At 31.4% G+C, this 70,251-nt stretch overlaps 8 protein-coding genes, 1 long non-coding RNA gene, 1 other non-coding gene and 1 pseudogene across 12 annotated transcripts in view; 4 read left to right on the forward strand and 7 right to left on the reverse strand.

The window, feature by feature from the left end:
- Positions 1-10,041: 10,041 nt before the first annotated feature.
- BARD1 (breast cancer associated RING 1) lies at positions 10,042-15,527 on the forward strand. The gene is made up of 13 exons (XM_028075445.2): positions 10,042-10,317; positions 10,548-10,601; positions 10,700-10,776; positions 11,222-11,317; positions 11,420-11,733; positions 11,844-12,107; positions 12,244-12,344; positions 12,565-12,751; positions 12,856-12,962; positions 13,312-13,402; positions 13,670-13,835; positions 14,526-14,644; positions 14,951-15,527. Exons 1-13 carry the CDS (start codon positions 10,217-10,219, stop codon positions 15,293-15,295), a joined length of 2,022 nt encoding a protein of 673 aa, XP_027931246.2. The 5' UTR covers positions 10,042-10,216; the 3' UTR covers positions 15,296-15,527.
- A 1,368-nt stretch (positions 15,528-16,895) lies between these two features.
- Positions 16,896-17,755, reverse strand: LOC114189770 (uncharacterized). Its single transcript, XR_003605733.2, has 3 exons — positions 17,618-17,755; positions 17,401-17,456; positions 16,896-17,148 (listed from the first exon to the last, which is right to left on the reverse strand). It is a non-coding gene; the product is annotated as an uncharacterized LOC114189770 (long non-coding RNA).
- Positions 17,756-18,770: 1,015 nt separating this feature from the next.
- LOC114165136 (protein NRT1/ PTR FAMILY 5.2-like) lies at positions 18,771-21,076 on the reverse strand. Its single transcript, XM_028049804.2, has 4 exons — positions 20,914-21,076; positions 20,604-20,821; positions 19,894-20,453; positions 18,771-19,808 (listed from the first exon to the last, which is right to left on the reverse strand). The coding sequence occupies exons 1-4, from the start codon at positions 21,044-21,046 to the stop codon at positions 18,905-18,907; spliced, it is 1,815 nt and encodes a 604-aa protein (XP_027905605.1). The 5' UTR covers positions 21,047-21,076; the 3' UTR covers positions 18,771-18,904.
- A 1,130-nt stretch (positions 21,077-22,206) lies between these two features.
- LOC146888976 (protein NRT1/ PTR FAMILY 5.2 pseudogene) lies at positions 22,207-23,194 on the reverse strand (annotated as a pseudogene).
- A 71-nt stretch (positions 23,195-23,265) lies between these two features.
- On the reverse strand, positions 23,266-25,515 carry LOC114164847 (protein NRT1/ PTR FAMILY 5.2-like). The gene is made up of 3 exons (XM_085667116.1): positions 25,374-25,515; positions 24,201-24,418; positions 23,266-23,902 (listed from the first exon to the last, which is right to left on the reverse strand). The coding sequence occupies exons 1-3, from the start codon at positions 25,513-25,515 to the stop codon at positions 23,279-23,281; spliced, it is 984 nt and encodes a 327-aa protein (XP_085523242.1). The 3' UTR covers positions 23,266-23,278.
- A 2,405-nt stretch (positions 25,516-27,920) lies between these two features.
- Positions 27,921-28,004, forward strand: TRNAM-CAU (transfer RNA methionine (anticodon CAU)). The gene is given in 2 exon segments: positions 27,921-27,958; positions 27,969-28,004. It is a non-coding gene; the product is annotated as a tRNA-Met (tRNA).
- Positions 28,005-28,775: 771 nt separating this feature from the next.
- On the forward strand, positions 28,776-30,669 carry LOC114173845 (eisosome protein). The gene is made up of 3 exons (XM_028058496.2): positions 28,776-28,985; positions 29,388-29,482; positions 29,593-30,669. Exons 1-3 carry the CDS (start codon positions 28,914-28,916, stop codon positions 30,461-30,463), a joined length of 1,038 nt encoding a protein of 345 aa, XP_027914297.1. The 5' UTR covers positions 28,776-28,913; the 3' UTR covers positions 30,464-30,669.
- A 968-nt stretch (positions 30,670-31,637) lies between these two features.
- LOC114189529 (uncharacterized) lies at positions 31,638-35,897 on the reverse strand. 2 transcript variants are annotated; one of them, XM_028078156.2, is made up of 2 exons: positions 32,494-35,894; positions 31,638-32,217 (listed from the first exon to the last, which is right to left on the reverse strand). In XM_028078156.2, exons 1-2 carry the CDS (start codon positions 35,807-35,809, stop codon positions 31,841-31,843), a joined length of 3,693 nt encoding a protein of 1,230 aa, XP_027933957.2. In that variant the 5' UTR covers positions 35,810-35,894; the 3' UTR covers positions 31,638-31,840. The 2 variants fall into 2 exon arrangements, with proteins under 2 accessions (XP_027933957.2, XP_085528964.1); XM_085672838.1 differs by having other exon boundaries at positions 31,968-32,294; positions 32,494-35,897.
- Positions 35,898-54,127: 18,230 nt separating this feature from the next.
- LOC114186310 (uncharacterized) lies at positions 54,128-58,627 on the forward strand. Its single transcript, XM_028074371.2, has 2 exons — positions 54,128-57,551; positions 58,106-58,627. The coding sequence occupies exons 1-2, from the start codon at positions 54,242-54,244 to the stop codon at positions 58,480-58,482; spliced, it is 3,687 nt and encodes a 1,228-aa protein (XP_027930172.2). The 5' UTR covers positions 54,128-54,241; the 3' UTR covers positions 58,483-58,627.
- Positions 58,628-59,259: 632 nt separating this feature from the next.
- LOC114186320 (protein PHOSPHATE STARVATION RESPONSE 1-like) lies at positions 59,260-66,156 on the reverse strand. 2 transcript variants are annotated; one of them, XM_028074390.2, is made up of 9 exons: positions 65,915-66,156; positions 64,290-64,353; positions 63,541-64,192; positions 63,228-63,429; positions 63,064-63,140; positions 62,946-62,985; positions 62,260-62,317; positions 61,491-61,560; positions 59,260-59,821 (listed from the first exon to the last, which is right to left on the reverse strand). In XM_028074390.2, the coding sequence occupies exons 3-9, from the start codon at positions 64,183-64,185 to the stop codon at positions 59,459-59,461; spliced, it is 1,455 nt and encodes a 484-aa protein (XP_027930191.1). In that variant the 5' UTR covers positions 64,186-64,192; positions 64,290-64,353; positions 65,915-66,156; the 3' UTR covers positions 59,260-59,458. The 2 variants fall into 2 exon arrangements, with proteins under 2 accessions (XP_027930191.1, XP_027930184.1); XM_028074383.2 differs by having other exon boundaries at positions 63,228-63,441.
- A 3,147-nt stretch (positions 66,157-69,303) lies between these two features.
- LOC114186334 (HAD superfamily, subfamily IIIB acid phosphatase) overlaps positions 69,304-70,251 on the reverse strand; it is a 2,608-nt gene continuing 1,660 nt past the window's right edge. Inside the window, exon 3 of the mRNA XM_028074401.2 lies at positions 69,304-69,695. Coding sequence (XP_027930202.1) covers positions 69,518-69,695 — 178 coding nt within the window. The 3' untranslated portion in view covers positions 69,304-69,517. The remainder of the gene's footprint in view (positions 69,696-70,251) is intronic.

The following is a 70,251-nucleotide window of genomic DNA, read 5'->3' on the forward strand; positions in this document are numbered from 1 at the left end:
TAAAAATATAAAAGAAAAATAAATATTCAAATTAAAATATATTTTAAATGTCTGTTTACTTCAATTTCTTAAATTCTAATCAATATTTTTTTTATACACTAATAAAAGTTAGGTTAAATTATTCCTTTGGCCTCATTTTGGTAGCAAAATATCAATTTGGTTCCTCAATTTTTTTTATCTTAATTTGGTCCTTATTTTGGAAAATTTGACGTAATCAAGTCCTTTCGGTTAGTGGTGTAGTAACTGTGTTAAATGGGATGTCATGTGTCAGTTTCTAGATTTTTTGAATATTTTTTTATTTTTTTAATTTTTTTTTAAATTAAAAATTTGTCACGTGTCAAGCTGACATCGTGCCACGAGGCCGTGACAGTGCCATGTGTCACAATTATGCCAGATGTCATTTTCTCATTTTCAATTTGGTCCCTATATTTTAATTTTTGTCTCAATTTAGTCTCAATTTTTGTAAAAGTTGTGCAATTTCGCCTCTCTCCAAATTGAAACAAAAATTAACTTTTATATAAATGTTATACAAATATTTTTATTAAATTTGATTTTTTTATTCAAATTGATATTTTTATTACATATTTTCAACAAAACTAAGTTTATTTAAATTTGTTTCACATTCAATTTTACTTAAAATTATTTTTAAATTTTAAATTTATTTGTTTTTTATTGTTACATAAACTAGTTAATTTTTCTTAAATTTATATAATTATTCTTTTTACACCAACTAAAACATTTGTATAGAAATTATTGAATTTTACACATTTTAAAATATGCAATTATTTAAAATATAAATTCAAATAAAAAACAATATTAAAGTATGATGTAATAAAATATCAATATAATTTATGAATTTTTTTTGTAATTAGCATTATTTTCTATTAACAACTTTAAAATAATTTTAAATAATGTTTAATGTAAAATATAAATTAATATAAACTTAATATTGTTAAAAATATTAACTTGAAATATCAATTTTGATAGAAATATTTGTGCATATTTATATATAAATTTAATTTGGTTTAAATTTGGAGAGGGACAAAATTACACCATTTTTACAAAAATTGAGAATAAATTGAGACAAAAATTAAAATACCGGGACCAAATTGAGAATAAGAAAATGACACCTGGCATAATTGTGACGTGTGACACTATCACTGCCACATGGCACGATATCAACTTGACACGTGACAAATTTTTATTTTTTTAAAAAAAATTCAAAAAAATAAAAAAAAAATTCAAAAAATTCAGAAACTGACACATGACACCCCATTTAACACCGTAACTATACCACTAACGGAAAGAACTTGATTGCATCAAATTTCCCAAAATAGGGACCAAATTGAGATAAAAAAAATTGAGGGACTAAAATGATATTTTACTACGAAAATAGGGACCAAAGGAATAATTTAACCTAAAAGTTATAATACATCACTTGATCAAAATGCCGCAAAAGATCTTTTGAACTCCAATATATGTTGGATGGTGATAAAAAAATATTTATGCGAATTACATTAAATTTTTATATTGTAGTAAATATTTATACAATTATAGTGAAAATATTACAGTATGATTGATAATGAGTTAAAACATAAAAAATAATTAGATAAATATATCAAAAGAGTATTCTACATGATTAAAATAAACAAGAATAAAAGTATTAAAAAATAACAAATGTGTGTCTTAGAAACAATTTGAGAGTCTATTGAAAGAAATCGCACAAAGGAAAATAAATGTATAATTAAGGATATGATAAGATGAAAAATACCTTAGAGATCTACTTTTTTTTTTTCAAATATCAACATATATACTCAATGGTCAATAAATAACAAAAATTGTTTTAGAGAAGAAAAAAAATTGTTTAAATGAAACAAAAATTATTAATAATAAGTAAAGATTTCTTTTTTATATTACCTTGTAAATGAAAGGTTTATGCTATTAAACACTTAAATTGAGAGTATTAAACATTCTCATGTGAAAGGAAAATATACAATAAATAAAAATATTCAAAAATAATATAAATATTCAAATGTGAGACATAAAATTTTTTAATTACATACATCATTTTAACATAATTACATAAAGATTTATGATAAGATGAAAAATATATTGGATACGAATGAGTTTCATACAAACCAAATAATTAGAAGAAATAAAAAATATAAAGTGTGTGTGTGTGTGTGTGTGTATATATATATATATATATATAGTTAATTAATTATGAAGATTTTAATAATTTAAACGGGAATGGAGATATGGCGGGGACGGGTATTATGGCAGGGATATGTACATCCCCATACCCAATTGAAAAAGTAAGGAATTTCCCATACCCATACCCATACCCAGTCAATGTGGGGATTCCCCGTCAAACTAGGGACGGGTTCGGGCAATACCCACGGAGACGGGTTTATTTGCCATCTCTAGGGGCGAGGCCAGTTATCACCCGAAGCAATATATCCAGTTTTATGCCTCGGTTGTTTGAAAACCGGTGCCATATACCCCATTTTCTGCCTCAGGTCAGATAGGACCGAAGCCATAGGTTAAAATTATTTTTTTTTAATTAAAATTTTTGCAGACTTTTTGGCCTCAGTTATGGTAAGAATCGAGGCCATATGTGAGCTTTTTGCCTCGGTCTTGGTAGCAACAGAGGCATATTCAACTGTTTTTTTTTTTAAATAAATTTTCTGTTTTATATTGATTCCCACATTTAAACCTGCATATTTTTTTCACACAGCAGCACAACCATAATAAAATATTTTCTCAAACATCCACAATCCAAAAACATTTAAAAGATAATTGAAATGTACACAATCCAAATACATATATTCTAATCAATACTATTGTACATTTGAATTATGAATTTTGCACATGCTATCCTACCAAACTTTATGGACTTCGCGGGAATTGGCAAAGGACTCTTGAATGTCTGCAAAATAAGACATTAAGTTAGTATATAGAAAGACAAATTTAGTATACCAAACTTTAGAATATTGCAAAGTAATTGTTTTAATTCAAAAATATATTACCGTTTCCCAATTAGTTGTAATACGAGCACGCACAATTGTTGTCATCCATTGCATTATATAGTAACCGCACTCATATGAGTCGATTTGTCTATTACACTACATTATATCAACAACATTAAAATCAATTAATGAAGAAAATCAAATCAAACAATTATAAATATATGGATAGAAATATCAAACCTGGAGGGAACACCATGCAAGACATTTTGCCTTAGCTGTTGATCTCCCTGACAACATGTTATGTCCAATAATTGAACTATGATAAAGGGAATAAGTTAGGATACTTTTATATAACATGTCATTTTTATAAGATTGATATTAGGTTTCTTACCAATCTATCACTTGTCTAAGATGGTTGGGGGGAGGGCGATGCAAAAAGCAAAACCACACACAGCAAGGTTCTCCCTTAGGGAAACCATAAGTAATTGCCAATGATGTCTGAAAAGAAAATAAATTTATTGTTATGCATTAAAATGATAGATTATATTCATAAGTTAACAAGAATGACTTACCCTATAAGGGACAAAATAAACTTATTTTCCACGTTGAAAGCATCCAGTCACATACGATTGAATGTCATCAAACTTGTTGCCTTCATGAGTGAGTTAGGGGTCTACAAACCCATATACATCATTCAGTTCCATAGTTTCAGTGACACTAGACAAATACCTAAACATAAAATTGATCTGATATAAGTAAATAGATAAATATATCATATAACTATGTACAATGATTGAAAGACTTACATCATCCATATCACTATGTCCGTGTCCTATATTTTTTTAATTTTGTCGTATCTCCGTCTACGTATATGTATTTGGGCACCATAAATCAAAGCACTCAACTATCTTTTATCTTCTCATCCCACATAAATTAAAAATTAAGAGTGTAAGTATATCTCTAATTGATTTATCAGTCAAACATATTTAAAAAATCCAAATACAACATCCAAAACATTTTTATCTTTCAAATATAAGTAATAAAATCACCAAAAACAAACTCATTCATTCAATCTCATATTAGTAACATTTTTCAGTCACAACTATTCTCTCCATTTCAATAAATTTCATATTATCAAAATTTATTCTTCCACGTATCAAATCAATCACATTTCCTCAATTTTCCATACTTTATCTGTTCATAAAAGGAAAATGGTACAGTGACTACCCAATTTGACTACCCAAGTTACTACCTTACGTGGAATATAATATTTCATTTTTTTTAATTGAAACAAATGGAGTGGCACGTGAGTGATGGAAATCTGGAATTAAGTTACCCTTTCACGGGTTGCCGTAAATTAATAGCCATCCCGTGAAATTGAAAAAAGAGGGAAAAAGTGAAACTGCAGAAACTTCGCAGACAGTGTTTCGGCTTCCATACCAACAGTTTTCTTCTCCACCGCTCCACTGCACCTCTGCACTACCGCACCTCTTCGAAGTCCACCGCACAGGTACGAAGTCCACCGTTCGTTTAGAAAATCCACCAGCACGACGAAGTCCACCGTCTTTACGAAGACCACCGTGCCTGCGAAGTCCCCCGTCCTTGCGAGGTTCCCCGTCCGTGCGCAGTCCACCGTTTTGGTGGTCTGCTTCGAAAATCCACCGCCCCGAAACACGGAAAGGTAACTTCTTTGTGTTGTTGTGTGTATGGTAAGTGTTTAGGGTTTTCCAGTGAAAGGGGGTTTTTAACATCACAGTGTTCTCCATTTGCAGGGTATTCTTCCATTTGGTTCAAGGTATGATTTTTTTTGTTTTCCCCAAACCATTGACGTCGTGGTTGTTTCCACCTTGTTGAGAGTTTTTTTGAATTTCTTGCAGGTTGTTTCAGATGTTGCTGTCTCTGCAAATGAGCTCAGCAATACCTTTGTGAAAGAAGGTTTTGAGAAATTTGGACGTGGAAGTAAGGGTGGCAGAAAAGATGAGCTAATGGAAGTTATTTAACGTCAAGAACAAATGTTGGGTGAAATTCAAAAAGAACTTTATGAGTTGAAAGCAAATATGATTGACAGGAAGAAGCAAGGCCATGATGAGGTTGAAGATAATTATTATCAATGGGATGAATCTAGTGTTGCTGACATAGGTGAAGAAAAATTCAGTGAGATTGCTCAACATAAATCTGGGGATATTGATGAAGGTAATTTTGTTGAGACATCAACGGATCAACTTGAGAAAGAAGAAAATGGTCTATATCAGGATGACAAGGAAATACAACAAAGCAATATGTATGTAAGACGCAGGGATGATCCAAGGAAGCGTTTCAAGAGTATTTCATTAAGAACTCCTTTTGCAACATATAGCAGGAGGAAACGCAGTCAATAGTTGATTTAGATGAATGTTGTTTTGTGTTATTAAGAGTTCAGCTAGGATTATGTTAAATTCACATTTACATATGGTAGTTGTGAAACAATTGTATTTCATACAACTTTGTTGAAATTGTTAGTGAAGACTTGTTACTGATATTCAACCGTTTTGTTTAGGATACATATTTTGGTTTGTAAAATAATATTGAAGTGAATACAACATATTGTATTTTATAATTTTTTGCAATGGAACCCAAACAGCAGACCCCAATTCATTTTTTTGTGCAAAATGTTATGGACAGGTCACCAGCTAATACATCAGGGGTCAACATATTATTCAGTCAATGTTAGATTGTGTGTGCTCAAGCACTTGTGGGCTAATTATTCCTGACCTTTTTGTATTAGGAGTGTATATACCTACTGTAATTGTGATTGAGGTATTCCCTGACAGCCTTAAGGTTTTAGTTGTGGACATCCTTGCAACATAGCAGGGGTGAATAAGTTGTGTAAAAAGTTCAGGAAAGGTCACCGGTTATCAATTGTGTGGTCACCAGATATTTCGTGTAGACTTAATTTATATGTGGTGAATTATGTGGACCAATTTTGTGGCACCAATATTTATTAGGTTCAACATAGCCTGCACACAAGCTTTGAGGGTCATTCTCTTCACTGTAAATGGGGAACAATTTTGCTGCTTATACAACAGACCCCAATTCATTTTTTTGTGCAAAATGTTATGGGCAGGTCACCAGATAATACATCAGGGGTCAACAGATTATTCACTCAATGTTAGGTTGTGTGTGCTCAAGCACTTGTGGGCTAATTATTCCTAAGCTTTTTGTATTAGGAGTGTATATACCTACTCTAATTGTGATTGAGGTATTCCCTGACATCCTTAAGGTTTTAGTTGTGGACATCTTTTCAACATAGCAGGGGAGAATAAGTTGTGCAAAACGTTCAGGGAAGGTCACCAGTTATCAATTGTGTGGTCACCAGATATTTCGTGCAGACCTAATTTATGTGTGGTGAATTATGTTGACCAATTTTGTCGCACCAATATTTATTAGGTTCAACATAGTTTGCACACATGCTTTGAGGCTCATTCTTGTCACTGTAAGTGAGGAACAATTTTACTGCCCATACAACAAACCCCAATTCATTTTTTTGTGCAAAATGTTATGGGCAGGTCACCAGATAATACATCAGGGGTCAATAGATTATTCAGTCAATGTTAGGTTTTGTGTGCTCAAGCACTTGTGGGCTAATTATTCCTCAGGTTTTTGTATTAGGAGTGTATATACGTACTCTAATTGTGATTGAGGTATTCCCTGACATCCTTAAGGTTTTAGTTGTGGACATCCTTGTAACATAGCAGGGGTGAATAAGTTGTGCAAAAAGTTCAGGGAAGGTCACCAGTTATCAATTGTGTGGTCACCAGATATTTCGTGCAGACTTAATTTATGTGTGGTGAATTATGTGGACCAATTTTGTCGCACCAATATTTATTAGGTTCAACATAGTCTGCACACATGCTTTGAGGCTCATTCTTGTCACTGTAAGTGAGGAACAATTTTGCTGCCCATACAACAGACCCCAATTCATTTTTTTGTGCAAAATATTATGGGCAGGTCACCAGATAATACATCAGGGGTCAACAGATTATTCAGTCAGAGTGTGCAGAAATATCATATGGAGTTCGATTTTATCAGTGAATGTTGCTTAGGTGAATAAAGAGGTCTGCATAATAACAAAAATAACAAACAATTACTACATTTCTTTAACCAAATATTTTTTGATAGTTCAAAGTACAAACAACAACATTCAATGCGTAATCAAAATTTAAATAGCATGAAAATAAAAGGCATCAAATAGTTTTGAGCTAACTAAGTGAAATATTATCCAAGGCAGATGATTCATCCTTAGAGGTCTCCCCAAGTTCATAAGAAGGACTTTGAGTTGAGGGAGGAACCATCATTTGTAGTATTTCGTCCACATTGACCGACACAAGTGGTGGGTTGTTGGTGTCGACATTTGCCCCCACATCATGATCCATATTTATGTTTTGATTTACGTTTAAATCAGATTGCACATTTGTCTCCATATTTTGATCGACAATTTTTTTCGGAACATAGTTAAGTCGCACTACAAGCAAAGAAGCCTTTACTTCTTCTTCAGTTGGAGGGCTAATGTCATATTTGAAAACCTATTAAACAGAAAAAATGAGAAAAGTGTATCAAATTCAACCACTTGTACAAGTGAAGAAAATATTTTTTTATGTGTTGTTATTTTATTTGCCTTGACAATGTTCCTTAGACTGCGCACGGACGGGGGACCTCGCAGGGACGGGGGACTTCGCAGGCACGGTGGTCTTCGCAAGGACGGTGGACTTCGTCGTGCTGGTGGATTTTCGAAACAGATGGTGGACTTCGTGCCTGCGGTGGACTTCGAAGGGGTGTGGCAGTTCAGAGGTGCAGTGGAGCGATGGAGAAGAAAACAGTTGGTATGGAAGCCGAAACACTGCCTGCGAAGTTTCTGCAGTTTCACTTTTTCCCTCTTTTTTCAATTTCACGGGAGGGCTGTTAATTGAAGGCAACATGTGAAAGGGTAACTTAATTTCAGATTTCCACCACTCATGTGCCACTCCATTTGTTTCAATTAAAAAAAATGAAATATTATATTCCACGTAAGGTAGTAACTTGGGTAATCAAATTGGGTAGTCACTGTACCATTTTCCTTCATAAAATTATCACCACTACTAACACTATTGGACAAAGTCCAACATTTCATGCAAGATTCTCAATTTAACACATATATTATTGTGGTCACCCTTTATATCATAGTTTATAATTTCACTCAGTAAACATGAAAGTTTGTCCATGAAATTAGCTTTCCTCTTACCTTATGAATTTTTTTTCTAGTGTGGTTCTCCTCTCTTACGCAACTTCACACTTAAATCACAATGTATTTGACTCAAAGTCATCTTAGCTTTAAGCTAAAATAATTTTTACGTTAATGACTAAGTTTATTAGAATTAAATGTAATTAGTGATTTTTTTTTTCACATTTTAATTATATATATGTACTGGCGTTATATATATATATATATATATATATATATATATATTTTTTTTTTTTTATGATTTTATTTTTTTCAACTATTATCACAACTTGATGAAGATAGTTTAAGTTGTAAGATATCAGATAATATTAATAAGTTTTTCTTAATTGTTATTTTAGTTTATATATTTAAGTCTTGATTTGTGTTTGTTTTTATGTTTATTTTTTACTCGATGGTCTTATTTTTTAGAAAAGACTCATTTAAATTATTTTGAAAAGAAAAATTATTTTTATTACGCTGACATCACGGTTATTCGAATGATATATTAAAATTTGTGTTAAAGAAAACATAAAGATCAAATTATTTATTAATTTCAATTTTCTCATAAGGTACAAAAATCAATAAAAAGAATCATACTTATTGTAAAACTGCATGCGAGGATTGTGAATTCAACAAACACACAACATTGATAAAACATAAGTACAAAGTCATGGGCATGGTGGTCACAATTCGGTGATAGAACTTACACTTACAACAAGATCTAAACTTATGTACTTGTTCATTGTGATTCTTATGTATGTTTGTCTGTTGGGTGTGTTAGTTCTTTTAACTAAAACCCTGCATCTATGTTTACATACCGTTAGAACCAGTGACACACCTGCCACAAATCTGTACTTTTTAAAGTCATTATTTTTTTTTTGTATGTTTCGGGAAAAGAATACTAGGTGTACAACAATGCCACATCACATATTAAATAATGGAATTGATATTAAATTGACCTAATGATAGAATCCATAATATTTGTTTTTTTTATACAAATTCTCTAAATAAATTAATTGAGAAAGTGTCACAAGATAAAGTTGAATCAATGCAAGTTGCAATTAAGCCATTACAAAGATTCATTAGGAAAACTGTCTTGATCAAATTTATTTGACAAACACTCAAATCAATTTATCAAAGAGATGTTAAAGAAAAATACCAACGTTGCCCATAAAAAAAAAACATTAATTATGACTAACTAAGATTTTTATATAATATCTATTCTAACTTTAAAAGTTTGATGTAGACAGCACACATTCTTATCATACTTTCTCAATCTATGTAAAACACGAATTGAATTCCACAAGGAAAAAAAAATGTCACTCTACTTGGTTAACTTCTGTCTAGACAGACGTGTAATTCTAATAAAATTTCAATTTATAATTTTCTGTTCATTTATGAACATATGATATATGATATGATACTACTTGTTTTCATATTCAATCTATTTAAAAAAGAAAAATTAGATACTCAACTCATCTCAACAAATTTGAATCGAATTAAGTTGTGAAATTTGAGTAAAGTACACCCTTAATTTATTGTGTATATTAAGTTTTTCCAAAGAACACAAATGTCAGCGATAATGTATAATTGACATAAACTTTTTTTCACATAAATAAAGTGTAATTAATTACATTTATTTATATTTAATTTAAACGCATGTCATGTATATAAACAAGTTGTATACATCAAAATCATCATCTCAAAAGATGAGGGGCAGCGGGAATTGCATGTAGTGGAAAGGCAAAAATGAAAACTTGAAAGAAAGTAAAGAGCGAAAAAGAAAAGAGGCGCGGGCTTCAAATGAAAACGTCATCTTGAGAGGCGCCAATGAAATCTATCGCCGCCCAGTCAACAAATCTCAGACGTCCACGTTTCATCTCATACATCATTTCTGAAAAGACCGCCTCCCATGAAAACTAAATAAAATCTCTAATCTCACTTCAATACTCTTCCACGCGACCTTCTTTCTTCTCATCTCTCCCCTTTTTTATTTTCAAATAAAAACAAAATGGACGATTCCACAAAACCTAGCGCCGGAAAAACCAAACTTCTCAATCCATGGATGCTTCACTTCCAGAAACTCGCTCTTGAACTCAAGTGCGCTCTCTGGTTAGTGAATTTTTCTCTCTCCAAACCTCTTTTAATCTTTGAATCTTTGCAGCTGCAGATTTTTATTTTACTTTGTTTCATTTTATTGTATAATTTAAATTTAAATTAATTTCCTGTTTGTGCTGCTACTTTAGCTAATTTAAACTACTGTTGGTATCTTTAGTAGTTAATTTGATTAATGGATTTGCTGCTGTTTTTGTTTTTGCATGTGGCGGCGCTGGATCTTACAGTTTGAGTTTATTCAAGAGACCGGTGTTACTTCCATGCAACCACCTTTTCTGCGAGTTCGTTACTTCTTTCTCTTTGTTGTGTTGTATATGCCGGTCATTTTGTTTGTTGCATGGCTTTATTCACTAATGACGATGATTTAAATATTTGGTAGTTCATGCTTAGCTGATTGCGCAGCAGCTGGCGCTGGTTCTGAATGTGCTGTTTGTAATGCAAAGTATGCTCAAACAGGTAATTTGTTGCTAAGTTTCGCATGCATGTGTGCTGCATGATCAAGTACCGGGGTGTGTTTTGTTGTTTTCTTTTTTTCTTTCAATTTGGTTATCAATTTCACTCCTAGACAAGTACTACAGTTCTGAAACTGATCAAGTTGTGTATGTAAACCCTGTAGTATTAGAAATGATACTGAATAGTTTTTCAAGCGTGGGAAAATCCTTCAAATCAGTCCTTGGTGATCAGTAAAGTATGTTAATACATGGACTAAATTGATAGATATATAAATTAGTTCAAGGATACTTATATACTTTATTTATCTTTTAAGATAATTTTAGAGAGTGTGAAATTTGAAGGATAAAATTTTGATGATTTCCTCTTACTTGTCTTTGCAACATATGTTTCCAATGTTTTTTATTGATATCTATACTTATATTTTTGATGTGATGGTTGTGGGAGGCAGATGTAAGGCATGTGCCTTTTGTGGAAAATGTGGTAGCAATATACAAAAGCTTGGAGGCCACCTTTTGTCCAAGTTTGTTTCATAAACATTCTTCTGGTGAGTTCATTTTACTTTTGGAGAGCTTTTCCAATTGATTGAGAAAAGAAATTATGCCTTGTTTGATGCTGAATTTATATATATTTAAAATTGTTGATGTAGGTGACGAGAGGGTTTTGGAGCCATGCCAGGCAGTTCTTAATTCAACTTCTAGCAGCATACAAGCTCGCAAGCTTCCTATGAATTTGCCTAATTTGAACAAGGTTGGGGTTGTCAAGAATCACAAATCCAAGATTGCAGGGCATGACAAAGCTGAAGAACTTGAGTTCTCTCATGGGAGAGGGAAGCCTAATGTGATGCAATCTTCCCATGTGGAAATGGATGTGAATCAAGTGACACAATCAGCCCCAGATAGCCCTCTTTTTTGTGATACCAAAGGTTCAGATAATGACTGCAGTGATCAAGACAGTGAGCATGTAAGAAAAACACACTCTTGTTTATGGTTACCTGTCAATACACAGTTAAATCTTCTGGATGTCCAATCCTTTATCAACTTGGTTTCTCATTTTCAAACTCTTAATTTCAGCAACTACCTCCTGATAGACTGGGAAACTCGTCCTTAAAGAGAGCTAGTACAGGAAATGGAAATTTGAATGAGAAAATGGGACAATTAAGGTCAGAAAGTTCAGCCTCTGAAACTGAGGGTCTTGAAAGGGATCCCAAGAGACATAAAATTCTTGGCCTTAAATCTGGAAAGGTCCCTGGTGCACAATTGCCAGCAGATACTTCAAATGACTTTTCTCCAACTGGAAGTACTTGTTCGTTTTGCCAATCTTCCAAAACCTCTGAGGTAATATTTGCATGCACCAATCCTACACATTGCTTTTTTAATTCTCTTTTCCTTGAAAACTGTTATGCTCATGCTGCATATGCTTATGGACAAATGGCTGAAACTATTTCTTGGTCTTTATGGTGAATTTTTGTAGGCTACTGGACCAATGCTGCATTATGCTAATGGAAACTTAGTTACTGGAGATGCAGCAACGAAGCCAAATGTTATACCTGTGCATAGAGTTTGCATTGACTGGTATTCTAACTTGATACTTCTATGCATTGTTCATTATTAAAGCATTCTAGTCTATATTTCGATTGTTTGATTTGTGGAGCCACCTAGAAACAGCACTGAATCTTGCTTGACCGTGTTTTGTTCAAAACCATTTACATTTCAACCAGGTTGCATTTTTAGTATCTTTTGCCTTTCTTTTTGCATTTTTCTGATAGATGTGATGTAAACTTTTGAAATCCAGGGCACCACAAGTGTACTTTGTTGGTGAAGTGGTTAAGAATCTCAAGGCAGAATTGGCAAGGGGAGCAAAACTTAAATGCAGTAAATGTAATCTGAAGGGAGCTGCTCTTGGCTGCTATGTCAAATCATGCAGAAGAACTTATCATGTTCCTTGTGCACTTGACATCTCAACTTGTCGTTGGGATCATGTAAGCTCCTTTCCATTTTAAAGCTATTATTATAGAATTTACATAAAATGTACCTGTGATTCTTTGCATTTCTCTAAACTTCTTGGGGACATTCACTGGTCCAGGAGGATTTTCTTTTGCTCTGCCCTCTCCATTCAAACGTCAAATTTCCATGTGAGAAATCCAGGTCTAAGAAGCAGGCAGTTCGGAAGCATCCCAATTTGCCTCAATTGTATGCTTTCTTCCTTGTCATGAGTTATTTTGAGCATCTTACATTGTTTTTTCTTCCTATGCTGTGATGAATTTTTCAGGGTTTCAAATTGTTTTGTTTGTTTAACTTTCAACCTTTGATGTTAACAGTTTGAACCAAAGATTAATGTACAATGCATGCTACGGTTGTAATCTAAACTAGACAATTTTTCATAATTAATATAGTGCTCAAATGTCATACTCAACCATTTACTACATAGTGGATTTTGGGTTATATATAACTGCTGCTTTTGTTTGTCATAATACCCTTATGAATATTTGTAATTTCTCATCAAGACTAGATACTATTACTGAGTAACTCCTGTACACAGGCCACCGCACCACTCAAATACTCTTGAAGTTTCACAGGATGATGGTAAAAATATGGTTTTCTGTGGATCTGCTTTATCAAACGAGGAAAAGGTTAGTATGCAAGTTGTCTACTTGCTGTGATTGAGTTTATTTGTTATCTACGTATTTTTAATGTTTTTCTTTATTGGGGCCTCTACAAGATTGCAAAATGTGAATAATGGATACCGTATCTTTTGACATGTTGAACAATCTGATATCAATAGAAAGACTTGTATTGTGTTTTTTCTTGTTGAGGAGCATATTGCATCATTCTGTGCTTTGTGTATCATGATTTAATAGATTGGTATATGAACTTTCTTTCCTTTATTGATGGTGCAGGTACTTTTGCTCAATTATGCAAGCAAGGTTGGTGCAACTGTGACGAAGTTCTGGACCTCAAATGTTACACATGTAATAGCATCAACTGATGCTAATGGAGCATGCTCCAGGACATTGAAAGTTCTCATGGCCATTCTAAATGGACGATGGGTACTAAAATTGGATTGTAAGTTTAAGCTTTTATTTCAATCTTGCTTATTTGAGTTGATATTCTCTTTGATTATAATTCTGGACAAATGTTGGTATTTGGTGGCTTCAATTTGAGTGTTGTAGTTTGGAAGATGACCTGTTCTTTTACAGACATGAGAACAAAATCAATATGTTTTATACTCACATTGATGTCCCCTTGTATATTATTAATTGACTCCTAAAGTAAAAGTTGCTCTTGATCTGAATTATACATTTGATAGCGGTAACAAGCCATTCATTTTTTTACCTCATGAAAATCTTCAAATACCACAAAGTGGTGTTAAATCTGGTTAGTAACTAATATAACATCTTCTTTGTAAGTTTGGTAATCTTAGGGCTCTTGTGAGGATCCTGGCTCTAGGGACCTAGGGTTGTGTTGTAGTTGAATGAAAATTGGACTGGAGAGTGTTTAGAATGATTTAATCTTACTAATCTTATTTATTTCATGTCTTCGGCACCTAGCCACCACCTACAGGAGTTGGTCTGCTAACATGGGATATTTGTGTTTGTGCTTGAAATTTAAACTTCTACCTATGCATCAGCATGTTATAAATTTAAACCGTGTATATTTGTCATACATACTTTTCGTATGTGCCTGATGAACATTTTTTTAATGCTTATTTGTAATTTTTCTAGTCATGTGGATACCATGTATTTTGCTCTGTAGGGATAAAAGCATGCATGGAAGAGAAGAATCCTGTAGAAGAAGAACCATATGAAATTAGTGTCGACAACCAAGGGTGTCAAGGTGGCCCAAGAGCTGGCAGACTTAAGGCCTTGGCCAATGTAAGTATTCTAATTGCATCATATGTACATGTAAAATGTAAGGGCATGGATTGTTTTTCTTGCACTGTCAAAGATTGTAATATCAAATAACTTGTAGAATGCCTCTTATTTTCCTTTTCAACAACGGAAGCATCTAGATGGATGTTAAGGTTACATGTTATGTTTAGCTTAGTTGTGACTTGTTGACTTTCGACATTTATATTTCTTGCTGTTTTGAGGTTTCTAAAAACCGTTGGAATTTGTTGTTAAATTACTTGCTAAATCTCTCAAGTTCTAATACTAATACTCTAATTGTTGTGATGACAGGAGCCAAAGCTATTCAGCGACTTAAAGTTTTATTTTTCTGGGGATTATGTGTCAACTTATAAGGAAGATCTTGAAGAATTAATTGAAGTGGGTGGAGGTGCTGTTTTGAGAAGCAAGGAAGAATTGGTAGCACAAAGACAAGAATGCAAAGTGAATTCTCCAAAGTTGCTTGTTGTTTACAACCTTGATCCCCCACAAGGATGCAAGCTGGGGGAAGAAGTATCAATTCTCTGGCAAAGACTGAACGACGCAGAGGATTTAGCTGCCAATACTTTACAAGTGATTGGTCACACTTGGATTCTTGAATCAATTGCTGCATGTAACTTGCAGCCTTTTGTTAACTAAATTGTATTGGGTAGCTAATAGTTTGTTTCTCACTTGATAGGGAGTTCACTGCCAAAAGAATGATCATGTATAGTTTGAATTGATTGTATTGGGCATCAGGTAGTTAGATTGTTTCGGGTATTTAGGGTTAACTAGTTATTCCTCAACTTGGTTCTCTATGCTTTTGCATGTTCATTTTTACAATTAACGGGTTCTCTCAAAGTCGAGATGAATACAAGCAGTCTTTTAAGTAGTCTTGTGCAAAATCAGTTTAAATTATGCTTTTAATATGATGACCTGAACTAATTTAGAAGGGAATCAGTTCAAAAAGAAAAAATCGAGTTGATAGTTACATTTAACATGTTATAAGTATGTAACAACCATTCAATTTTACTACCTGTAGATTGTTATACTTAACTTGATACAAGTCTCGTGGTATATACTTAACATGTTATAAGTCTCATAGTATATACTTAACATTGGTGTGTATATATAATTTAAATGTGTAAGTTAGGATTATTACAAACCAATTGTCATATGAATTTAAAGTTTTTTAAAAGATGAAGTTTTTATCTAGATACATTTATCTCAAAAGTTTGGAAACACTTCTAATTAAACTAAGACTACTTAGTTTTGAAGGCCCTGATCCAGCTCCAAAATTTACCACAATGTTAATGCATTTAAAAGGAGTATAGGAAAGGAATAAATCACACTGTAAAAAGGTATGATATAATAATAGTATCTTCTGCTCTATAATTCTTAATAAATATATTATTATTCTATTAAATAAGTCTTTTCTATGTATTGTAATTAGAAGAAATTATTGTATTTTTATTTGATTGAAATAATAAATTTATAGCAATAAATATATGAGTTTTTTTATTTGCATAATTCATAAAATTATAGGATAAAATTTTTATTGCTTTTTATAAAAAATTAATGGGCTTTATCCATATGAATCTCATTTGGTTAAATTTTTATTTTTGGCTACACCACATTTAGTGATTTATTTCTCCAATGTTGTGATACTAAACACGTAATAAAGCAAAACAAAGAAAATTACACATTTATTCTCATTTACAAATTTTTCATCATCTTTAACTATAATAAAAAAATATGTACTATATTTATTTATATGTACATAACTATTGACACAACCTTCCTAAAGGCTAGTGTATTGAATTGATTGGTAAAATTTTGCAGTTGTTAAGCTTAATCTCAATTTTCTAATGATGTTCTATTGCCTAAGACCAATGTCCCTCACTAAATTATAATGAGGTTAACCTCACTAATTTTCTAAATATAATCTTCTTTCATATCATATCGTCTGTTATGTGAAACTTCTTTCGATTCACACTACCTAGTTATCATAATCTATGTGAATAAGATACTAGTTGAGTTAGGATAGTTTCACCTCCCAAAGTCTCGTTCAATACACTTTGACACCTTGAGCAGTAGTACTTTCCTATGAAAATAACTACTTGGACTCAACCCACATCACTACTTCAAGAAAAATCTAACTTTTAATCACTCAATAAAAGTTCAAACGCAAACAAATTCTGGCTAACAAGAGTAAGATAGAGATGATTCTTCCTAAAATTTATTCAACAACGTCCAACGATAGGGTTAGGGCGCCCAATGATATCCACTAAACTAGTTATAAAACAATTCCAAATCTTAAGACTATCACTTGCTGTTACAAGATACCATTCACTCAAATATATGTATGTACATTACATACACACAAATCACTCCTATGAAATACAACTCTTTAGTATAAAGTTTCACAGAATCAACTTCAAGCATTAGAAACACCATAGCCCACATTTGAACCATACAAATCCTTTCTCATCATCAAAAACTCCTTCTCAATTCTGCATAACAACTTTTTCTCACTAAAAGTCATCACAGATTCACATATAACATTAACAATTTTTTTTTCTCACAATCACCCACAATTTACCATATTTTAAATCCCATATGTCAATCTTTCGATACCCATATTAAAACACAATCAAAACTCATAAACCCCAAATTTATTTTCAAAACAGAGATCGAACATTTCAAGAATAAATTAACTATTATTCATTTAAATCAATGTTAAATAAATGATTAGCTTCTCTTACCTCAAGGAAGGAGCCTACTAACTTCCTCAAACACCCACACACTACCCAAGCTTGCCCTATATACAACAAAACCCTACTGAAAATTAGATTGAGATTTCATGACTATTAAAGAATGAGGATTCATCTAGAACATTAAAAAATCACATGCAAACCCAAAAATTTTGCATGTATTAAAAATCAGAACCGACTCCTAACAAAAGGGGCAAATTGCACTTACTTATATGTATAAATTGCTAAGAACATATTGTATGGTTTGTTGCAAAAATCTTACTTGTGCTTCTATCTTCAAAAAGATGAGGAAGGATTAAATTCTAGGAGGAGCAGACACAAGAAAAGAGAAGAGAAGATAAAAGAGGAGAACTCACAAAGAAAAATGGGTAAAAATGTTTTTTGTTTCTTAAAGGAGTCCATTTATATAAATTTTAACTTTTTAATAAAAAAAATCACTTATATATTTATTAAGTTCTCAAACTCTTAATATCTTGCAAAATGTGATTTTGTTTCGTCCTCTTCGAATATGGTATGTTATTACTTGCTCTTTATGTATCTTCTTATTTCAACTTTAAGGTTCTTGTAATCTTCTCAATATAAATTTGTTATGCATTTGTATGTGCTTGATCATTAGTGCTTCAATAGTTTTATGGAAAAAAATGATATTTTGATAAAGTTTAGTTTGATAAACTTTGACAAACAACTATTTTTTGGTAAAAAAAAAAATCCTAAACCTTTATTACTTTATTTTTGTAACTTTCATAAAAAAATAAAAAAATATTCTATTAAGTAGTTACTCTATTTAGTAATTACTCTTCAATATAAACATTTTAATAAATGCATTCCCACATGCTTTTTGTTCAATCTTATGAAAAAAACGGAGAAAATCGAATATGGATTTTGTTTATTTTTTATATCATTGTAGTTGCTCCAGTAACAAAAATCTCTGCATTTAGCTTGCTTGTTTATGATATGCTTCAATAATTCATCCAAGTGATCTCATACATACAAACAACTTTTAAGCACTTCAAAACTAGATGGTAATATATAATTTTGTCATCTTACTACTTGGTAAAAAATTGAGAAAAAAAATATCAAATATACTTTGTAAAGTAATAAAAAAGGAAATATACTTTTTGATAAAGTTTTGTTTAACAAACTTTGACATATAACCATTTTTGATAAAAAAAATCTTAAAACTTTATTACTTTATTTTTTTAACTTCCATGAAACAATAAAAAAAAAATTCTATTCAGTAATTTTGTCAAAAAAAATACTTAGTAAAAAATATTTTAGATGGTTGCTTAATGTTGGCGGTTGCATTGAGACTCAAGAAAAAAGACATTTGAAGAGCTTGAAAGGCAAGACAACACTCAAATAACTCTGTTTTCACTTTAACTAAGCGGGTTTAAGTAGCAAGGCAAGGCTAAGTGAAAGAAAGAGTCACGAGAAGATAGATTTGAATGATTAAATCTAAAGCAACCTTTGTATACCTAAAAGGTTGGTGTTTTTCCTACGATTTGCCATCTGCTTGAGGAGTGCTTTGGTTTACTCCAGTATTGTTCTGTGGCTGTGACGATGCAGAGTTCATCTCAAAGCCCGGTTTAGTTTGTGTTACATCGACATTATAGACAAAGAACTTGGCAACAACCAAAAAGCAGAGCAAGTTGAGGAAGCTGAGTACGGCCATGAATGCATAATAGTAATCTAAACGAGAGATGTTTAGATTGTCCAAAATCCAACCCCCATGACCATTTCTCTTTGTGATATCAGCAACAGTTGACAGAAGAAAACTGCTGAGAAAGCTTCCAATACCCAAAGTGGTAGTGAAATATGATGTTGCGAGACTTTTCATGCCATCTGGTGCTTGATCATAGAATAACTCCATCTTCGCTACTTCCACGAAGTTATCAGCAACTCCTCCCAAAGCATACTGAGGGAGGAGAATGAAAATAGTGAGAGGAATCGTATCTTTCGCGCTAAAGAGGTGGTTTTCTCTCGCCACCCTGAGTCTCTTTCTTTCAATAAAGCATGCAATCACCATTATGATGCAATGTAGCACCAGTCCTATGCCTAGTCTCTGCAGCATTGTGATCCCTCTTGGGTTCTTTGTGTAGCGGCGAATCGCAGGAACAAAAACACGGTCGTAGAGAACAACGGTTATCAGCATTGCGATAGTTACAAACGCATTGAGGCATGCCGGGGGAATATGAAAATGGGGTCCCATTCTTCTGTCTAGAGTGGTGCCTTGTTTGACGAAGAGTGTGCTCGCTTGAACTATCAAGGTGCTTGGGATAATCGTTGTCAGCAAAACAGGAATCAGTTTTGTCATTTGCTTGGTTTCTTCTACTTGTGTCACAGTACAGAGCCTCCATGGTGATGTTTGACCATTCTTTATAGAGGCTTTGTCAAGAAAACTGCAACCACAGAACGGGAAGAATTGTTCAAATGATTCACGTAACATGGTTTTATTTGAAAGGGTAAAAAGATAAGTTTTTTAACCTCAATGAAGAGCTCCGATCAATTCTGTTTCTCCCACCACTTGCATACTGCTCAATGCTCAGTTCATGTAGCTCCTTTGGATCATCTGGGACACGTAGCTTCCACTTTTTCACAGCAGCAACATAGACCTGAAGCATCCTTGTTATTGGGCTACCTGATGGCAATTTGTGTCTGTAAAATGGAGTTCCTACCAGAAACACCAACACTGAAACAGCAAGGCCAAGGGTGGGAAGGCCATATCCAATGGTCCAACCCACACGTTCTTGTATGAAAACCAAGAAAGTGTTGGCGAAAAGGGTGCCAAAGAAAATGCTAAAGAACCACCAATTGAAGAAGGAGAGTTTATAGCTTCTCTCTTTGGGTTCAAACTCATCAAATTGGTCTGCTCCCATGGTCGAAATGTTAGGCTTCGTCCCTCCTGTGCCTATTGCAATGATATAAAGGGCCAAGAAGAAAATACCATATTGCAATGACGATGCCTCTGGGCAATTCTCGCCTTCATCACACTGTGGTGGCCTCAGTGCTGGTAGTGAAACTGCCAGTGTCAACAGACACATTCCCTATAGCCAAACAAAACATGGAAAAACAGGTCAACATAATCATAATAATGTATGCAAAACCACGTTGTTTATCCAATGTTGTTTATCAACTCTTACTCTTCTTGTTTACTATGTTACAGTCACAGGTAAGGTAAATGTCACGTATCATACCGCAACGTAAATGCACGAGGCAATTATAAAAGTTTTATATCTGCCAAGAAAAGCATCTGCTATGTAAGCTCCTGCAAGTGGCATCATCCACACTGAACCAACCCAGTTGCTAACGTCGTTCGAAGATTTCACAGTGCCCTCATGGAGCTTCCTTGTTAGATATATCACTAGGTTTGATTGTATCCCGTAGAAAGCCATTCTCTCAAACACTTCATACCCTGTAAATAAAAACCACGAATATCCCATGTTCAAAAGTGATAACAATTCATCATAAAAAGGAGAGGAATTCAGATGTTAAGTCATCATTTACCAACTATAAAGGAACAAGCTTTCCATTTTCCCGTCTCTGTTCTCAAAACGGGTCTACCCTTCAGGTCTACTGTGCCATCTTGAGTGTAATCTTCGTTCCCATTTGCAGGGCCTTTTTCTTCTATCATTGCCATGAGTTTGAACTTCACCTCAGTCTCTGTGTGGAAGTTTTTTAGCCTCTCTCGCGAGCCTTTTATATAGCAGAGGCGGGGAATCTGATTTTAGAAGTTTAGCTTTCTCAACCAACTTTTATACACTGTCCAATTGCATGAGCTAACTAACAAAGAAATCTTAAGTCCAAAAAAAAGAATCAACATCTATTTGGTTTGTACTCACTGTCGCTTACTTACACACTTTCCTTATCTTTCTTTTGTAATGATTTTTTTTTTCCACCTTTGAATTATCGATCTAGCTACAGTTAAATCTTAGAAGTAAACGTGATATTGACATGCCACAAAAGCCACGAGCTACATATGTCATCAAAAAAATTCTGTTCATTAAAGTGGCTCTCACTGAATTTATTTATATGCTTTCTTCCCTTTCAGTCACTAATCAATTGCATTATTACGTCTTATGTGTCTCTGCCTTATGCTTCTTCTTATTTCCTGAGAACCATTCCTATTATCAACTTGACTTTGAAACTACACTGAGAAAAATTTAGGTGCCGAAAGCACTTTCTTTGTGCAAATACATCCAGATATATATATGTCAGATTATAGGTTTATTAGTAATAATCAAATAAGATATATCTGTATGAGGGTATAAATATTATGTTCTCATACAGGAAAACCGTGTGATTGTTTTTAGTCTGTCACAAATTCAAGAAAAAAAAGGAGACAAGTTTGACGGCAGGGTTCTTAAAATAGTTATTTTTTTCGATGATTAAAAGGAAAATTTGTCGGATATATAGTTTTCTACATGCAAACTAACAAAACGATCAACAGAAATGTTAAATAAGCAAGGACATGATATAAACAGATAAAAGGGAGTCACATCTGATGGATACGAACCTTATAAGACTTGTCAGTTTGGTACAAATTTTTGTGACCCAAGATTATGTTACTAAGAATAATTTTTCTTAGGACAATGATATTTTGACTAATAAATTTTGACAATTTCTTTTACAACATATGATGTGTTATTTTTTAAGTTGTTTTGGAATATTGAGAATGAGAAAATGGAGAAATAGAAAACCATTTAGAAGATGCCACCTAAGGTTGTAAGAGAAAGTTGTCAAAATTTAATAGTCAAAAAATCATTTTCCTTTTTGTTATAATATAAGACTTTAGATAGATAGTTATCATTCTCCTCCTTCTCTCATAGATGATTAGTATCAAAATATTCAAGAATTTGTCTTTGTGCTTGTTCCATTCATGAAAGTAATTGATAGATAACAAATGCTAGTCTACCACGCACTTTGTTTCTTCACCTTATTCCTTCAGTTATCTGGTTGTGGAACTTTGGCTTATTTCAGTATTGTCCTGAGGTGAATCAGGGTTCATATCCAAATCCTTGTTGATTTGTGTTTCATCACCATTATAGACGTACAATTTGGCAACAGCCACAAAGCAAAAGAAGTTGATAGCACTAAGAAGAGCCAAGAATGCATAGTAATAATCTAAACGGGAGGCATTTAGATTATCCAAAATCCAACTCTTGTGACCATGTCTGTGGGTGAGATCAGCGACAGTTGAAAGCAGAAAACTGTTAAGAAAATTTCCAATGCTCAAGGTGGTTGTGAAATACGAGGTTCCCAAACTTTTCATGGCTTCTGGTGCTTGATCATAGAAGAACTCCAACTTGGCAACATCAACAAAGGTGTCAGCAATTCCTGTCAAAGCAAACTGAGGGAGGAGGATGAAAATGGTTAGAGGAATTTTATCAAGCTGGCCTAAAAGGTTCTTTTCTCTGGCCACACTAAGTCTCTTCCTCTCAACAAAGCATGCAGTGAGCATAATGATAACATGTAGCACAAGTCCAATTCCAAGTCTCTGCAGCAAGGAGATCCCTCTGGGGTTCTTGGTGTAGTGCCGGATTGCAGGAACGAAAAGACGGTCATAGATCACAACGCTTATCAGCATGAAGATGTTCACAAAAGCTATAAGACATGCTGGAGGGATTTCAAAATGAGGTCCGATTCTCCTGTCTAGTGTGGTGCCTTGTCTGATGAAGAGTGTGGTGGTTTGAGCTATTATGGTGCTTGGAATGCACGTAGTGATCAAAATAGGAACCATTTTCATCATTTGCTTGGCTTCCTCAATTTGAGTCACAGTACAAAGCATCCATGGTGATGTTTCGCCTGTCTTCACTGCAGCTTTGTCTAGGAATCTGCACACATTTGTCAAGTTACAATATTCTTGAGCTGTTCAACTCAAACAAGAGATATTATACAATTTGAAGAGGAATTTGATTACTTGCCTTAATGAAGAACTGTGTTGAATTCTTGTTCTTCCTTTACTTGCATAACACTCTTCGACACTGAGCTCATGTAGTTCATTCAAATCATGTGGAACATGTACCTTCCATTTCCTCACTGCAGAGAGAAGTACCTGGAGCATTCTGGTTAAAGGGCTGCCAGAGGGTAATCTATGCCTATAAAGAGGAGTTCCTAGCAGAAACATGAATATTGAAACGGCTAGAGCAATGGTTGGGATGCCATAACCAAGGCCAAAACCAACTCTGTCTTGTATGTAAACCAAGAGAGTTTGGGCTGAAATGGTTCCAATTAGAATATTGAACACCCACCAGTTGTAGAAGGAAAGCTTTTGGGACCTCTCTTTTGGTTCAAACTCGTCAAATTGGTCTGCTCCCATTGTAGAAATGTTGGGCTTGGTCCCCCCTGTGCCTGCTGCAATGATGTACAAGGCAAAGAAGAAAATCCCCACTTGCAATGAGGATGCTTGTGGACAATCTTGGTCTGCAATGCCTGGAGCACATGCTGGTGGTCTCAATCCTGGTAGTGACACTGCTAGAGTCAACAAACACATCCCCTGCAACCAAAAATACAAGACCATGTTCCGTTTATAATGTTTAAATGCAACATATGTTATAGTTATAACATGGATTAAAACCATTATAGTCCATACATTCTCCATTTCATATATAATCTAAAACTCAGTTATCTGTCATACACAAATGAGTTTTTCAAGAGAGGATTATCGAAAAAACATACAAGACATGAGTATCTGAGTTTAACTCACAGTAAAGGATTGATATTACTATCAATAAAAAAATTCAACGAATTTATAGATTTTTATCTTTACACTCATACGAACAATTTATATATACCAGAAGGTAAATGGCTGATGATATAACGAAGGTCCAATATCGGCCAAGAAAGGCATCGGCTATGTAAGCTCCTGCAGCTGGCATGATCCAAACTGCACCAGCCCAGTTGGTAACGTGGTTTGAAGATTTGACAGTGCCTTCATGAAGCTTCTTCGTGAGGTACAACACTAGGTTTGATGCTATCCCATAGTATGCCATTCTTTCAATCATTTCGTACCCTACAATTGTTTATCAAACATAGTCAAAACTCGTTCACTTCTCTTTGCATTATCATCGGTTCAAGTATTTAGTTTCTATTTCAAAGAGAAACTTCATTTTCTTTTCTTTTCCTTTCATGATCCTAAAACTATTTGTACAAAAAAACTCTGAAGAAGAATGTCTCTTTTAAACACAAATATTAAAGATTGAAGTGTATTTTTAACAGGGTTAAATAGGTTTATAAATCTTTAATTCAAAATTGAAATTTGTTTTTATTTAAAACTTTGATATATTTAGTGCATATATTTTAAAAGTAAATTGATATAAATTTTTTAATCCATTTAAATTAAATTTTGTTGATTATATTTTATGATAGTATATAATTATTTACACCATTTAACATATATAATTTAAGATCAATTAAAAACATATTTAACACATAAATTATTTTAACATAATTAGATTAAAAATTTCATAATTTAGTTTTAAAAACTAAAATATACCAAAATTTCATAAATAAATTTCAATTTCAAATTAAATTTTAAAAATTAAAAACATATTTAACATTTTTAATATATAGTCATTCCAGTTAAAAACATATTTAACATTTTTAATATATATAGTCATTCTATAATAACATTGTCATGTTTATTTTGGGTGTGGAAAAAATTAATATATAATACTAATTTTCTTAAAAATAGTCTTGGAAAATGAAACCCATCAATTATATTAATTTAAAAAAACGTGCGACTTGTTATCAATGTTATTACATATATTTAAACATTAAAATAACACTAAGTTAATAGGTTTACAGACTTTAATGAAAGAGTAATGCTTTTAAAGACTTATTTAGAATTTCTTTTTTTAATTAATCTAATATTTTGGTAAATTAAATGAATGAGTACATAAAGGGTCTAAAATTAAAGAAAGCTAAATTAAAAATGGCAACTTTAAGGTCCCAATGGTTGCATTTACCTACAATGAAGGAACAAGCTCTCCATCTTCCAGTATTTGATCTTAAAACTGGTTTACCTTTGAGGTCTAATGTGCCATCTTTGGTGTAGTCCTTCTCTCTTCCACTACTTGCAAACCCTTTTTCTTCTTCCACTGCCATCATCTCTAGAATGATGTTAACTTTTTAGCTTTTCAAGAACACCATTTTATATAGTTAAGATGGAATAATTAAATTTTATTACAATTTTTATTTGCTCAGCCTGAAATCATATACCATACAATTGCTTAGAACAAACAAAGAAATTCAAGATATAAAAGACATATTTTGTTGGGTTCTTTTTGTCATGCACTTTGAATTATATGAACTAATCATACAAAAAAGTCAAATAAATCAACTATCATTAAAATTTTAACCAAAGAAACATTTGATATGTTAATTTTGTCCTCTTTCCGTCATTAGTTATTAATATTTGTTTCTTTCTTAACTGGAATAAATATATTTTTGTTCCAAGTTCCAATGAAATTTAGAATTACTCTCTTTTAAATTTTTTTATCAATTTAATAGTTCTTTTAACCAATTTTTGTTAAATTTATCTGACGTTTCAAACGCATTTCATAATAGTATTTGAGTTATTTACACCGTTTGATACATTTTTGCTTCAATGTTAACTCAAATATTATCATAAAATGTGTTTAAAATGTCAAATAAACTTAATAAAATTTTGTAAGAAGAACTAAATTCACGCATTTCTAAAGATAAATGACTAAATTTGTATAAAATTTTGAAGAGAGACCAATTCTAAAATTCACTGAAACTTAAGGGATAAAAACATATTTAATCCTTCTTAATTTAGGTAGGTCGTTCCCATTTATAAAACAATTAGTTTTTTTTTTCTTTCAAAAGTTAATTTAACGAGTTGTATTATAGAGAAATAACGAGAGAGACTAAAATAAGAAAATTGAAATTCCGAAAGCATTTATTCTTTGTGGATACATCCATGTACATGGCGTCAAAGGCTAAAAGCATGCATAGTTAAAAATGATTAAATAAAATAAAATATCATTAGAGGGTTCATTATATCTAATATTAAGATGTATAATAGTCTGGAGTTCAAGATCAACTCAACACTACTTGTTCATATTTTTTTTATTAAAGAAAAATATATACAAATAAAGAAAGGCTAAAGATGTCATATTGCAGCTGCATCTTGTTAGAAGTATTATAGCAAAAATAATTCTCTGTTATATGTTTAGGATCATACTAAAGATGCCATATTATAACTGTTTGTTATATAATATAGTTTTAGTAAAATTGATAAGTTAAAAAAGAAAACAACTCAGATATTTTAGAGAAACAGCATAGTAGTTACAACTTTTAAATTGGTTATATTAAATTTTTAATAATATTGTACATTACTTTTATTATTTTTATGTTGTAAATAACATATTCCATGCATAATAATAAAGATTATTATAAAATATATTAAATTATGCTTAATAAGTTAAAAAAACTAAATTTAATAAAAATAACCGACACTATCACACCTTTGTTTCTACTAATGCCGTTTAGTCAAAATTGATTAACTAATAATTTAATAATTTATATGACTAATTTTAATTATACCCGATTATACAACCAATTTTGGATATATATATATATATATATATATATATATATATATATATATATATATATAATATTTCGTTATTTAACTAGTTTTAAAAAAAAATTAAAACATGCCATGACCAATTGTTATAGTTTGACTAATGATTACTATTCACATGGGTTAATGATTATAATCATTTTTAATTAACTTTTTTATTAGGATTATGACTATTTTTATTTTTTTGTATAAATGTTATGTGTAGACGACTTGGTCATTGAAGAATAATATTAATCTATACATATTATATATATATAGATTCCTAATAATGTTAATCACGGATTACGATAATAAATATATATGTATTAATAATAAATTTGGATTTTCTGTAAGTTTGTACCGGTCCTCTGCTGTATTTTTTATCTATGATCGAAAAGTAAGCTTTTGAAAATTGCTAGAACATATCTTTAATAAAAGACAATAATTTTTTTCAACAAGCTTTCCGAAACCATAGGAATGCACTCTGAAATGAATTTTTGGCACAAATTTTATAGAATAAATTCTGGAATGCATTTTTATTTCATGCGTTACAGAACGAGTTGTTTAAAAAAAATTGGAATAATTTTTTTAAAATTAATTTTCTGTAACACATGAAATACATTTTAAAATAAGGTTTTTCTTCACAATGCATTTTCTCTGCTTCCTCTGCAATGGCGGCAGCAGAATTGAGAAATGGTAATGTGTCACAATGAAAAGAAAAAAGAAATTTCAGTCTTTTAGGTTATTAGTATGGTTGCAGTTAGTAATAATAGCGGTGTAAAACAAAATTTAGTCGCATCCCTCCAACAAACCTAAAATGTGAGATGAATTTGGTCTGTAAGCCCAACTTTGAAAACTAAAACTTTTTATCCACCACATACTATTTTCATATATTTATAAAATGAAATCTTATAACTTCACAAAAGGGGTGGTGGCGCAGTTGGCTAGCGCGTAGGTCTCATAGCTTCGAGTTATCCTGAGGTCGAGAGTTCGAGCCTCTCTCACCCCAAAAAGTTTAATTTTAAAATATTTAAAATGGAAATTAGGGTTTTATTTTTATACTTTATCATTAATCATAAAGAATAAAAAAAAATCAAAACTATATCACTTACAATAAAGTGCAATATTTATTTTACAATAATTATACTTAATATTTCAAAATATATTGATAATCATATATATATATACTCAAATTATTTATTTTTTAAGAGGCACTCATCTCCTTCTCATTAATAAATAAATTGATATATATCAAAGAGATCAATTAACTGAATTTAATTACATTTTATTAATCCCATAATGACGCAAGCAATGGTCAAACACGAACTAATAGGAAACATATTTCAAGAATAACTAGTTGTTTTACCATAAATGTAATATTATGAACACAACCACAACTATTATTTTTAATTTTTACAAAGATATTTCATTGCTACATGATTTGTTTTAATAAGTTAGTGTCTTTTATGATTGAGTATAATAAATTAAATACAATCCAACGCTAGTACAATATCAACTAATAAATTCCCGAGAATGAAAAAAAAATTGACTTATTAATCATAAATACCATTACTACCTTTTTTCACTTTCCAACATCCTTGAGCCAAACGATCAACTTCTGTGTATCTGATGCATTTTCACACAAAACAACAAAACAAATCTGCATTCGATGTGGTACTTAAAACATTACAGCCTGTCATCACAACGGTCACTTCCCACTTTTTCTTTTTGATAATAAACAAATAAAACAAATTACAAATTATTATTACTACATATTTATTGAGAGAGCGTTACGCTGTCGACTCCCTCTGCGTTTGTCTGTGGACCGAGGAAGGTGGCATGACATGAAGACCAGAACCTTTGCCTTAGCATTGTTGTTGTGAACCTCAGAAAGCAAAAACACAGATCTGTTGTCACAATGGGTTGCTTTCTTCATTGCTTCGGTTCCTCCACAACCACCAAACCCAGGCGCAAGGCTCACCATCACCATGTAACAACTAACCCTTCACCTTCTCTTCTTCAGGCTTCTATCTTTTTTATCTAATTTAGTTACCCTTTTGTTTGGTTCTTCAGAAACTGTTCGGAAAAGGCTTTTTTTTGTTAAGTTTTATACTTGCACCTCCTATTTTTGGCCTTTTTTAAAGGCAAAATTAAGACTTCAGGTCCTGATTCTAGTGTTATTATTCAATCAGATGAATATTTTATTTGGGTGTTATGTGTAATAAAGATTTGCATGAAAGGATTATGCGTGTTATGGAGATTGATAGACTTTAAATTTTGATTCTAGTTTTTGAATAATGTATGTGGGTTTTGTTTTTTTATTCTTTGGTCTAACAAGCTTAATAGATGAAGGTTTCTGTAACCTCATTGAGTTTTTTCAATGTTGTTGCAGCGGAATGCTAAAGACGGGTCGGAGCGACCAAAGGTGTGTTCTGTGCCGGAATACTCGCAATGGGTGGTACTTAGCACTACATCAGAAGAAATACAGTAAGTAATTGACTAATTGAGTTTGAAAATGTTCTGCTTTTGTTCACATGAAAGCATGTTTGGTTTTGGAGTTGAGGTTTGTGATTTAGATAAATGGGTTTGGGATGTAGGACTAAACCTCTGCAGAAGCTAAACGCGAGCCCTAAAAAGAAAGTGACTTTTGATGTCAATGTGAAAACGTACGAGCCAGAAGAAGTTGTTGATTTCCAACCAGAGAAGACTGAAGAGAAAAGACCTTCAGTTGAAACAAATTCTGAAGAAAGTTCGGTTACTTCAACCGGGTCTTACCCAACAAACCATAGGTACCATAATTGCACATGTATTGATGATGAAGATGCAGCAATGGAGTATTGGGATAGTGATCTCACTGATGAGGATGAAGATGAGGACGAGGATGATAGTGACATGGGAGAAGAATATGATGAAGTGGGGGAAGACTTTGAAGATGGAACAGTGTACTCAAGGTCAAGAAATGGTGATAATGAAGGGGTTGTTGCAGAGGTGGAAAGTCCAATCCCAGTGAAGTCTATTGGGTTGAACCGTAATGTTCGAGATAGGAGTGTGTATGTTCATTCTGTGCTGAACCCTGTGGAGAACCTCACTCAATGGAAAGCAGTTAAGGCTAAAAGAGCACCAGCATTGGTGTCTCAGAAGGAGAATTTGGTTTTGAATCAAGAATCCCGAGCTGCATTTGGTGCTGATTCAGAATCACCGAAGAAGTTGAACCGGGAAATCGCAGTTGATGCTAGCCTTTCAAACTGGTTAGGTTCATCAGAAACTACACCTGTTAGCTCACATGGCTCAAATACATTATCAGTTGAAGAGATTAAACAGTTTTCAGCTTCTTGTTCACCAAGAAAATCACCAAGAGATGAAATTGCCATCATAGGCAGTGTTGGTAGCTACTGGAATTGTGGGGGTTATGCTCAGGATTCTGGCTCAGCAAATCGAGTGACTTCAAGAAGGGTACAATACAATTGATGTGAAAGTTAGTTATGCTGAACAAGAGAGTGAATATGAGACAAGGTTGTTCTATCTAGAAGGTTGTTACTCATGTATGTTAGACAAGATTCCATTGATGAGTGGTTTGTGTTAGGTGCAATTTTTTGATTCTTTTGTGAATGTTTGTTTGTGTTGCAATCTGCGGTTGGATTAATAATACTATTGTCATGTAGTTTTTATCTGTACACTGTCTCTGAATTTTCTTCCATGAAGATAAATTGATGAAGTTAGTACAGAGAGGACAGATAAACTTTTATGTCTTATAAAAATCTAGGCATAAAAAAGAAACTGTTTAATTAAAAAATTGTTTATAAGGTGTTTTATTTTTTTTTCTGTCATAATAAATGCGTAAACTAATTAAAAATTAAATGAAAGGCAATGCTATAAATGTAAGTTAAATAGAAACAAAAATATTTCAAATTTGTGATTTCAAAAAGAATGGAGGAACTACTGATAAACATGGAGAAGTACTACATATATTTTTATTTTATAAGAAAAAAGTCACATTTTTTTTTTCTTGAAATATAACTAAATTTCAACAACCTTTACGTCATTTAATAATACAATATTTTCTTCAAATATTCTAACTTCGATTATTTTATGTTTAGAACAATTCTATGGGTGTAATGTATTTAAGACGAAAATGATAGTTTAGAATAACCTACATGATATTTTCAAAAGGTGTCAACATTAATTTCTTCTATATATATTAGAGACCGCATTGAAGATGAAAAAAATTAAATAAATCTCTTAAATATCAAAATAAAAAACATTTGAGATGTACATTAGATTAATGGACATTTTAAATTTTCTTAAAAGATTTTGAGATTTACCTCCCAACACTTTATTAATTATTATTACTATTATGTAATAATCCTATGTCGATTCTATTAAAAATTTTATCCAATAACATATTATATATAAGAAACTGCCTGATATGTTTTAGTTTTCAGGGAGCTCATCTTGTTAATTCATCTTAAAAAAAATAGACTGTTGCTTTTAGGTCACTTTCCAAAATAGAAGACGCATTTGATCCAACATTTTTTCTTCTTCTTTCTTGTCGGACAAATGGTAAAGACAGACAACTGTAGATAAAAAACAAATGGCCAAAACAAAGTATGACCAATCTAAAATGATGTTTTATTTATTTATAAGACTAAAATGCACACAAAAGCAAATTTTCTACACGCAAGACTAGTGAAACAAAGCACGACTAATTCAAACATAGATATACATATTCCAATCATCAAGCCTAAGCTTACTGTGATTTCAACTTTCAAATTCAACTACAGTTTTCATACATAGTTAATTGCTTGTGGAAAATGAAAACAACATATTTGTACTAGTTATGACACACTACTTTTGGAACCCTCTAAGCTTGTTCATGGTTATCATGCCAAATGGCAGGGAAAGATAAGCTTGAGTAGTAGCCGATAGCTCTTGTGCCACAGCACGCATGATGGGTCTGGACTCTGGAGCCTCACGTGTGCATGCCAAAGCTATGATCATTGTGAACACTACTGCTTCTGCCAATTGCCCTGTTGGAGGTGCAAGCCTTTGGTCTAGCACGTCCTTCAGTAGCACCTGTGGTTCCTCCGTTGATGACAAATACTTGTTCGAAGATAGTGTACCCAACAGTTCTCCAGGATGCTTTCCCATCATTATCTCCATCACCACCACTCCAAAACTATACACGTCACACTTCTCCGTCACTCTCATTGTTTGTGCTAGTTCTGCAGATTGCAACTTTTCTCACTCATCACACACTTCAATTTACATCACACTATATATGCATGTACTGAATAAAACTCTAAAGCATTGTAGTGAAACAAGAGTATATTCAGACAATGATTAAGAAACATATAAACAAATGTCTAGAATATAAAACATGTAATACATATGTTTTTAAACTGTCAGAAACATTTAACAGAACATAGTAAAGACTGCCTTAGTATGATGCATACTATATAGTATACATAATGTAATTTTAAATAGATTGGATGATGTACCTGGAGCCATGTAACCATAGGATCCAGCAACTGAGGTCCAAGTTGAAGTGTCTGAGCTTAGTAGCTTTGCTGTGCCAAAATCTGCAAGATGAGGTTCTAAGTCGGAGTCTAATAGTATGTTATTCAGTGTTACATCCCGGTGCACGATTGGTGGGGAGCAATCTGTGTGCAGGTATGAAATTGCATGTGCTAATCCTTGCACAATCTTTAGCCTTTTGGCCCACCTTAGCTCCAATTTTCCTTCCTCTCCATACAACACCTTTGCCAAACTTCCTCTGTCTATATATTCATAAACCAAGAACATTTGTTCCCTGCATGAACAGAACCCATAAAGCTTTATTATATTGCGGTGCCTCACTCCTGTAAGTGCTTCTATTTCATTCAAAAAGCTCTGGCGGTTCATCGGTGGAATGTCATCAGAGTCTGATATGTTGAGCCTCTTGACAGCAACGACTTGACCTGTGAGCAATTGTGCTCTATAAACACTTCCGAATCCTCCTTTTCCAATGCAGTACTTGTCATTGAAGTCATTGGTGGCCTTAACAAGATCAGAAAATGTGAATTTTCCATCTCTTCCCCACACCACGCTGATAGGCTGATCACTTTTTTCATTGCTTTTGGACTCTTCATCAAGGTGTTTTATGCTATGCCGCCGGCGAAGTATTACTCCAACAATAATTATTCCAATTAATACACAAACTGGTATGATAACCCCAAGAAGAACCTTTTTGTTAACTCCTCCAGATTTGTCCGGGGAAAGTGATTTGGTGCAAGTTAATCCATTTATCTCACCACACAAACCTGAGTTCCCAGCATAGGCTTCGGCAGTAGCTGTCTGGAAAACACGGCCTGTGGGGATTGAACCACTCAGTTTGTTATAAGAAAAGTCAATAGATTGAAGGCTGATCATGCTTGAATATGATCGTGGGATTGTCCCTGAAAGATGGTTGCGTGACACATTGAGAATCTCCAATGCTGTTAACTTTTCAAGGTTCTGGGGAAGAGCCCCGGAAAGAGAGTTGCTGCTGATGTCCAACATGATTTGCAGTGAGAACAGATTGCCAAGTTCATTTGGTATTTCCCCAGATAGACTGTTATGGCTTAAATTCAGGCTCAGTAATCCATCACAATCACCAAGCTCTTTAGGAATGCTTCCACTGAAGTTGTTATTTGATAAATCAAGAAAATCTAGCTTAGCCAATCTACCATAACTCTTTGGGATTTCTCCGGATAAATGGTTACTGCTCAAATTGAATCTGAAAAGCCGGCTTAGATTCCCGATTTCAGGTGGGATACTACCAGTGAATTCATTGGAATGAAGGTTTAGATACCCTAGTTGGCTCAGCTTACTGAGCGCAGAAGGAATTTTTCCAGAAAGTTTGTTGTTTCCCATATCCATACTGGTTAAACTGGCACACTCGCCCCATTCCGGGGAAAGCTCACCAACCAGTTGGTTTGTACTAAGTGAGATCAAATCAAGATTTGGGAGAACCCCAAATGCGTCTGTGATGTTTCCGGTGAGCTGATTATTATCAAGCCGAAGTCTAACAAGTGATGAACAATTTCTCAAGGACTTTGGCAATGGCCCTGAAAAGCTGTTGTTATTGACAGCCAAAATAGTTAGCTGCCCACCACTGCACAAGTCGAGTGGCAGTTCTCCGGAAAAGCTGTTGTTTGAAAGGTAGACATTAGTCAAAGAAGGGTTTCCCTTTCCAAATTCTCTAGGAATTATGCCTGTGAAGTTATTGCTGAACACAGAAAATTTTCTTAATGGAGTTAGTTGAACAATGGTTTCTGGCAATTCCCCATACAAGTTATTGCTGTTGACATCAAAGATTTCAAGAGAGGTCAAGTTTCCAATATCCGGGGGAATGATTCCAGAGAGCTCATTGAAGAAAAGATTCATGACTCGAATGCTTGTCATATTCCAAAGAGTTGATGGAATGGGGCCAGAGAGTTGGTTTTGTGAAAGGTCTAACTCTGTCATTTCCATCAGGTTTCCAATCTCAACAGGAATGAGACCAGAGAAGTGATTATTGTACAGATAGAGGTACTTAATTCTTTTCAACAAGCCAATCTCTGAAGGAATATTTCCAGTAAAATGATTGTTTTGGACTTGCAAGGAGGTAAGCTGGGTCCAATTAGAGAGGAGCGTAGCAGAAAGTTCACCAGAAAAGGAATTATCTGATAATCCCAGTTCTGATATTTTAGTCAGATTAGCTAATGACATAGGCAAAGGACCGTTCAAATCATTCTCTGCTAAACTCAAGAAGGATAAATTTGTGCACCGGCCAAGCTCAGAAGTGATTGTAGAGTTAAAAGAATTTAAACTGAGATCAAGATGCCAGAGCTCCCTAAGTTGGCCTAAGGAAGAAGGAATCTTCCCATAGGCAGAAATGTTATTCAGTTCAAGAAATTGAAGCCCAGATAATAATCCTATCTCAGTGGGAACAGGACCATTAAACATGTTATTACCGATACGAAGTTCTTTGAGATTAGAAAGCATGGACAAGTTGGGTGACAGTTTTCCTTCAAACCCACTGTTGGTGAGGTTGAGGTATTCTAGCTTGCCCAAATTGCTATACAAGGATTCTGGTATACTGCCATGCCATCCATTCTGAGAGATGTCAAGGTATGTGAGGTTATGGCAGTCCAGTATGAAACTTGGGAATTGACCAGTGAGTGATGGATTTAGATGTAAAGCAAGGCGTGTCAAGGAAGGCATGCATGAATATTGGGACCAGTGAGGAGGAGTTATAAAGTAATTAGATCCAAGGTCCATGTACCATACCTTAGGGAGATTCATGAGCTGATAAGGAATGGTGCCATTGAGATTGTTGTTGTAAAGGCTGAGGTATTGAAGCTCCCTTAGCTGGCCTAGCTCATTAGGCAGTGTGTCTTCAAATAAGTTGTTCCCCAAGTCCAACAGTGTGAGCTTGGAGAGGTTACCAATTGCTGATGGTATTGACCCCTCAAACTTGTTGGTATTGAGGTTGAGTTGGGTGAGGTTAGGGAGGGAAGCAAAATCCAAAGCAGAGAGAGTCCCAGTGATATTGGCAGCAGACAAGTTTATCTGTGAGACTGTTGTGTTGGTATTGTCACAAACAATGGCATCCCAAATGCAGAGGTTGGAAAGGTTGGTGAGAGACCATGAGTTTAGAGAAGGAGGAAGAGGAGGGGATAGAGTGTTTTTCCATTTGACAAGTGCTTCTGCTTCTGCTGTTGCTGATGAAGCGATTTTCAATGGAAGCAAACATAGGAAGAGAATAGGAAGGAGTAGAGTGTGAACCTTTTGAAAATTTGTCATGTCTAGCATTTGGCGTGGTCTCTTTGCAAATGGATTAGTCTCTTATATAGCAGAATCGGTTCTGTTAAGTCTTTGGAATGGGAGCTGAAAATCCAACTAGTAATTTGTTAAGCCAGATTGTGTCCATGAACGGCAGTGAGGTAAATTTGAATATCATGAAAACATAGGTATGTGGACGGGTCCACACTATGTGATTTGTAGTGTAATCATAATTGTTATAAAAAATATGATAGTCTTTACTCGGAGTTGATTTGTCTGGTTGACCTGAGAAGCACGATTCCATTTTTATATTAGAAAAATAATGTCATGACTCCTTGTTTTTTTTGACTTCTTCTCTTATTCCCTTACTTGACATAAATATAATTTATTATTGGTTTTTTCCACACCAGCATTAAGAAAGAAAACGAAGAATGAACATTTTGGTTGAAATTAAGGGTGTGTTTAATTTAGCATATAGATGCCAGAGAAATTGAGTTGATGAATTAGAGTGGATTTGAGAGTACTATATATATTGTTTTTTTTTTTAAGGGATTTGAAGATAACACACTGAGTGAATTTGAAAGTAAAGTTTATGAATAACTTGATTCGTGTGATAGATTAAAAAAATGTTTTAATAAAAGTAATAAACAGATTATCATATTGCTCCTTGTATAAAAAGTAGTATAAATTGATATTTGTATGAGTTACATTTATTTTGTTAATTTTTTTAAATACTAAAATTGAAAAAAATAAAAAATAAAAAAATAATATATTATTTTGATAGTATATTGTAGTAAATTTTAAGTAGCAATTGTGAAAGCTATTTTTTTATTATAAAAATATTATGGGATTGAATCCGTGTAGTGGGATCAGATATGCAGAAGTGGGGTCGGATCCCTTACCTTCAAAGGTAGGTGGATTGGTTTCACAACTTATTAGATCATATCCCTTCACTTAGGTGGATTGGTTCCACAACTTATTGGATCAGATCTCTTCACTTCATTATTTTCTTCTCATTCTCTATTTTCTTCTTTAAGTCTTCAAACATTCACCACCACTTCCATGATCCATTCTTCACTATTACGGGAATCTCACAGTCTCGCTACTCAACAACCTACCATTAGAGGGTAAAATGGTATTTGTTGAGATTATCCTCTCAAATCTACCCCCACGATGCAAGATTGAAAAAGCAAGTCATCCCATAAATCATCGTTTTTCCTCGCTCTCATGTCAATTGAAATGCACGTCTTTCCCACCTCCTAATCCATCTTCACATCTACTTTCAAATAGGTAATTCTCTCAAGTGAACACAGCCTAAGAATCTATTAGGTTTTATTCTTTCTTTAGCTCCAAATCAAGATAGAGAAGACGCGTTTTTTTTCCTTTCCTTCGCAATCAACTTCTCCCTTCTTTACATTCACCAAACAGAACACAAAAAGCTCAACCATGACTTGCATCATCCTTTTCACAAATTGAATCCTCCATCACGACCAAATGATCATCACCCCTTCAACACGGTGGTGGCAATCTAGGGTTTTGATGTCGATGGTGAACGATAGACCTTGGTCTCACTGTCACTTTCCTCCAGTTGATTGGAGTTGCTATCGCTGGTATGATTCATCACGAAGGTCATCATCATAGTCATCACGTCTCACACCTCCTTGTTGTTCTTCGTGTGAGGACAAACAACGCCAACATCGACCCCCAATTAGGCACCTTGTTACTTTTCATAGTTGTCACTATCATTAGTTACCAAAGTTTTAGCTAAAAAAAGTAGTTTCTAAATTTATCTTATTCGTGACCAATGTACAGATCCCTTCAAGTGATCAATTTAGAAACTATTTTATTTACCAATAATTTTTGGTTTAAAATTTAATATATAAATTAGTTATTATATTGACTAACTAATTTTTTATCTCAATAATTAGTCCTTAATAAGAAATTTTCTTCTAGTAAAGATTGTTGGATCTTATTCCAACATTGGTCTTATATGTAAATAATTATATATTAAAGATATTAAGGGCAACTAATGAGATCTTTAATATATGGTAGTGTGGTAATTAAATGGTATTTTGTAATGGATAAATAGAAATACCAAATAACAAATTTTATTTGTTCATAAATAAGTTTCATATCTCATAATATTCCTTTTAGAGATAATTAAAGAGAGAGTCCCTCTTGATCCCGGAAGATCAAACCACTCCTCTATTTTATCATTATAAATTCAAATATGTATTTTATTTTAGTTCTAATAATTAACATGATAATTTCAAAATTTATACTTATACAATACCAATTAAATTATAGTTTTACTTTAAAATATAAAATAGTTTATAAATAATAAATATAGGGGTATAAAAATTTAATAGTTTCCACACAAAATTCTTCTTTGACGAAAATAACGTTGGAGGGAAGCCAGGTTCACCCAATTGTTCTGACCTAATATCTAGAAAATTTTGAGTGAGGGGCCTTCAACTTCATTTCTGGTCAAACATAAAGAAACAAATTAATCTTTAAATATCATTTCTTTGAGTTTGGTTATTAATTTATGTTATGATATTTAAGAAATTTATCTTTTACATCGATAATCATCTTTATATATATATATATATATATATATATATCTCATAATTTTACATCGATAATCATCTTTTTGTGTCTATATCTCATAATTTCAATTTTATTCTTTACAATATGATAATTTGTTAAATTTTTAAAAGAATAATGATATTTTGATAAACTTTTTTTGACCAATTTTTAACCCACAACTCCAATCATTTTTAGATCATCACATCACATCATTAAAAAAATTTAAATTAGATAATTGAAAGGTGATTGGAGTGGTGAGAGTGGGTAAAAAAAATGAGTTAAAATATCATTATCTTTTATAAAATTAAGAGTTACTTTTACATCTCTTCTATAAAATTATTTATCTTCTCTCCCTCCTTCTTTCTTTTTCTATCCATCAATAGTTACTTTCTATTCTTTTCTCCATTCATCTCACTTTGTTTTCAATAAATATAAATTTATTTTTTATATTAACTTAATAATATTATAATATCATCGCATATTAATATAATATTATGCATATTTAAAAAATGCATACACATATGCGCCCATAACAATGTTCCATTTTTGTGTCCAAATTTCGTAATTCCAATTATAGTCTTTACAATATAATTATTTGTTAAATTTTTCAAAATCAACCGTTATTCTTATATGTTTTCTATAAAATTGTCTATCTTCTTTTCTTTTTTTCCTTATTCATTATGAGTTATTATTTTTTATATTTTCTCCTTCCATTTCACTTTATTTTTAATAAATATAAATTTATTTTGTATATTAACTTAATAACATTACACTATCATTACCTACTAATATAATATTATGTATATACGTACACGAATAATTATACTAATATATTTATACTAATATATATTAAAAATATAGCTATATTTAGAAACAGGTTTCAACCTTACAATTAATTCGACTCACTGTTTCTTATTATTTTTCCCTAAAAATAATTATATTTAAAGTATATTAGATCCCCTTGTTTTTCAATTTAAGAAACACGTTTTAATTTAATACAAGTTTGATTAATTTGTGATGAATAAAATAAGAGTCTAAAAAGTATTTTTTTAATTTTCTTGGAATTAAAATGACAATTTCTTTAATTTTAAGTGTCACTGTGCATCCTCGAAATGAACGAGATAAAACTTTTTTTTTATTGAATAAAATACATTTATGTAGTTTGACATCTGAGTATTAAAATCTTGACGTATTGACTGTTACATATAAAAGTATTTATTTTAAATGAATGTCCTATGTATGCTCCTATTTAAAATATTAGGAAAGTTATTAAGAATATTCTTTATAGGATAAGAGATTTTGTCAAACTCACTTGTTTATTAACTTTCTCATGAATAATTTAAATTGATTATGACTTTTATAATAAAAAAAAAAAAAAAAAAATGTTTTTAGTCATTCAATTTCTAGTGAAAATTGAAATTGATTTTTTTTTGAAACTTTAAACCAATTTAGTCATTTTAATCAAATTTTATTAAGTTTATTTGACATTTCAAACTTATTTCATTATATTATTTTAGTTTGTTTACACCGTTTGATACATATTCACTTCAATGTTAACTGAGGATACGTTCTTGAAATGTAGAATCAACTTTTAAAAAATTGATTAAAGGACTAAATACACGTATCTCAATAGATGAGGGACTAGATTAATTCAATATTTTCAAAAGATAATATAAAATTAGAAATAAAAATGAGTTAATATAAAATTTTATACTGGGACAGCATGGTAATTGGTTTAACATAATTTAGTTTCTAAATAACTTTTTTTCTGAATAATTTAATCTCTTATACTAAAATATGTCCAGTCCCTTGTTGGTTAACCTTCATCGTCCATCCATTACTTCATTTAAATGACACATTAAATTGTAATAGTAACTACTTATGTTTTTATGTATTAATATAAATAGTTCAATTTACAAAGAGTTAATTAAATTTCAGTTTTATTAAAAGTGTTGTATTAAAAGTTATCTATACTTTTACTTCATCCTCTTCCTACTTGAGTTCCTAAGTAATAACTTATATTAGCCTTGAGATTTAGATTATTCATCCATTAAGTATTATTTTGGTAGTTTATCTATAACCTAGTTCTAAAATTTTGGAGTAGTATTCTAGTTAGTTCTTGATTATATATAACCTAGTTCTATTTTATTTGTTGTGTTATGCTTATGTGATCAGTCATTCTAAACCATCGGCTCTAGTACTATTAATAGGTTATGTTTCATACGTTACGGTTATAGTCATTGAGATATTGTGGTCAGCATATATATGACATTGGTTTTACACATATAAGGCATTTGACACCAAAACCTTAAGACAATAGTGTTATGGGTTTTTATTTTTATATAGTATTTAATTTTATATATTCTATCCAATGTGGGGCTTTGACTCACACTTGGACTATTCCCAACACCTGATCCACTATAAAAAAATCACTTGTTACTCGTATCTTTAATTGTCAAGTACCTATTTAAAAAATACCCATAAGGGTTTTAAAATTCACATACACATATGGATGCTCGAAAATATACTTTATAAAATTTTCAAACAAAATTGCAAAAAGATATATATATATATATATATATATATATATAAATTTTAATTAAATATAATATAATATAATATAAATCAAATTTTAATTTTAACTAAATTTAATCTAAAAATATATATAAATTAAATTTTAGTTTTATTTAAATTTAACTTAATAAAACTTTTTTTTTGCAGGTAACAGATACCTACGCATACAGATAGTATAATATCCGCACCTGACCCGTTTATAAACGCGTATTAAAATACCTGCTACCCGTAGGTACCAACTATTTGTCGCTGATTTTATTCGCTGATATAAGTGGGTACGAATATTTTTGTTGTCCCAGTTACCACAATATATGTAACTTATTTTCGTTGAGATTAATCAGACAAGATTACTATTCTCACATTTGATGTTATATATACATATATATATATATATATATATATATATATATATATATATAATTTTTATAAAAAGTTAAGTTTGACACGATCATAATTCTTTTAATTTTTTTTTTTACTTTTAAAATGATTTTTTTTTTCAAAAATCAAACTATTAAATTTGAATATTTGACATTTCTATCATAAATTGACTTTACTTGTTTGAAGTGCAATATGGATAGTACTATAAAATCAATGACCAAAAGAAATACAGAAAGTTTGACATTAATAAATAATAGACAAACTTATTTAAAATTTCACTGCAAATTTAAACTTAAGATCATAAAAACTATGATTTTGTAAGTGCTTATATATTATTTATATTATTCATTTATACCTTGTGACTTTTAGTTCATATTTAATAATTTTACGAGTATTTGCATAGTAGAGTATCTCTTTTTACAGTAAAAATTTTTTTAATCGTGAATAATTTAAGGGTTAAATATTTCTCCCAATTATAAAATTAAAAATTATTTTTTTTCTAAACTTTAAAATAAAAGATATAATTCTTTTAATTTAATTATATTAATTTCTTTTGACATGTCAAACATACTTCAAATTAACAATTGAGTTATTTACAAATATTCTATATGAATATATTTTTTAAATATATAATAATTAAAAGCAAAAATAAATTCCAAAAAATAAAAACATATTTATCCCATAATTTTATAATAACTTTTGCTTAAACGAATATTTATCACCAGAATAACATACATGTAAACATGATACTTCTTACATAGACTTTTTATAAGACTAACTACCTATTTTATACTTAAGTCATGAAGTCAAGGTAATACCTTTAATAACACTTCTGTTTCTTTAATACCATTAATAACACTTTGAATTCTACAAAGAAAAACACTAAAATAATTGACACCTATAACCCAAGAATAGGTTCGAAAAGTACAAACATAATTAGTCAGACTTTCTCTACAGTCTCAATCCGCTAGATGATAGGAGAGTACAATTTTCAATCATTTTATTGTTTTTTTTTTCTTTTGTATTGTTGAGTCCATTTCTTTTTTGTATTAGATTTGGGAAGGTGTTCCTCGCAATTAATAATTTTAATTTCTATTTTTTTTTCAAAATTTTGATATCTAATATTTAAAAAAATAATATTATTGTATATCAATATTATTAATTCGAAAATAATAAAAATATTTGAATAATTAAATTTGCATATTTATTAAACATTGAGGCATTAAACATATTAAGAAAAATAGAATTACCAATTTTAATATTTACCAATTTTACAGATACCAAAAACTTATTTAATCCAATTCTATTAATAGGATTAATTATAATCTTTAAACGTTTAAATATATGTGAAATCAATGATTTTTTATTTTTCTCCATATAATTTTTTCTATTTTTTATCCTTATAAAATTTTGAATCACTTCTTTTAGCACTTTGTAGAGTTTGGTTTTAAACCCTACATTTTTTTTAATCTCTAAACAGTTTTAAATTCTTTTTCTAATTCTTAATGTTTATTTTAAGATAGATGAATAAAATTTATTTTATGATTTTAAGATTATTTTTAGATGACATGTATCCACGCTCTATTATAACATTGCTATTCGTCATTTGGAATGATGATTTTACATGTTATTCCATATATACTTACTTAACTAGTAACATATAATACTATAGTTTAAAATTGCTAATTTTTAATTTTTGAGGTATTAAAAATAAATAATTGTTTTTACAAAAATCAAAATTCAAACTCATTCATTTTACAATAAATAAAAACACATTTAAACTGAATTCTTTTTTATATGTAATAATTCTCTCTCAAATTTGCCGGGGTAATTATTTTTTATTTAAAAAAATCTCTATTTTATTCTTAAAATCTTCGTATTCTCATTTTTAGAAAGTGGTAACTAATTCAGAATTATTATTTTTGTTCTAAAACGTTATTATATAAAGTGAAATGAAATATCCACTTAACATAATATCTCACTTTTAAAACATATATATATATATATATATATATATATATATATATATTTTAACGTGGTGCATACCAAATGAACATAAAATTAATCTTTAGGCTGGGTTCGTTTATAAAGATAAATTTGGAAGAGAGTGTGAAGATAAATTTGTGTTAATTTGAGTGAATGAATGTGTGTTTTTTTTAGTGGATTTAGAGAATAAAGTGAGTGGATTTGGAGATAAATTTTGTAAAAGTTAGTAATGATTTGAATGATGTGATAGATTAAAAAAAACTTTTAATAAACAAAATTTGAAGATTACTAAAATATTCTTGCTGATAAAAATAAAATAATTAATAAATCAGTTAAAAATATTAAAAATTATTAATATTTTAATTATTATAAAAATTTATATATTTTTATTATTTTTAATTATTATATACATATATTAATAATAATAAAATTAATTATATGTACATAATTATATTTTTAACAATATTTCAATTATTATTAATTATAATATACGTATATTATTAATTTATATATTAATATATTAATATATTAATCATAATATTTTAATTATTATATAAAAAATATTAATAATAAGTATTATTATTAATTATTATATATATATATATATATATATATATATATATATATATATATATATATATATATTGAGAATATTATTATCATGCAAATCTTTACATTTATGAAAGGGTGAGATTTGACTATTTAATCGCAAATCCATCGTCTCAAATTTGTTCAAATACTTTTATGTGAACATGTGAAAAGTAAAAATTCTATCATCACAAATTTGCATATTTACAAAATCGCGTACAAACACTACCTTAAAATATTCGTTGAGTTCGATTGGGATAATTAGACCATCAATATATCCAATTAGACTCTTTTCTTCTGCACTTTCATAACACCCATAAATCTTAAATTATTTTTAATTAAAATTATATTAAAAGTAAAATATATTTTCCACTTCTTTATTTTTTTAATATTTTTTAATTATGCCATCCAAAATGAAATTTTAGACCAAACATATATTTCAGATTTTATAATTTAGAATACAATAGAAAAACATAAAAAAATTCAAAAAATTCAAAAAATCGAGGAACTGACATGTGGCACTCCCTCTAATGACGTCAACTTTAACTTAACGGAAAAGGTAAACGTAAGACATTTTAACCAAAAAGGGACCAATTTGAGATTTTTAAAAATTTGGGTACCATTTTAAGATTTTAATTCCAAAAAGGGGACCAAAAATATAATTAAACCTAATTTAAAATATATTTTAAAATAGAGAATTATATTATTTATAAAATAAATATTCTGTTTTTATGTCCATATTTTAAAATACTAATTTTATTTTTTAAAATATAACTATTTATTAAATTTTTAAAAATTAACTGTTATTTTTATAATTTTTTTAAAATTATTTATCTATATTTTTTCTTTTCTTTTTATTGATATTAACCGTTATTCTCTCGTATTTTGTTACATATTTTGCTTTACTTTTAATAAATATAGTTTTATTTTATATATTAATTTAATAATATTCCGTTATCATCGTTTACTCATATAGTATCATAATATAATATCACTATTTTTAAAAGAATGGCTGCACACACGCCTCCGTCGCGCTTGTTTCGCGCCTGGTTGTACCAGTACCATCTAAAGTTTATACCTGTCCAAAGGCTTGCACCTCCAACAGGGCAATTGGCAGAAGCAGTAGTGTTCACAATGATCATAGCTTTGGCATGCACACGTGAGGCTCCAGAGTCCAGACCCATCATGCGTGCTGTGGCACAAGAGCTATCGGCTACTACTCAAGCTTATCTTTCCCTGCCATTTGGCATGATAACCATGAACAAGCTTAGAGGGTTCCAAAAGTAGTGTGTCATAACTAGTACAAATATGTTGTTTTCATTTTCCACAAGCAATTAACTATGTATGAAAACTGTAGTTGAATTTGAAAGTTGAAATCACAGTAAGCTTAGGCTTGATGATTGGAATATGTATATCTATGTTTGAATTAGTCGTGCTTTGTTTCACTAGTCTTGCGTGTAGAAAATTTGCTTTTGTGTGCATTTTAGTCTTATAAATAAATAAAACAAGCTTAGTGGCTTCCAGAAATAGTGTGTCATAACTAGTACAAATATGTTATTTTCATTTTCCACACGCATTTAACTGTTTATACTATGTATTAAAACTCTACTTGAATTTGAAAGTTGAAATTACAGTAAGGTTAGGCTTGACTTGATGATTGGAATATGTATATCTAAGTTTGAATTAGTCAATGCATTGTTCCAAAAGTAGCAAATTTGCTTTTGTGTGCGTCTACGTTAAAGTCTTGTAAATAAAACAGCTTTTTTATAGTGATTACACTTTTGTTTTTGCCTTTTATATTCACAGTTGTTTGTACCATTTGTCCAAAAAGAAATAAGAAAAAAAGGATCTACGGCTAAATGCATCCCTTCCTTTAAATACGATTTTAAACAAAAAAAGGAAAATAATCAAATGTTCATACCTATCCCACCTTTTTTTTTTGTGGTGCCAAAAAAGTAGGTCAAACTTGATCAGTTCTATTTTGGAAAGTGACCTAAAAACAACAATCTATAACATTAGGCAGTTTCTTATATATAAAATGTCATTGGATAAAATCCTTAATAGAATCGATATAGGATTATACATAATAGTAATAGTAATTAATAAAGTGTTAGGAGGTAAATATCAAAAGTTCTGCTAATGAATAACATAACCTGCTTTCTCTACCTCATAATTACTCACCGCACCTGCTGTCACTTCCACCTTTGTCTCTGCTGCCGCCATCACCAACCATTGTTGTTGTCAAGGATGAAGAAGAGTGGGAGAATGCTGCACGGGAAGAACAGAGAAAACGCGGAAAAAAATGAGGAAAATGAAAATGCGGATGTAAAATTTAGATTATAAATTTAGATTCATGAGCTGATAAGGAATGGTGCCATTGAGATTGTTGTTGTAAAGGCTGAGATATTGAAGCTCCCTTAGCTGGCCTAGCTCATTAGGCAGTGTGTCTTCAAATAAGTTGTTCCCCAAGTCCAACAGTGTGAGCTTGGAGAGGTTACCAATTGCTGATGGTATTGACCCCTCAAAATTGTTGGCATTGAGGTTGAATTGGGTGAGGTTAGGGAGGGATGCAAAATCAAAGGCAGAGAGAGTCCCAGAGATATTGGCACCAGACAAGTTTATCTCTGAGACTGTTGTGTTAGTATTGTCACAAACAATGGCATCCCAAATGCAGAGGTTGGAAAGGTTGGTGAGAGACCATGAGTTTAGAGAAGGAGGAAGAGGAGGGGATAGAGTGTTTTTCCATTTGACAAGTGCTTCTGCTTCTGCTGTTGCTGATGAAGCGATTTTCAATGGAAGCAAACATAGGAAGAGAATAGGAAGGAGTAGAGTGTGAACCTTTTGAAAATTTGTCATGTCTAGCATTTAGCGTGGTCTCTTTGCAAATGGATTAGTCTCTTATATAGCAGAATCGGTTCTGTTAAGTCTTTGGAAGGGGAGCTGAAAATCAAACTTGTAATTTGCTAAGCCAGATTCTGTTCACGAACGTCAGAAAGTAAATATGAATATTATGAAAACACGGGTATGTGGTGAGGTCCACACTATGTGATTTGTAGTGTAATCATAGTTGTTATAAAAAATATGATAGTCTTTACTCGGAGTTGATTATTGACCTGAGAAGCACCATCACACTTTTATGTTGAGCAAGAACGGCTTTCTTTGGTTGAAATTAAAAAAAAAAAAAACTTAAATTTTAATTTCTTCGTAATTTTGTATATGTTTAATTGAGTTTTATTAGATTTTTTTTTTGTTACTCAAACTTTTTAAAGTTTTTTAGTTAAGTAATTATTGTTTAATTTTTAGTTATTTGAGTGTTAATATTGTTTTACATTAAACATAAAAATTCATTTTTTTCTATACATGAAAATGAAAAATCAAGATGATAAGATGAAATAAAACTCATTTGGTTCCATTAATAAAAATATTAAACAGTAAGGACACAATTAAAATACGTAAATTTATAGGAGACTAATTTTTTTTTTATCGAATCATTATACTTACTTATAGATTATGTATCATAAAGTTAACTTTTAAGAATATTTTACAAGTATATAAACAAATTCAAAGATTTCGAAAAATTCATAATTGTGAACAAGTTCTCAATTTTGTATACATTTTGAAATATTTTGACCCAATTTAACTCTAGATCTACTACAGTTATTTAAGTTACTAAAAATAATTTAATTATTTAAAATATAAAGAACATGTGAAATTAAGAATTACTATAAAATATACATTTTAAAATTTAAGCAGTAAAATCAAGAAAAATAGTAGGAAAATTAAAATTAAGAACTAGAAATTAAAGAGAGAAAAATACATTTTTTAACCTTAAAATTATTGACAAATTGCATTACTATAAGTAAATCTTTAAGTGAATAACTTATTAAATTATTTAAGGAGATATTTAGTAGAAACAAAATAATGAATAATCATGATTCTATACATAACTATAATATGTTTTGTTGATCATATATATATATATATATATATATATATATATATATATATATATATATATATATATATATATATATATATCCTCAACTGTTTACATAAGTTTATTATAATAAAATATTTTTATATTTTCTTATGTTTACTAATCTCATATTGTATAGATTTCGAGATTAAAAGTAAATTTGAGATTTAGGAAGTTAATTTTATCTTAATAAACTTAAAGTTGAAACATATTTTAATAGGATTTTTTAGTTCTTTTATATAAAATAATTTATTATCGTAATATTAAGTCATAAACCCTAAAAGATTTAATCGAATATGGTCCAAGTTGTTTGCGGAATACAGTTTTGTATGTGAACTCAAGAAAATAGAGATTATTATTAGAGCTTTTTCTTATTGCATTTTTAAAGAAAATAATGTTGGAGGAAACTCAGGTCAACCAATTGGTGCGACCTTTTAGGGGTTTTTACCAATACGAGAAACATTTCACAAAACACAATAAATGAATGTGTAGAAAACTTTTAGTGAGTGGGCCTTCAACTCCGTTTCTAGTCAAACATAAAGAAATAAATTAACCTTTAAATACCCTTTCTTTGAGTTTGGATATTAATTTATTAATATTTTAGAAATTGATATTTTACATTACTAAATAGTCAAATATGTATTTAAAACATTGGAAAATTATCATTATTTTAATAAAAGTCTCCATGTCAAAATTCTCTTTTTAATATGGTGTGAGAGTGTCAATGTTAAATATAAAAGTCATATTTATTTTGATATAAATGTCTTATGCATGTCCTATTTAAAATATTAGGAAAGTTGTTGATAATATTCTTTACAGAGTTTTTGTCAAACTCCCTAATTTATATTAATTTTGTTAGGGAACTAATAATTTTAATTGATTATGAATTTAAAATTAAAATTAAAATTGAACTAATATACAGTTTTCTATTGGAATAGCGTGCTAACTGGTTTAATTTAATTTAGTTTCTCAATATATATTTTTCTTAACAATTTAATCTCATTTTCTAAAAGATGTTCACTCTTTTGTTGGTTAACTTTGTAACATCCTATTTTAGTACTTAAAATTAGTAAAATAGAACAATTCATAATAATATTCAACATAAGTAATCACTTATATATTCAAACTAAACTAACAAGTAATGTATAAAATTAACCATACTAAAGGTTTCTTGAAATCTCCCATTACTCTAGTTGAAAGTTCTTTATCCTTTAGAGATGTCTCTAAACTATTAACTTTTTTTTATTAATGTTAAAGCAATCAAACGTGTGTGTGTGTGTGTGTGTGTGTGTGTGTGTGTGTGTGTGTGTGTGTGTGTGTGTGTGTGTGTGTGTGTGTGTGTGTGTGTGTGTGTGTGTGTGTGTGTGTGTGTGTGTGTGTGTGTGTGTGTGTGTGTGTGTGTGTGTGTGTGTGTGTGTGTGTGTGTGTGTGTGTGTGTGTGTGTGTGTGTGTGTGTGTGTGTGTGTGTGTGTGTGTGTGTGTGTGTGTGTGTGTGTGTGTGTGTGTGTGTGTGTGTGTGTGTGTGTGTGTGTGTGTGTGTGTGTGTGTGTGTGTGTGTGTGTGTGTGTGTGTGTGTGTGTGTGTGTGTGTGTGTGTGTGTGTGTGTGTGTGTGTGTGTGTGTGTGTGTGTGTGTGTGTGTGTGTGTGTGTGTGTGTGTGTGTGTGTGTGTGTGTGTGTGTGTGTGTGTGTGTGTGTGTGTGTGTGTGTGTGTGTGTGTGTGTGTGTGTGTGTGTGTGTGTGTGTGTGTGTGTGTGTGTGTGTGTGTGTGTGTGTGTGTGTGTGTGTGTGTGTGTGTGTGTGTGTGTGTGTGTGTGTGTGTGTGTGTGTGTGTGTGTGTGTGTGTGTGTGTGTGTGTGTGTGTGTGTGTGTGTGTGTGTGTGTGTGTGTGTGTGTGTGTGTGTGTGTGTGTGTGTGTGTGTGTGTGTGTGTGTGTGTGTGTGTGTGTGTGTGTGTGTGTGTGTGTGTGTGTGTGTGTGTGTGTGTGTGTGTGTGTGTGTGTGTGTGTGTCATTTTATATATTTAATTATTATTACTAATATATCAAAAGTATATATAATTTTATTAAAATTCTTATATGTTTTTTTCCTTCAAAAAATTATAGTTTGAAATTGTATTTGATATGAAACTCATTTTAAATTAGTTTTTCTAATTTCATCTCTTTTCCTAAATATTCTCATATTTGAGCACGTTTTCTTATAATAAGTCCCAAAGAAGTAATATGACACATTCTGCCTAATTTAAAAGAAAGGTTAAATATGTTTTTGGTTCCTTAAGTTTGTTTCATTGAAATTTGGAATTAGTTTCTCTTCAAAACTTTTGACCAATTTAGTCCTCCATTTTTAGAAATGCGTGATTTAGTCATTCTAACCAAATTGTGTTAAGTTTATCTGAAGTTATAAATGCATTTCATGATAGTATTTAAATTGTTTATACCGTTTGACACATTTTCGCTACAATGTTAACTCAAATATTATCATAAAACGCGTTTGAAATGTCAACTAAACTAAATAAAATTTGGTTAGAAGTACTAAATTCACACATCTTTAAAGATAAATGACTAAATTGGTAAGTTTTAAAGAGGGACTAATTCCAAATTTCACTAAAACATGATGGATAAAAAACATATTTAACCCTTGAAAGAATTAATATGAAACTTCCCATTTATAATTCTTTGAATTTTAATAAATGGTTCTCTAATTCAACAATTAAATTCATAGTATCATGCTTGAAAATAGGTGAAGAAGTAAATTTGTATTGTTTTTATCTTCAAGGGTATCTTTCCTTCTATCATTTTACAAAATAAAATGAATCTATTATTTTATTTTTTAACAATATACCTATTTTAAAAAAAATTAAGACTAAAAAATAATTTATCAAAATCTAATCAAAATTTGAGAGACGTAATTATTAAAAAAAATATGATAGTCAAATCACATTTAATAAATGGTTATGAAAAAACATATAGTACACAACTTTTTTCTTTTTATATTCATAAAAAAAATAAATATACAAAAAAACTCACAAGATGAAAAATAAAATATCAAACAAATATTTTTCTATCAAGGGAGAGAGTTACTTTTTTTTTATTTTAGAAAAGAACAGATGAGAACTAAGAGATAATGAATTTATATCTAACTTTGTATTATTTTTTATAAAACAAAAAACAAAATAAAATATGCAAGAGTAACAGAATAAGATATGTGAGAAACTTAAATTGGGAGAAAAAAAAACTATCACAATAATTTTTATTATTCTTTATTATGTTTAATTTTTAATTTTATTATGTATTATATAAAATATTATATTTTATAAAAAAAATAAAAATCAATAAATAAAAAATCTTGGGGAACCCTGTCCTACCGAGCTTCTAAGGTCCATATATATATATATATATATATATATATATATATATATATATTATTACTACCTAGTATAATAACTGTTAAGTATAATTCATGTAAATACACGTCCATATAAAAAGAATAGATTATGGTTGAATCTTAACTGTACTTTACCACACACCCACACATTTTCATTTCAAAATCTCCGAACACTAATTTTAATAAATAAAATCTTTCTTGATGCTCAACAATCATATAAGCTCGTCCAATGCTTAATGAGCATTCTCACTTGTCCAATGAAACGCCTTGCAAGTATACTCACCCAACAAACACTTGACTTGTTTAGTGATCAATTTCCTCCTCTAAGCTCCCTAGATTTTAATTAAAAACAATTTGTTCAGTGAGGAGATTGACTTGTCCAACGAGCAAGTACTAGAAGCTTATGATAAAATAATTCACTCAACAAGACCAAATTTCGTAGTGATCCAACCACCCTGAGTTTTCTAAATTTTAATAAAATGAATCTCGTCCAACAAACAATTTAATCGCCTAACGACCTAAAAGTGTTTTTCTCATAGGCTCACTCAAAAAGTCTTGACTTTTTCCACCAGTAAAATGATCAAAGCTCTCTAGATTTTAAAAATTATAATTTCACTCAGCAAATGAATGGCTCACCCAACGAGTTTGCATAATTCCAGAAAATTTGATAAATATATTCGTTTGTTGCATTGGCTCCGATTGCCTTTCTTGGATCTCTTTTGCATATATCAACAAATACATTTTAATTTTAAAATATGATAGCATGAGCCAATTTAACCTAACTAATATATTAATCATCAACTTATTCCTCAATCACATAACAATATCTCAATCATCATCTAACAATGATATTTAAAAATCAACATGTCTTTAAATCCACAAAACAAAAAAATTAGATTGTAACATCCTTACAATGAAATCATTCAACTTATAGTACTAGTAGAAAAATAATATAGGTTCCCTTTCAACTAATTCTTACAAAAAAAACTCATATCAACATATCCTAACAATCCTAGACAAACATAGATTCATCTTTAAGTCCTTTTGAGCCACATGTAACAACTGTGAAACACATGTATGTAGAATCTCTAAAAATTGATTCAAGAGAAAGAATAAAGATGAACTTACTAAAAAAAAATTATGACCGAATTTTTATTACGGTCTCCAATTTTCAAAAAATAAATAGGTAGATAAAAAATATAAAAAAAATACAAAGAAAGGAAAAAGAATAATTTTAGGAAGACTATATATAAAATGAAACTCAACTGATCAAATTTTTTATTTATAAGCTTTTAAAATCTATTAATTTTCAATTTTTAAATAAATGAAGGTAAAGATTTTTTTTTTTACGGAAATCAAAATTTAAACTCATTCATTTTCCGATAAATAAAAACATATTTAAACCTAACTTTATTTTATATGTAATAATTCTCACTTAAAATTTCTGGAGTAATCATATTTATTTCTAAAATAAAAAGCTTATCTTTATTTAACTTTTAAAAGAATGAAAAATGGGTCAAAGTGGTCTACCATAATAAAACGGATCAAAATTTGTAATCTGTCCCGCCAAAAATGGCGGACATTAATTAATTAATTCAAAACATAATTAATTTTCAAATTTTAAAATATATATATATATATATATATATATTTAATCAGATAAATATTTATAAACTTTAAATTAATTAATCAATATTTTAATTAAATAAATTGAAATAATTATTATATTTACGTATTAAATTCTTTTGACTAAAAAGTAAATAGGTAATGATAAGTATTAATAATTATTTTAATTTTTAATTTTAAAAAAATAGTCAGCAAACTAGTCTTCTCTATTCCACTTCTGACTGGTTAATTTAATATGTTAGGTTGGTCAAGTCAGACCAGGTTGACAGGTTGAAAATATTAATTTATCATGTTCCATTTTAAGTAAGTTGACGAGATAAACGCGAATTGAGACTTATTTTCTTATATCTAAACATGATTATCACTTTTAAAGCAAATATATATATATATATATATATATATTTATGTCGTGAGCATAAACATTAATCTTTAAAGTATTTGTTTGGTTGGGCTAATTAAATGACTAGCTCTTCAACTATATATGAAAGTTTTCATTGCATGCTTACAGGAAAATATTCATTTTCGATGCATTGTAAACAAAAATTTCGTTTTCCAACACAATAAACTTTAATTTATAGTGTGTATTTATGAAGCTCAGTAATGCCAATTTAAATCTTCTCTCGTTTCTACATTTCTGCATTGGTTGAATTGCTGCTTCCAAAAGCACCTTTCGTGTTTGGAAATTTGAAAACACGGTAAATGAAAATTCACACTTTCCAAAACAATATATGCAGAATGAAGCGGGTTACCAACATTTACTTCCTCTGGAAAAGTATATTTTACTAGTTTTTTAAGAATATTTGTTAAATGATACTCTTACATTAAGAATAGTTGACACATTTTTAAGCGTATTCTTTTAGTATGTTCTTCGATGTGAATCACCATGACAACCAAACTACTAAATTTTCTATTATTTGATGTTTTTTTATTGAATACCATATGGAAGCTTTTGCAAGTGCGGCAAACACTGTCATTCCTTTTAGGATGGAACATCTGAAATGTGAACGACAAATCCATTTGTGCTTCTTAAAATAATGATGATTAATGATATAGTCAACCAAACAAATCAACCAAGCAAGACTATCAGCTTCCAAATTGCATATCTTTGTTTTAAAAACAACCAATGCAGTTATAATCAATCAAAACAAACCACATGGCGTGGACCAATTCACCATGTAGTTTTTTATGTTTTCCTTCTATTTATATTTAGAGGTTGTGCCATGAGCAGAAGCTAGCTCATTCATTTCAAGATTGAATTCTTGTTTCAGAATATTTTTGACAATTCTGAAGCCTTAATAAAAGAAATGCATTCTGCTATATAAGTGAGTAAAACATTGACATAGAGGTCACGCCAAGTCCCAGACATGACAACTTTCCAAAAGGTTCATGCTCTAGCCTTTCATATACTCTTGCTAGCTTTGCTTCCATTGAAAATCCTTTCATCACCAACAGCAGAAGCAGAAGCCCTTGTCAAATGGAAAAACAGTCTCTCCCCTCCTCTTCCTCCTTCTCTAAACTCATGGTCTCTCACCAACCTTTCCAACCTTTGCATTTGGGATGCCATTGTTTGTGACAATACCAACACAACAGTCTCACAGATAAACTTGTCTGCTGCCAATATCACTGGGACTCTCTCTGCTTTAGATTTTGCTTCCCTCTCTAACCTCACCCAACTCAACCTCAATGCCAACAATTTTGAGGGGTCAATACCATCAGCAATTGGTAACCTCTCCAAGCTCACACTGTTGGACTTGGGGAACAACTTATTTGAAGACACACTGCCTAATGAGCTAGGCCAGCTAAGGGAGCTTCAATACCTCAGCCTTTACAACAACAATCTCAATGGCACCATTCCTTATCAGCTCATGAATCTCCCTAAGGTATGGTACATGGACCTTGGATCTAATTACTTTATAACTCCTCCTCACTGGTCCCAATATTCATGCATGCCTTCCTTGACACGCCTTGCCTTACATCTAAATCCATCACTCACTGGTCAATTCCCAAGTTTCATACTGGAGTGCCATAACCTCACATACCTTGACATCTCTCAGAATGGATGGAATGGCAGTATTCCAGAATCCTTGTATACCAATTTGGGCAAGCTAGAATACCTCAACCTCACCAACAATGGGTTTGAAGGAAAACTGTCACCCAACTTGTCCATGCTTTCTAATCTCAAAGAACTCCGTATTGGTAATAACATGTTTAATGGTCCTGTTCCCACTGAGATAGGATTCATATCCGGGCTTCAAATTCTTGAACTGTGTAACATTTCTGCCCATGGAAAAATTCCTTCTTCCATAGGCCAACTCTGGGAGCTATGGCATCTTGATCTTAGTATAAATTCTTTTAACTCTACAATCCCTTCGGAGCTTGGCCTGTGCACAAATCTATCCTTCTTGAGTTTAGCAGTGAATGATTTGACTGGTCCTTTGCCTTTGTCATTAGCTAGTCTGTCTAGAATATCAGAATTGGGAATATCACATAATTCCTTTTCTGGTGAACTTTCTGCCTCGCTCATCTCTAACTGGACCCAGTTGATCTCCTTGCAAATCCAAAACAATAACTTTACAGGAGAGCTTCCTCCACATATTGGCCTGTTGAAAAAACTTAACTTCCTCTATCTGTTCAATAATCACTTCTCTGGTTCCATTCCTGTAGAGATTGGAAACCTGAAGGAAATACGAGAGTTAGACCTTTCACAAAACCAATTCTCTGGCCCACTTCCACTAACTCTTTGGAGTCTGACAAACATTCAAGTCATGAATCTTTTCTTCAATGAGCTCTCTGGAACCATCCCCCCGGATATTGGAAACTTGACCTCACTCCAAATCTTTGATGTCAGCAACAATAACATGTATGGGGAGTTGCCAGAAACCATTGCTCAACTAACCGCTTTAAGAAATTTTTCTGTGTTCAGCAATAATTTCACCGGCAGCATTTCTAGACAATTTGGAAAGAATAATCCTTCTTTGGCTCACGTCTACCTTTCAAACAACAGTTTCTCGGGAGAATTGCCACCTGACATATGCAGTGGGAGCAAGCTAACAATTTTCTCAGTCAATAACAACAGCTTTTCAGGGCCATTGCCAAAGTCCTTTAGATATTGTTCATCACTAACTAGAGTTCGGCTTGATGATAACCAGCTCACTGGAAACATCACAGACGCATTTGGGGTTCTCCCAAATCTTGTTTTTATCTCACTTAATTTAAATCAACTTGTTGGTGAGCTATCCTCGCTGTGGGGCGAGTGTGCCAGCTTAACCAGTATGGATATGGGAAGCAACAAACTTTCTGGAAAAATTCCTTCTGCGCTAAGTAAGTTGAGTCAATTAAGGTATCTAAGCCTTCATTCCAACGATTTCACTGGTAGTATCCCACCCGAAATCGGAAATCTAAGCCTGCTTTACACGTTCAATCTGAGCAGTAACCATTTATCCGGAGAAATCCCAAGGAGTTATGGGAGATTGGCTCAGCTAAATTTTCTTGATTTATCAAATAACAACTTCAGTGGAAGTATTCCTAAAGAGCTTGGTGATTGTGATCGTTTACTGAGTCTCAATTTAAGCCATAACAATGTATCTGGGGAGATACCAAATGAACTTGGCAATCTGTTCTCACTGCAAATCATGTTGGACATCAGCAGCAACTCTCTTTCTGGGGCTCTTCCCCAAAACCTTGAAAAGTTAACTGCATTGGAGATTCTCAATGTGTCACACAACTATCTATCAGGGACAATCCCACGATCATTTTCAAGCATGCTCAGCCTTCAAGCTATTGATTTTTCTTACAACAAATTGAGTGGTTCAATCCCCACAGGTCGTGTTTTCCAGACAGCGACTGCTGAAGTCTATGCTGGAAACTCAGGTTTGTGCGGTGAGATAAAAGGATTAATTTGCCCCAAATCACTTTCTCCGGACAAATCTGGAGGAGTTAACAAAAAGGTTCTTCTTGGTGTTATCATACCAGTTTTTGCCTTATTAATCGGGATAGTTAGTGTTGGAGTAATACTTCGCCGCCGGCATGACATGAAACACCTTGATGAAGAGTCCAAAAGCCTTGAAAAAGATGATGAGCCAATTAGCATGGTCTGGGGAAGAGATGGAAAATTCACATTCTCTGATCTTGTTAAGGCCACCAATGACTTCAATGACAAGTACTGCATTGGAAAAGGAGGATTCGGAAGTGTTTATAGAGCACAATTACTCACGGGTCAAGTCGTTGCTGTCAAGAAGCTCAACTTATCCGACTCTGATGACATTCCAGCAATGAACCGCCAGAGCTTTCTGAATGAGATAGAAGCACTTACAGGAGTGAGGCACCGCAATATAATAAAGCTTTATGGGTTCTGTTCTTGCAGGGAACAAATGTTCTTGGTTTATGAATATATAAACAGAGGAAGTTTAGCAAAAGTGTTGTATGGAGAGGAAGGAAAGTCGGAGCTAAGCTGGGCCACAAGGCTAAAAATTGTGGAAGGAATAGCACATGCAATTTCATACCTGCACACAGATTGCTCCCCACAAATTGTGCACCGGGATGTAACACTGAATAACATTCTACTAGACTCCGATTTTGAACCTCGTCTTTCAGATTTTGGCACAGCAAAGCTACTAAGCTCAGACACTTCAACTTGGACCTCAGTTGCTGGATCCTATGGCTACATGGCTCCAGGTACATCATCCAATCAATTTAAATTACAGTATGTATACTATATAATATGCATAACGATATGGCAGTCTTTAATATGTTCTGTAAGATGTTTTGACATTTTAAAAATTGTATTACATGATTTGTATTTTAACTAGAAATGTATAGTTTGTTTCTTAATGAAAATTGTGTATATATTGTTTTTAATTGATGTCTGAATATACTCGTGTGTCACGTACAATGCTTTGGAGTTTTATTCAGTATATGTATATATATATATATATATATATATATATATATATATATATATATATATATATATATATATATATTGTGATGTAAGTCTTAGTACAATGCATCATACTAAGGCAGTCTTTAATATGTTCTGTTAAATGTTTCTGACAATTTAAAAACATATGTATTACATGATTTATATTCTAGACATTTGCTTATATGTTTTTTAATCATTATCTGAATATACTCTAGTGACACTAGAGTTTTATTGAGTATATGTATATGTATATATAGTGTGATGTAAATTAAAGTGTGAGGAGACTGAGAAAAGTTGCAATCTGCAGAACTAGCACAAACAATGAAAGTGACGGAGAAGTGTGACGTGTATAGTTTTGGAGTGGTGGTGATGGAGATAATGATGGGAAAGCATCCTGGAGAACTGTTGGGTACACTATCTTCGAACAAGTATTTGTCATCAACGGAGGAACCACAGGTGCTACTGAAGGACGTGCTAGACCAAAGGCTTGCACCTCCAACAGGGCAATTGGCAGAAGCAGTAGTGTTCACAATGACCATAGCTTTGGCATGCACACGTGAGGCTCCAGAGTCCAGACCCATCATGCGTGCTGTGGCACAAGAACTATCGGCAACTACTCAGGCCTATCTTTCCCAGCCATTTGCCATGATAACCTTGAACAAGCTTAGAAGCTTTCAGAAATAGTTTAATGTAGAACTATCCCTGTGGGTTGTCTGTGTTCTGTTGATATTTTAATCTCAAATATTTAGTCCCGGTTGTAATGTTATATTTAAAGTTGAAAGTTAGAAATAGAATTTTATGACGGGAGCAGATGAAGCAAATTTGGTTATGTGTGTGTATATTTTTTTTATTTGTTGAAGAAAGAGCACAACTTGTTTTTGTGGTAGTATAGAATGCATCAAGATTGCATCCGTGTCACCTAACAAGTTTCATAGAAAATAAATTAACTTAATATAGCAATTAACTGTAAACAGGATCAGATATGGAAAATGGGTGCTGCTGCAAGTATTGACTTGAGTACTAATATTGTAGGAGTTCAGCATGCCCTATGTTGAGCTAGAAGTTGCTACTTTTATGAGAATATGACCTTGATTTCGTACAACATTTCCAGCAGCTACGACATCAAGAAAGACGAAGTTTTGGAGGATGGCAAATGTAATAGCCATATTACATTTCCGTCCACCGTTGTTAATAAGGACCACAAAAGTATATTTATATTTTATAGGATATAAATTAATACGACTTTTTTTTTGTGTTTTCTAAATTTCCCTTTATTACAAGGATTGAAAGCATAATTTATCCCTTCTGATAGATTAAAATAAACAGTTCATATGGTAGTATTTGATAAGATGCTATCCTAATTCATTCCTCACTTATGATCTGATATTTAGCCATTATCTGTACTGTACACTAGAATCTCATTCTAACTAGGATGCTAAATACGAAGTTTGAAGAACGGTATGATCAAAAATTTGACTCATCATTTGTGTAACAAAATGACAGATACATATGCAAGTCCTCATTGAACACAAAGGACTGAGGGGGACTCAAGTTATGGAGCTCTAGACATCAATCTACCAAGTCTTCCTTACTAAATAAAAATCTTGAATGAATCAGTATCGTCTTGTCAGTTCAATGCTGATTCAGTATATCATATGGCTTAATCCTCAGTCCTTTGACGCTTTGGGGCTTGAGAACTATCTTCACTAGCATGTTGCTTAGGATTCTCAGAAGCTTTACTTTCATGAGGATCCTGCTTCTCATCCACTTTCGATGAGCTTTCCTCAACTTTGGTACTGCCATTGGCTTGATTAGGTCCTGACTCGCAAAGGTCCACTTTGACAGTTTCGGAATCAGTTTTGGCTGTAGAATCTTTCATGGCATCAGAAGAAACTCCAGATGGACTCTCAACGGCAGTCGGTGATGCCTTAAATGTTTCAATGCCAGATTTGCACTGTTTCTCAAACATCATCTGAAGGTACCTTCCTTGCTCTTCTATTCGCAACTGTAGATTTCTTTGAATCTAACATAAAAAATAAGAGAGAAATGTATCAAGATCACAGCATTGGAAAAAGGATATTAGAGCAAAAGTCCCATACTCCAAAATTGTAGTAGGCATAACCTATGAGCCAAATAATATAATAGAAATTACTTTCACGCTTCCAAGAAAAAAGCAAAAAGTTCTCACTATTGTCGCCAGGGATATCTGTAGTCTATGTGGCTAAATATAGTAATCATATTCTTTTATGCCTCTCAAAACAAAAAGGGTAAAAAGATAAAGAAAACACACAAAGTTCAAAAGAAAGTTTACAAGATTTGTCAATTCAATGAACATGCTCTGTTTATAAAGAGAATTAAAATCACCTCTTCCCGTTTTGAGGTAGAATGGCAACTGGTTTGAGGGTGTATGGTGTTAGGTAGCTAATCACCATTAGTAGTTAGTTATGTCAGTCTAATCACTACAAGGGGTTATGTTGACAGGTGTGCAACTTGATGAGGCCCATTGACAGTGAGATTATGTTAGTAGACCAATAGCTTTATATAAATTAGAATAGGGAATTAGAATAGGCATAGAGAGGGATTTCATCTTTTCAAAGGTGAAGAGTTGGGGCCTTTAGGTATAGCTGAGGTATAGACTTTCTAAGTTCAGCAGTATCTAATGTTTTCAGTATTTTGGGAATATCTAGAAAAGGCAGTTTTCCTTCTGTTTCTGATACAATTTTTTATTATCTGGTATCAAAGCCGGTTGTCAATACCTCTGGGAAAACAACCTAAGAAGGGTTTTGGTGATAGAGAGTTCCAATCAACGAAAAATTTTAATCAAGTATTACCCAGTGAAGTTTCACATAATGAAAGTCATCAAAACGTCAGCTTTCAGGTCTAATGCTTTGATAAGGAATTAGGTATTATGGGGTGTCTAAGTTCAACATTGAATAGTATGAGAAGCTTAATGAGGTGTTTAAGTGTTAGATTCTCCCTTCATATCTAGCTGATGCTTGCCAACTGGGCAGTTCAGAAATTACTGGAAGTCAGCCTGATCTGCAGGTTATGAAGGTATTGGGAGTAGGAAAGTGTCCTCTTCTCAAAAGAACTAGCTTATTCTGTTAAGAATTTAATTCCATAAATTTAGAAATATTTATCTTCCTCCACAACTTTTATGGGAAACACTTTCCTAGCCTCTTAGCAGGTTTCCCTTAAGGTTTTTTTAAAGTGTGATTCTAGATAGTACTTGCAGAGAGGCATGGTTGGTCTTTTGAGCAGCTTCTTTCTGCTGTTGATTGCTTAGTAGCTTTTGGATGAGTCAGGATCCTCCTGTTTTCTACTACAATTATCTAACATTGAAGTGAAACTAATCTATTGACTATATATTGAGACAGCTTTGTACTCAAACAAAAAATAAGAGTAAAAAGGCACGGAACACGAGAGGAATAGTAAACCATATTAACTCCTTTCCTTCTAGGCAAGTTACATTCTTTAATTACTTTCACCAAAACACCAGTTGAAGTTCATAATGCTAGCAAGTTCTGAAAGCTTATTCTCACTATTTCCATGAAGCTATAAATGATGGATTTTGATAGTCATGCTGTGACAGAAGTACACCTTGAAAACTAGCCTTTTGAATCACATTTCTAGGTTTTTAATAATTCAATGATCACATTAGAAGAAAATTTCCAGAAGAACAGAGTTTGTACCTCAAGCTGTTCATGCAACCGCTTCTGAACCTCCATCTGCAGTCGCAGAGCTTCAGTGATCTCAATACCACTGTCAACAATTCAGTTATAAAATCATTGTAACAATCAGTATTCATGTCTGTGCATGCATCAAATAAGAGCAAAAACTCTACATAGTGCCATTAAATATTAATACTATCGTAACCCTTGTCCTAGATGGGTCAAAGAAAAGCTCTTTCCTGATTCCAACATAACCCACTAAAAAGAACATTGATGCAAACTGTCACTATCTAAAAATTCTCCTCTTTTTTTATTACTTCCATATATTTATTCTTTGACCTTTCCCTAATTTTTTGTTTATCTACCTGTTATCTTCTCCAGTTAAGTGATAATAAGATTTGGATAATTACTGACAATAGAAGAAATAAGCTTTACAGGGATGAAACTCGATGCAAGTTGAATACTAGTGCTATGAGTGTTAGTGTCAGTCTCTAGGATCTAATTACTACCTAGCAAATGTAACTGGATATAAAATTTTCCAGCCAGACAGAACAAATAATTAACACAAATTAAAACTGGAAAACTTACGGTACACATTTTTAAGTTCCAAAAGCCATGTTTTCTTAAAATTTGAAGAGAAAAATACAACATATTTAACATATGCTGAAAATATGTATTAGCAAAGTCTCATCAGAGAACAAAGTGTTGCTGAACAGTTTGATGTATCAATTTTCATTGAAATACAAAACTACAAAAGAGAATTTTAAATAGATATACATAGTTTACTTACGTTTTCAAATCTAGAGATGATATCTCTTCAATTGGACTTAGTTTTTTCTCTGCAGCTCCTGCCAATAGTCAACAAATTGTGAATTTTAGAACCACAGAGAAAGTTCATTGCTCTAGATTTCAAGAGATATACTACACGCTACTTCAAATAACAGACTTCAAATATGTAATGGCAACAGGCAAATAACAGACTTCAAATAGAGTTAGGACTCATAATCTCACAACTAAGTCAAGCCAAATATAGGAAAAGAATCCATGGAAACTTGCATATTAAATGGTTTCATAATAAAGAAGCCAATGACAAGGCAAAAGAAAAGAAAAAAAAAAGGTCATATACCATAAACAAAAGGTGAAGCCAAAAACATGTAATCAAAATATTACTCACAAAGGGATTAAGATCCACTGGCAATAATGTAAGACTTCACTTGCACCATTCAATAACCTCTTATAGAAGGTTTTATTATTGTTTGAAAAGCATATTTAGAGTAAAATTCCAATTATCTTTTATATACAGCAAATTAGCTTCCCATCAATATGAAATTCTATGAGAATCGTCAACTTGGTAAAAGCTTTTGCACAAGTTTCACACATGAAAGTGTTATTCAATAGCCAATTATCTCCGCATCCATACATGAAAAACATAAGCTATACAGTATACAGATGGTATATGTCCAAAGAATTGTGTACCTTCAGATGACTCGGGCCTATATCTAGCTGTCCTGTACTTCTGCATTTCATGAAGTAATATGTTTTATCAAAAGCATGCAAGGAAACAAACTAGGAAGACAAAGAAAATGGTATACACCTGTAAGTGGCTTTTAACATGGTATATAGTTAGTCCTTCAACTTTCATAAGCTTCAGCACACCTTTAGGGGTAGCTCCTGTAAAAAGAAAATGGGAAAAAATAAGAGCCAGAAGTTTAAGAAACTATGGCCTTTCTCTGAAAAGAGAAAAGAAGATCGACATACTTTCACTCCCACCAAGTTGGTTGACAGCCTCCACAAATGCCTCATGAAGCTCAGGTGTCCAGCGCATTCGTGGCTTGGAAGGTACCGAATTTGCTGACGAAGATGGGGCAACACCAACACGATTTTCTCCAGATGAAACACTAAGTTGTTGATGGCTTTGGGATTGGTGTCCTATTGGAAGTTGTGAAGATGAATTTGAGGCCTGGTACAATGCCTTATGAAATAAAATGAGTTTCTAACACATTCCTTGAATAAATAGCTAATAAGTATACTCTGCAAGCTCATGTTGGTTTGATAAATTAAAAAATTTAACCTTCGGTTCAAGATCTTGAATGTTGTCAGCAAGAAGATCATTCCAATTAGAAGTCAACGGATCATCATCACCGATTAACTGGTCAGCCCACTCCTGCCAATCACTTCGCTTAGAATACTCTTCATTTGCCATAATATTGCCGGCACTGCTTTCTACTTGACTATTATCAATTGAGGTATTGGGAGGGAAATCAAGAAAGCTAGACAGGGAATCTGTATGCCAGGAAACACTGTTTCCATTGGAATAAGGTGTTGATGTTGTAGAAGGTAATGGTTCACTATTTGAAGAATAAGATAATGGCAGTGAAGCCATGTTATTCAATGACTGTGAAATAAAAGGAGTATTTATAGGGTGCTTTTCATGAGATGAAAAGGATGAGTGATGAAGATCAGTTGAATATCCAGGAGAAGATGAAAACATATGCCCAACAGCTCCGCTGGTAGTTAAATGATTTGAACGAGTAAAAGGTTTTGCTTTAAGCTCTTTTTCCATAAATGCTGGCTGAGAATCAGATAATTTGGGGCATGTCCCTTCTAGAGTCATTGGAAGGACAGGCATCGATGAAGGAAATGCTTCAGACATCCCCAAGTTATTGTGTTGCTTAGCATTTGATCTTTCAATAGAGAAAGTAGGACGTGCTTCCATAATTTTCCTAAATTGTTAATTGAAAGGATAAAAGTGTCAGCTAACTAGTCAAACTGGGCAAAAGCTTTCAGACTTTACATTTTCCCTTGGATTGAAATGCTTACCAGAAAAATTCTACGAAGGTTGTTTTTTGTTCTTGATGCCCAAACCAGACAAGTTGTCATCAATCTTCACAACGTGAAAGAAAGAAAAAAAGATACCTTAGCATCAGTTAACCAAAATTAAAGCAACTCACTTGTTTCTTCAGACTGTATAACATCATAATGAATGTAAGACAAATAAAAATATTGTGTAATCATAAACACAAATCCAAACATGAACATATGGACAATTTAAAAACCTTAAACCATCATAACTGTTAATCACAAACCTTGAAATTGAGTACAAGGTAAATATCCAATGCCCTGGATTTCAATGTATTTGAAATATGAAAACTAGCTTTCTGGAAGTTACTGTTAATTAAACTTACACTCTTCTTGATTGGAAAATAACACCTATCTCCTTCGCAACTCCATTGCTTTGATATTGTGAAGGGTAATGTATGAATTGTTCAGATATAAAAATAGTGAGGTACGTCTTTCTTATAACAATGATTGGCAATGCATAATATATAAAGTAAAGGAGGTGAACTTCTATGGGAGATACAACTGTCTAAATTATAACTACAAAATATGCTTTGATACACTTCTATTTGTCAAAATAAGCTGCTAAATGGTGCAACAAAATTCAGACACTAAGTATCACAGTATGAAATGACAAAGAAAGGGGTTGAGTGAAAATTTTAGGAGTATGCAGAACGACCCTTTAAGTGTGATTGTATAATACACTGTCCTAAAGAACAGAAGATGAATTAAGAGAGCAAAATAAAGACTTTCTAAGTTCCCCTTGACAGAAAAAAATGCTTTACTGTCATCATGCAATAGGAAACAAAGTCTGCAAATTACACATCCCACTGATGTATGTATAAGTGCGAACATCTAGGTTAACTATCAACTTCACCATCGATGCTGCTGCTCAGTAAAAGTTTAGTTTACTGACTAAACAAAAGTCCACACATCAATAATGACGAGCTTACGCAGATATACAAAATTTGCACACGAATAACGAGAAAATACATGTTCTCTCCCACATAAACTGCAAACATCAAGTTTCACTGTTGCATTATGCATTGTTCATAGTAGGCAAAATATAAGTAACAAAGAGTTCTATCCGTATCCCAGACTCTACCAAGTGTCAGTTTCTTCCCAACAGTTTTCACACGGTTCAAACTTCAAAGTGTTAAACGGGCTCAAAAAACAACACAGATAAATCAACCCAACATGCAAGTCACCACTGTCAGGCTCCTCTATAAAAAGTAATTAAAAAAAATGTATAAACTGATGATCAAACATATCCATAGCAAAAAGAATAAGACCCCTTAGGACGCAATTCACACCCCACAAACAAATCTTCACGAGATATGCATAACAAAACGCATGCAAACTCACAACCTATAAAATTAATATAAAAGAAAAAATTGGGTAAATTAGGAACAGACTTCCTACCAAGGTAGAACCAGTACACAAAGAAAAGGAATAGAAGCCACCCAATGCGAATTGGACCCAACAATCAACGAAAAATGGGGGAATTTAAGAAAAGGGTGTTTTCGCAAATAACAGAAAATACAGAAAAGGAAGGAGGAGGAGGAAGAGCAGGAAAATTCACGAAATCGGTTGCGTCAAACTCTTACCCGTAAAGGGTTCACGTGAAGCTGGAAACTTCGATGCAAACTAGGGCGGGTGCTTTAAATTCCGTCACCGGCAAGGAGAAGGTTGGGTGCTGGCAAGGAGAGTGAACGGTGACAAAGGAATGCGCTTTGGCTTTGGCTCCCTTTTGGAGGAATAGCCGGAACCAACTCTACGCGCCAGCGTGGCGCGTGAATGTCACTCTCGGTGATTGAATTGGTGTGTGGTAGTACCATGTAACGTTCATTCCACAATGTAATTATGTTTGATTCTAACATAGGACCTTGTCTAAGACTATGGTCATCATGGAACCCAACACAAAATATCTAACGGTGTACACGTCAGGTACAGGTTCACTTGGTTTGCACCCTATAATTACCAAAATGTTTTTTCATTTCTCTCAAAAGCCAAAACTAGATTCATAATTTCAAAGGTAAATATTAATTATAGTAACTATCTGAAAAGTTAATTAAATTATAATAAATATATAGAACAAATTTTAAAATATTAAATTTTAGTTTTAATTTTGTTTAACTAATATAAATTTATGTTTGTCTTTTAAAGTTTGTTTTTCCTTGCTTTAAAAGTTATGTATTGAAAGGTAATTAAATATTAGTCTTTAAATTGATTTTATTTAATGCAGGTACACTTAATAAATTTTTATTCAAATTTGTACATAAGAGTATATAATTAATTAATACTAATGAAAATAGGTGTGTATTATTTTTTATTAATAATAAAAATTAATAAATTAATAAATTTATTATTATTATTTTATTATTATTACAGTTATAAAAATATAAATATTTTTATAACTTTATTTTAAATAATTTTATTTATTTTGTATGTAGTTTTATAATTAAGAAATTATTAGATTTAAAATAACGGTCTAATTAAAAATGGTTTACTTTAAAGAAATCACAATTTAAACAGTAAAATTAATAAAATAATTATTTAATTTAAAATATTTAAAGGATAAAATTGAAAAACAAATTATGTAAAAAAAAAACATTATATAGATATAGACACGTAGGAGAAATTTTAAAATTATATATATGACAATAACAATTTATACTTTTTATGTTTGACACGAATGATTTTTAATTAAAAGTATAATTAAATTGAACAATGATATTTTAATTCTTTTTTCATCCATTTTTAAAGGGTGATCGAAGTCATGGATTAAAATTGGATAAAAATATTATTATTTAATAAAATTAAATGTTAAGTATGTTTTTAATATTTAACACGTGAAATTAGGATTCATTCATATATGAAACTTTGATATAATTTGGTTCAAAATTTTAATAATATATGTACATAGTTATTTTACTCAATTACATTAAATTTCTTTTAGCGTATCAAACACTAGCATTTGAGTGATTATTACCATTATTTAACATCTTCACTACAACTTATTTAACACGTCAACAACGCATTTAATACGTCAAAAAGAAACAATTATATTAATTATATTAATGTAGTACACATAATATTTATTTATTGGACACTAATATATATTTGAACTATCAATTTTGGAAGAATAAGTATTTAATTGTGTCATTATAAAATCAATTAAGAAACATTTTTTTATTCATGAAAAGTATTATTGATTGGATTTAATAATATTAAAATTAAAATTACTTTTAATATTTAATTTAATTTACTTTTATAATATTATTTTCCTTTAGTTACAATCCCATTAAATTAAAATAATTTATGTTATAACTCTTTTTTCATGTAATTATAATCACATTAAATTAATATTTGAATATATTAAATTAAATTAATTTTTAAATCATAAAAAAACTGAAGTGCTAATAAAATTTTATTAAAGTGTAACATTTTAATATTATTGTAAAACTTGCAAAAACAACTTCAAAATAATAATAATAATAATAATAATAATAATAATATCAGTGACGACTACGATGTAGGACGATGAGATCACGTCATAAAAGTATCTTGTGAAAAAATTATATTGATATGATCTTAATTTTTAAATAATGCTCACAAAATTCATGCAAGTGGAGAACTTTGGTTTATTTATTTTTTTAAAGTGCGTGATTTTCTGTGGCTGGACAATGTTAATCAGAGATCAAGGAAATCCAAAGTGGAACCCATAGATTTGTGTGCTGGTTTGCCATTTTTACTCTTTTATCAAAGTTTTCATTGTTCAAAATATATAACAAAGGAATAAAGAGAGAGAATTATAAATATTTGAAGTTTTAGTGATTTGTGAAAAAAAAAGCAAATTGTAATCTTTGAAAACATTTATGCATGAGTAAAAATTAAATATACTGCTTTTTTGGATAGAAATTAAAACTTAAAATAAGAGAAAACAAAATAAAATAAATAGTTTAATTTGCAAAACAAAAGATAAAAATGAAATGGAAGAAAAGTAAAATGTTGGAACATAATAATAATTGGATTCTGTGTTGTCATCATCATTAAGACCCTCCCCCACCTTACACTTTTTTGTCTTCTTATAAGTCATCATGTGTGAAAGAGAGTCTCATTGGTACAGCTTCTTACAAGCAACTTGAGAAAATTAAAAGTATTTGGCCCATGGACCACATTATACATTATTTTCACATTTTAGTACTCACCTTAATTTAAGAGCTCTTCAAATAAGTAATTCGGATTGATTTAACTCCATCCATTACGGATCACAGTGAATTACCTCAATTTAATTTATTTATTAGTGAACTAAAAAAATTCAAATCTAATCTGATTTATCATGAATTAATGAAAAAAATATTTTTTTTTATATAAAAAAAAATTAAATTATAATTTTGATTCAAATATAAATAAATTTTAATAGAATTCAAATGAATCCAAAAAGATATTAAACTTCAACTACAAATCAAAATTAAAGAAATATAAATGTGTCAGCTAAAAAAAATAACCTAACTAAACTAACCTCGAATTCAATTTAAGTTAGTCGGATTCAAGATAGACTGAGTAAAAAATTAATCCGAATTAAAATTTGTAAAAAAAATTCAATCCAATCCGGTCCAAATCCGTTGTGGGTCGGGTTGACTCGCGAGTTTCAATTTATTTTGACAACTCTATTAATTATTATGTTAATTATTTTTACAAGCCAGATAAATTTGTTATTATTATTTCACAATATCAAATACTAACTTCAGAAAACATAATTGAAAGTTAACACCACACTAAAACCAATCAATCAATCAATTTTTTTTACAATAACTAGTGATCATAAAATCTATAAATATTAGGTATTCAAAAATATATTGAAAACCATGTCATCAACACTTGAAAGTTACTTTTATGTATTTTACATAGCATCTATTATTCCCAATGAAGAAGAAAAGTAGAAAATAGAGTTCATTATGTTGGCAAAGAAGAAGAAAAGCTAGCATGACCCTTTTCAATAAATAGCCTTTTTCCTTTTCCCACATGTTTTTTATTTTTATTTTTTTTCACAATGGAGTAAGAAGAGTTCCCTTTTGATAAACCTTTGACATAGATGAAGGGACAAAAGCTTGTGGTAATGGTGATAAAGGTAAAAGCTTTATATATATATATATATATATATATATATATATATATATATATATAAGTGGTAGAGAGTGAGAAATTTATGCTTTATAGTAAATGGAATTTGGTAGTTTGAATGTTCTATTTGGGATAGGAAGTCCATCAAAAGTGCTCCATTGATCTCCAACAATGCCCCATATGCGATAACCTTCATCAACCAATTCTTGTCTCACCTTAGAATTGTATTTTTTTACTTCCACCAATTCATCATCAAAACCCCTGCCAAGTTATTCAATTTTGTTTCACCATATCAATCTAAGCATTGAATTAAACTTTTTACTGATTAATGTCAAACAACTACGAACATTCATAAAATATTGATTAACATTTATAAAAGAAAATAAACTTAGTAATTTAGTCGTCCATGATTCACTCTGATTTTTATGTTTTTTTTTCACTCATTCGAGTTTCAACATATTTTAACTTTGTCATTTTCATTAAATTGTTGTTAATGTACTGTGAAAGGAATGACATGTCAAAATCTAAGTCATAATTTATGTAGAAATTCCTTTGTACTTTACTAGATTTTGACATGTAAGGAGGATTAACATCAATTTAATGAAAGAAACAAAATCTACTATATTTAAAATTATTGAGACTAAATTGAGTAAAAATAGTTTATAAAGACCAAAATGAATCATAGACCTAAATATAGACACAAAAGAGAATCATAAACTTAAATATGAAGACTAAATTACTAATTAAACAAAAAATAATAATATTACTGTGTTATAAGTTGAATAAAAATGAATTAGATATATAAGTCCAATTCTCT

The sequence above is a fragment of the Vigna unguiculata genome, chromosome 1, assembly GCF_037176805.1.
Source record: "Vigna unguiculata cultivar grain cowpea cultivar isolate G323 ecotype 2 chromosome 1, ASM3717680v1, whole genome shotgun sequence".
Classification (NCBI taxonomy): domain Eukaryota; kingdom Viridiplantae; phylum Streptophyta; class Magnoliopsida; order Fabales; family Fabaceae; genus Vigna; species Vigna unguiculata.

What these genes read in the sequence shown, in the direction of transcription:
- BARD1 (XM_028075445.2), top strand. Translation starts at nt 10,217, where the DNA reads ATGGACGATTCCACAAAACCTAGCGCCGGAAAAACCAAACTTCTCAAT. An exon ending in GAACTCAAGTGCGCTCTCTG is followed by an intron (nt 10,318 to 10,547) that starts GTTAGTGAATTT and finishes TGGATCTTACAG; the next exon opens with TTTGAGTTTATTCAAGAGAC. An exon ending in TGCAACCACCTTTTCTGCGA is followed by an intron (nt 10,602 to 10,699) that starts GTTCGTTACTTC and finishes AATATTTGGTAG; the next exon opens with TTCATGCTTAGCTGATTGCG.
- LOC114165136 (XM_028049804.2), bottom strand. Translation starts at nt 21,046, where the DNA reads ATGGCAATGATAGAAGAAAAAGGCCCTGCAAATGGGAACGAAGATTAC. An exon ending in AGCTTGTTCCTTTATAGTTG is followed by an intron (nt 20,822 to 20,913) that starts GTAAATGATGAC and finishes TTTTATTTACAG; the next exon opens with GGTATGAAGTGTTTGAGAGA. An exon ending in CCTCGTGCATTTACGTTGCG is followed by an intron (nt 20,454 to 20,603) that starts GTATGATACGTG and finishes GTTTGGCTATAG; the next exon opens with GGAATGTGTCTGTTGACACT.
- LOC114164847 (XM_085667116.1), bottom strand. Translation starts at nt 25,515, where the DNA reads ATGATGGCAGTGGAAGAAGAAAAAGGGTTTGCAAGTAGTGGAAGAGAG. An exon ending in AGCTTGTTCCTTCATTGTAG is followed by an intron (nt 24,419 to 25,373) that starts GTAAATGCAACC and finishes AAACAATTGTAG; the next exon opens with GGTACGAAATGATTGAAAGA. An exon ending in CATCAGCCATTTACCTTCTG is followed by an intron (nt 23,903 to 24,200) that starts GTATATATAAAT and finishes TTTTGGTTGCAG; the next exon opens with GGGATGTGTTTGTTGACTCT.
- LOC114173845 (XM_028058496.2), top strand. Translation starts at nt 28,914, where the DNA reads ATGGGTTGCTTTCTTCATTGCTTCGGTTCCTCCACAACCACCAAACCC. An exon ending in GCAAGGCTCACCATCACCAT is followed by an intron (nt 28,986 to 29,387) that starts GTAACAACTAAC and finishes ATGTTGTTGCAG; the next exon opens with CGGAATGCTAAAGACGGGTC. An exon ending in ACTACATCAGAAGAAATACA is followed by an intron (nt 29,483 to 29,592) that starts GTAAGTAATTGA and finishes TTTGGGATGTAG; the next exon opens with GACTAAACCTCTGCAGAAGC.
- LOC114189529 (XM_028078156.2), bottom strand. Translation starts at nt 35,809, where the DNA reads ATGCTAGACATGACAAATTTTCAAAAGGTTCACACTCTACTCCTTCCT. An exon ending in CTATGGTTACATGGCTCCAG is followed by an intron (nt 32,218 to 32,493) that starts GTACATCATCCA and finishes TGCAATCTGCAG; the next exon opens with AACTAGCACAAACAATGAGA.
- LOC114186310 (XM_028074371.2), top strand. Translation starts at nt 54,242, where the DNA reads ATGACAACTTTCCAAAAGGTTCATGCTCTAGCCTTTCATATACTCTTG. An exon ending in CTATGGCTACATGGCTCCAG is followed by an intron (nt 57,552 to 58,105) that starts GTACATCATCCA and finishes TGCAATCTGCAG; the next exon opens with AACTAGCACAAACAATGAAA.
- LOC114186320 (XM_028074383.2), bottom strand. Translation starts at nt 64,185, where the DNA reads ATGGAAGCACGTCCTACTTTCTCTATTGAAAGATCAAATGCTAAGCAA. An exon ending in TTCAAGATCTTGAACCGAAG is followed by an intron (nt 63,442 to 63,540) that starts GTTAAATTTTTT and finishes TTATTTCATAAG; the next exon opens with GCATTGTACCAGGCCTCAAA. An exon ending in TCATCTCTAGATTTGAAAAC is followed by an intron (nt 61,561 to 62,259) that starts GTAAGTAAACTA and finishes AATTGTTGACAG; the next exon opens with TGGTATTGAGATCACTGAAG.